Genomic DNA, 72,089 nt, shown 5'->3' on the forward strand with positions numbered 1-72,089 from the left:
ATTTTTAAATTAGTTTTGTTTAATTAGTCCATGGTGTTCTCTTTTCCACTTTATAAAATAAAACTAATATTCCTGAAGGCTCTTTATATTCATGATGGTCTTTTTCTTCTTCATCGTGTTCATTTCTGTGTGTTGGTTTGAGACACTTACATCAGCTTTCCTTATTTTTGTTTAACATTAGACTAAAAAGGAGCACTGTCCCGTGTGTGTGTTTCTTGTGTGTGTATGTGTGTGAAAGTGATGTAAAAAGCTAAGAGATGACCCATCAACCTGGGTAGAAAACTTATCCAGACAGGAGTAAAAGGTGTTCTCCTTCCTTTTTTTTATCCCTCTATCTGTTATTTTCTCACCTGTTTCCTTGCTCTCCTTTCACTTTTTCCCCTCCAATCTCTTTCCCAGTGACACGTCTTTACTACGTATCTTTTCTACTCTTTCGTCCTGGTGCTTCCTCCTCCCTTCTTCCTTTCTTTTCAGCCCCAGGCCACAGATCACTGTCACACACACCCACACACATACATTGACTCAATAATGCAGTAAGGGGAGAAGAGTAGAGATGTGTAACTTAAGGTAAACCACCTCTTGGCCATGTCACATTGTGTGATTGAATGGTGGCGGTGTGGCTTGCTTCTATGGCTGCTCTGCCATTTATTTTTTGGAAAGACACATAATATAGTATACAGTTCATAGCTAACTGGTCAGTCCTAAAACCGGCTGAAGTCCACTCAGACCCAGCATGCTAAAAAAATCAACATGTCTTTTTAGTACAGTGGGCTAGCTAGCAAGCTAACGTGTGCTCCACGCAGAATTTGTGCAAATACATTTCCTACTGAAAGAGGAAGCCTTTGACCCGATGTCATTGCAATGAATTATGGCAAATTAAATTACATGCTGTGCAAACTCTATTATAGATCCATCAGACGATTTATTTCATATCATCTGCGTTGTAATAGGAAATTGAAGGTCGGCCTATGGAGGCCTATAGAAGCCAAGACACATGCCAAGTAAACTGAACTTTCCCGGTTCAATTCCGGTCAGCAACCTTCGTTTCATGTTGTTCAGCTCCCTCTTGCAACAAATTTGGGTCGGTCTGTTGGAGTGAACACCACCAACTATAAAGGCAAAAATGCCACGAAATAATTCTAAAATAGGTATCTTTTTTGGGGTTTTATTTTCAGCAGTAATTGACAAATAAGGTGGTGTGTAAGGCATTTTTCCCTCATCCTGAAAAGGTGAGTTTGTTCTTACAACCACAATTTAGCTTTTCTTCCTCTGTCTGGATGCTAAGCAGCATAAACTTCCTCCATGTCGTCTTCTTCCTGTAGATCTGGTCCACCCACCGCATTCAAATTCCACAACACCCCAACAGATGGGTATCTCCATTGAAAAATGGTCTGTTTTAAGGGCTTTAATTGGCTGCAGATGCTGACTGACACGGAACATCAACCATATCTCCAAAGTGCAAGAGGGAAAACACCTACGCAAATACTAAAAGCAGGTTGGGCAAAGAACAAAAGACTGTCTTCTTGGCTTAAATTACAATTACAAGCACACACACTGAAATCTAGTTGGGTACACCTAACCCAAACATCCATGGCCATTAATAAAATCAGAAGAGATGTTTTTACAAGAGTTAATCTGGAAGAGAGTTCCAACCACTTGATAATTTCATGGCAAGATTTTTGAGTTTATTATCCTGTCACTGACTCCCACAGCTTCTTTGTGATTTTGAGGCTCACCGAAAATTTATTGGAAAAACAAAGCTTCTTGGACGACACTCACAATATATTTCAAGACCTCAAAAGACACAATGCGCCTCAACGGCTGTAAAAAGGCCATGATATCTACTGGAAGTTTGCAAATTGCCAACCAGCCAGCCAGGAATATACAAGCAGTAGCACGTCCAGCCGTTGACAATAAGTTCACATAATTTATTTGTACCATGGGCTCCTGTCTAATAATGTATGAAATGTATTATTGTTATTATATTAAACTAAAACCATTGCTCCTTTGTGTAGAAGTTTGTACCCTGACAGAGAGGGGAGTAAAATAGAAGTGGATAGTGCAACAAAGCTATTAAGTGCAGACACCTTGTTCCGTTTTAGACTGTTTGGCTCTCCATTCCCCTAAAGCTCTGCACTATCCAGACGTGTTTACATCGCCCCTGCTAGAAAATGCTCAGATTTTGGCATTTGAATACATTTTCCATGGAAAATGTTGTTTTAAATGCTGATGTTGACCCCAGATTAAGATCGCAGCTATTTCTCGTTCTCACACTGTGTTGTTGGCCGGCTCATGAGACAGAATTAAAATTAGATTCAAGAATGTCAGAAATTAGTCGCACCAAGAATTATGGGCAGATTGAAGTGGCCTAATTCCTGAGCCAAAATAGATCAGTTACATAAAGATTTACATCCTCTGAGATCCCACCATCGATAGGGTAAACCCTTACTTACCATAGCTGAGACCCAGGGTCATATCCATAAGTCTCAGTTTTAATTAACTGTAAGTAACCGGGTTATTGTCTGCTTTCAGTGGTAACTTGATTTCTTAAAGGTCACCTAAATGAGAAACCTGGTTTCTGTAAGTTGCGTAAGGGATTTTGAAAGACCTGTTTAACAAGCCAGGTTTCTGCTGGGGGAATCCACTTGGAAATGTGTACAACAAACCAAGTTTCTTATTCCTTTTTTTATTATTACCAATTTGTATGAAGAAGACTTCAGATAATGAAGCATAATTGTGAAAACAACTAGCAAGATGAACAGCACTACAAAGTCCCAATAAACTGAAATAAAAGAATAGAAGAAACTTACAAGAATTGAGTAATTGGATTGTCTAATCTTATTGTGGCAATCTCTTAAAACCACTGTGACGGTTGTTTTCAGAAAATTCTCTTAAACTCGATTGGTTCTATTCTATTCTATATCCACATGTAAGGAGCTTTAGATATGACTCAACATTCAAAGAGAAAGGAGGCTCTTGTTAGTTAGAAAAGAGCTGCTCATTGTTACGGAAATCAATAACTGAATAAGAATTACACCTGACAGGTTTTTGGATAAAGCGCGTCGACCAAAGTTTCTGATATGAAAGGAATTCATATTTTTAATGATATTTAAAAAGTTATCTGCTGGTGTATTTTTCTATAATTACTTATTTTTTGTGTGATGTAGGGCCACTGCTTTCTATTCCTGAAGCTTATCAAATATTTTATGACATTTCATAAAAATTTCATAATCATTTCAATTGTTAGGTGAGGCACTGTTTTTTTTTCCCAGCGAGGCAGGTTGCCTCGACAAAAAAAACCCACTTTAGGGAATTTGCAATGCGATAGCCATTCTGCAAAAATGCTGATATGTTGGAAACAAAAAGCAATGTATTCACATTAACACAAATTTACACACCTTCAGCTCTCACACATATATTGCTAAATAACAAAGCCTGTGGAGTCTCTAAAAAAGGTTTTAATTCTCTGCAGGCAGCTGCTAGTAGAATTAAACCAACTTCTGGGACTTGACAAAAGGGGATGCGGAGCAGGAAGAAAGCTTTTTTGAACTTTCAGCTCATCTTTTGTCGCCTCTGACATGCAGAGCTACAGATGTTTTAGCTTCCCAGTCAAATAAACAAAAACCTTAACTGATGGTCTTGATGCAGATTATTTGTTGTCAGTGCACTTCATTACAACCATGGCCTTAAACTGAGTAGCTGAGCAGTTAACAAGACAATAAATAACAACTCTGTTGGATAGTAATTATATTACAGTAATTGGTTGATAGCAACAGGAAGTCTGCTAAATTAATACATAAAAATAAACCCCAAACTGTTCAGCCTAATTTATTGTCCATCCATGAGAGCACCATGTGTCACCAAATTGTGTTTTGTTTTATACCGTTTCCCTTTTATCATCAAGTTCAGTTTCATTTCATTTTATTTATTTAATACGTCTAAGCGCCCATCAAAATTAAGGACACTTTATCACACTTAATTGTACATCAGATCCCACAACTTTATCTGATTTGTGTTGGGATTTGTTGTACTGTGTGCACTTTTGGACTTTGAAAGATTTAATGACCTAAACATGAACTCATTAAAATATATTTCTCATTCATTAGATTCCTGAGTATTCCTGCTGGAGCCTCTCCCAGTGTGACTGGGTGAAAGGGAAAGACCTTTGACATGACATCATTGTGCAGAGTACAGTTCAATATATATTCAAATATCCAATGCATGTGTTTAATTTGAACAAATAAACCCTGAGTCAAACTAAATGTGCACCATCTGTTCACTACAAAATGTACACGCACAGTCGTAAATATTGATGATGATTTTCAGGGAGAAAATTAGTGTCACGTTATTACAGGCAACATCTTTCGTCTGATCTCTGGTTCACCCTTTGTGAGCATAATGTGTGTTTGCATGTCTTATTAAATTAAATTAACCTCTATTTACACAGGGAAGGTTTGCTTAGCACCTATGCTCCTTTAGCAACGCCCTATTTCAAACGCAGACATACTGGCTGCAGCCCAGTATGCCCACGCTCTGATGTAGCTGAAGCTGCCTACTTGAAACAGTTGGTGGTTTAGTGCCTTGTTCATGGGAACCCCAACCCTGGCTATTTTTAAGGGGAAATTATTAGTTATCCATATTTGGCCAGGAAGGTTTTTTGCATGTCAACATGCATTTAATTGTATTATTTCCAATGTGTCACGCAGTCGCACTATATGTGCATGAACTGTTGAACAAATATCTGTTCACAATAAATGAAACCATGATGACAAAAGCCTGGTCATACCAGAAAGTGGCTAGGCAAAATTAATCCAAGCATCTTCTTCAAATATATGGTTTTACACAAAACTTTCTCAGTCGGAATTCATCAAATACCGATGCTTTCTCAGTGGCTGTGACGCTCTAGGTACCCCTCTAAAGTTGGCTTTGGACTGCATAGCCTGTCAAGTTTCTGCTCGTTACATGCATAGTGGATTTTCAGAATAAGAAAAGTACCTGGTTAGGTTTAGTAAAATATCATGTTTTGGGTTAAGGTAAGCATATTTGTTACGTTAAATATCTCTGGGTTGTTGCATAAATGCTGTTCGTTAAGAAAAACTAAGGTAAATTTAAAATACGTCACGGCTTGACTTGGTATCACGGGACAAAAACAGTAGTCTCCTGAGGTTAAGTCCTGTGTCTGATTGACTAAACCACCCAACACAGGCTTTCTTTCTCTTTATACCATGTCAGCTGCTCAGACCTTCTAATACTGACACTATAAAAGTGTATGGTGAAACAGCAAATAAGCAACAAGCCAAGTCAAGACAAGTTAATTTAATTTACATTTCCCTAGAAAGCCCTTACACAATCAGTTGCCAGGTGAACCTAGCTTAAAAAATATACCACAGCCCTGCATTGAATCCACTGATGCCATTAACGTTAAGCTAAAGAATTCTGACTGGTTATCAGAAGCAAACATGAGCAATGGTATTGATGCCACATTACAACCAAGGGTTGTTTTCCCTGTGAGCTTACCGACTGAAGGCTTTTTTACACTGATGTGACTTCATTAGTTTCTACATCAGAATGTACAAAAATGGAGGCGTAAAACCGTATTTTGAAGATTTAAAGAATATATGTCAATATCGTAACCCATGGACGCAATGGACCTAATGTGGACGTTTGTGTGCAGCTGAAAACTTGTGTCCCCATGGACTGTAGGTACGGTATGATCCGCCGGATTTCATTCCATCCATATGAGCAACATGCGTTGCAAAACCTTGCGACACAATCAGGCCAGTGATGTAAAGTGGGCGGGACCAATGGCCCCTTCATCACGTCCTACCCCATACTTCCAGTGCCCTTGCTTAGACCACACCCTTCTTCAATCTCAGCTTTTCATTTTAATCTCAAATGTAAAGTTGCGTGAGGCCAAATCGGGCCAGCAAGTTCAGTAATTTCTGAACTTATTTGTTTGGTTTTCTTTGTATGTATGGATTACTTGGGTTGTTACCGACATCTGGTGAAACTTTCATGTCAATAGCACCTTTAGAAATATATTTACTGAGAAAAATGGTGACGTGTTCAATACGTATTTTACCCGCTGTATACATTAATACCTGGCAAGTATTCAAAACCACCTCTGTGGAGAGAGAAGAGATTCACGGGAGACGTCTCCAGGATGTCTCCAAAAACAGTAACCTTCAATCAACATTGCTTTTTCCTATTTATCATGAGACAACTGTCATACCTCCAATCCACCCTTCAATTATTCCTGTACCAGCTTGTACTGCACAAAAGTTAAGGCCCAGACCTTTTCTAATCACTTCCAAAGAACCTCCCTGAAGACTTTGATGCTATTGAGAAAAAAAAGGCGACTTGTTCAGCTCATTTGGATTTAAATTTAACATATCATTATCACATGGCCAGCATGATTCTCCAAATCTCCAATTTGAATACCTGTTCAGCCATTACGAGTTTAAAAAAATCTAACTAGTCGTTGATAATGGTTAGATCGACATTGAGTTTTATCGAGAACTTCTGTTTGTCCTTTCTCCTGTCCTTTATAATCTCCCCTCATGTCACTCTTGTTCTTCTTCCACTTCTTATTCCTCCTCCTCCCTTGCTCTCTTTCGCTCCTCTTCGTGCATTTCGCTCATTCCTCTTATTTTTCTCTCACCTACTTTTCTACCTTCTCTCACTCCATCTCTCCTCCTGCTCCCGTCTCTCCCCTCAGAGAGCAGGATGAATAATGCAGTGTTCTGCTCTGATAACCATCATCATCATCACAGGTCTTTCCTCTGATATCTATTTTTTTTTCTTTCTTAGTTTGTAAAACATTTTTCTTTGTTCTTTCTTTCTTTCTCTCTTTGTGCTCTGCTTGTCAGCAAAAAAATACTTACATCAGAGCAATCATTAAATATTGTCACAAACATGTTTGATTTTGGAGCTTATTTTTGTATGTCCTAGATGTGTAGACTGTAAAGCCCTTGGAGACAATCTTGTGATTTTTGGCATTACAGATAAATGTGACACTATTTCAGGGGGTGAGTTGCCAAAAAAAAAAACTGTCTCGATGATGTCAAGGTGAAGGCACCTGCTGATGAGTGGGGATTATTCATTCTATGTTTAGATATTGTGTTTTATGTGCATGTGGTCAGACCGTGGTGCGTAATGTGTGTCTGGTTTTTTTTGTCTCTTTGTACTTCTGGTAAGACACATGGCCGTGACTTTTCCAAAATCATCTTTCTTTTTTGGCCACCACAAACTAAACTCCAGTTCCCACCACTGGTAATGGGGTGGAGGTTGAAATCTCAAAGACAGATATTTCAAAATAAAGCTCAAACTATATGACTGTATAGAAAGCAGTAGAGGCATGGCTGCAGCCAGGGTTTAGATATAAAAATGTTCTTTTCAAGGAAATTATTTAAGGCAATTCTGGACAATAATTAAAAAGTATAGTAATAATTATGAATCATATGAAATAGTGTGTGTTGGTATTCATTTTGGGATCTGATTAAGAGATTAAGATTTAGTTTGTCTTTTGACGAAAAATTTGTTTTGGTCAAATTCCAATTTTTCCTTCACTTATTTTTGTTCAATCATTATAGTCTATTATTCATCAGGTGAAATTTGGTCCCAGTTGTTAGGGCAGCAGCTGTCCCTGTCTTTGTTGTGCACAGTTATGGTAACTGGTGTCGCTCTTGTCTATCGCGAGTTAGTGGTAATATACTGGTTTTATAATATTCAGTATATAAGGAATCATATACCCAATATATGAGCATTTGTGTTGTAGGGAATTATAGCATATATGACATTGAAAATTGCGGTATTTGTTATATTTTTAAATATGTATTGTATAACCTGTATATTGGTGACAGCCACACACATTGACATATATACTATATCTGTAATTGATATGTCAGTTTCAGGAATAGCACACACTGTAAACACATATGTCGTACAAAATGTAATTAATATGTTTTTTTATACTTATTAGGATGCTTCAGAAATGCAAAAAAACTCGGACCCCTAAAACCTGAGCGCACAAACCAGCACACACACACACACACACACACACACACACACACACACACACACACACACACACACACACACACACACACACACACACACACACACACACACACACACACACACACACACACACACACACACACACACACACACACACACACACACACACACACTCTGACAAAACACACGCACACATTCTAACAAGAAAACGAAAAGATTGTTACTCAGACATGTGCTCACATGTACACACATACTGTTTTTACTGTCACACAGTAAACTCAGTCCCTCGGGACCAGCAGTCTATAATCAGCGCCGACGTTGCGCCTGTGTCAACACAAATACACTCTCTCCCTGTGAGGTCTGTGTGTGTGTGTTCACTGAGGTGTTTCACCAGCATGTAGGGAGGCTTCCACTCCGTCAGAGCTACAGGTGATCAATAAGCACACACACACACACACACACACACACACACACACACACACACACACACACACACACACACACACACACACACACACACACACACACACACACACACACACACACACACACACACACACACACACACACACACACACACACACACACACACACACACACACACACACACACACACACACACACACACACACACACCCTGTGCGTGTAACTTGTAGCCTTCACTCTCTTCTTCCTCTGTTTATTTGTCTAAATGTCTGGGAGGTATTAGAGCAGAGTGGCGACCTGCTTTCCATCATGTCTTCCATCTCCTCCCCCACACCTTTATTTTCAGCTCCTGTTAAACCTTCCTTCCTCTCACCTCCTCATCCTCACTCATTCATTTCCCTCTCAGGTGTTTGTTTGGTGTTCCAGCACACATCTGTCCTTATCAATTGTGTGTTTGCATTAGTCTTAGCATTGGAGTTTGAATGAGCATGCGTGTGCTGCATTCATCTCCTTTTAATATGTGCGTGTCCGTAAGCGCAGCTGTTTAATTTTCCACAGGACAGAGAGAGTAGCATGATACGCAAAAGCTTTGAAAAACGTCCCATCAGTTACTCCGTGTTGATATTTGCAACAGGAACGGTGTTTGCTGTCGCTGATGCCTATCACAGTGAAAACAAAGAAACAAGCGCGTGGGTGCTTTTGAACAGGCATGCTTGGATCCCAGCATAAATCACATGGAATTTACTGTGCAAACAAGTCTAATCCGGTTCATGTAATTGAGGATGTTGCTTGTGATCTCGTCGGGATTTCGTCTGTCGGAAAAGACTCAAGCCTCCCCGTTTGAGGTCATGTTGGTTTTTCCAACACGGCGTCATGTTTCAAGCACTGTGGACCCAATTCAGTTGGGTTATTACAAGTCATGTACACACACTTTATTTATGAGGAGGTTTGAACAAACATGGGGACAGACGGAACAAAAGCAGAGAGTGCAGGAAGGGCCGAGTAGGGGCGTAATTCCCATGGGAAGCTAGTTGGTCCCCTTAAAGCTGGGGTACACAGTTTAATTGTGGTGCCATTGGGCGTAAATTCTGTGATAACCTTTCAGCATAATGTAATTAAAGCGGGAATCTAGGGTGAACAGTTTTCTGGAAAAGACCAGCCAGAATTTAAAACTGCAGAACCCACCGTTCCCTCTCTGTCCTAAGCCCCTCCCATCAGAAGAGTATCAATGAGCATTTGCACGCGCTTCATTCAGTAACCTGTACAATAGTTGTGCATGAATTACAGTTAATATTATGGGGTAATAAAAATAAATATTCTGATAAATAGAGTGCTGTAGGGATGATGTATTTTCACACTGGTTCCCTCGACAAAAAAACAATGGGATTTTTCCATTGCATTTTGGATTATAGCAAAATATAAGTACTTACCGTATTTTCCGCACTATAGGGCACTGGATTATAAGGCGCACTGTCAATGAATGGTCTATTTTCGATCTTTTTTCATATATAAGGCGCACCGGACTATAAGGCGCATTAAAGCGAAACAAAACAGTCAGTCAGTCAAACTTCCTCCACTTCCGTACCATTGATTCATTAATGTTGAATTCTCTCGCAGCTGCTCTATTCCCATGTTCTACTGCGTGACTGACAGCCTTGAGTTTGAAGTCCGCGTCGTAAGCGTGTCTCTTGACCGGTGCCATGTTGGGTCCTTATACACACACACTGTAATATGATGGTGAAGCACAGTATGTATTACTCCGCGACGCTCCTGACTACGGTGGCCGTAATGCTGCTGCGGTGCGGCTTTGTAGTTTACCAAAGTCGTACTAAAACATGTTGACAGAGCGCCGTGTACCACACAAAATCGCTTCGAGGTCAGTAAGCACAACCAGAATTAATCCATATATAAGGCGCTCCGGATTATAAGGCGCATTGTCGTTTTTTGAGAAAATTAAAGGCTTTTAAGTGCGCCTTATAGTGCGGAAAATACGGTACATGTTTTGTCCACTTCTATTCACCACAGCAACAATGGGACCTATATTACACTTAGAATATTTAACTTCTCCGAAGAGACCAAAAGGTGACTTTTTACAAACTTTTTACATCTTAACCAATGTGACGCCAGAGTTTGAAAGTACTCAGGGCTGGTGGATCAGTACTGCACAGAAGAATAATGAATACAGCTCAGTCGCGAGCGGCTCATCTAAAGATTCGGCATGTGTTGTCAATTATTTTCTCTGATAGAAGAAATACCCACACACTTAGATCTATGCAGAGTGCACTTTATTTGTGTAGGTCTTAAGGACCTTCATCAGAGCATACAGGATTCAACTGGAACGGCAGGTGAGGAAACAAACAAATCACATTCCAATCACTGTACATCTGTACACTGTACATACCCAAGACAACAGACCTGCTCATCCACTGTCATTGCTTGTGTGTATTTATTTGTTGAAGTGACAGGACGGACAGTTGAGTCCATGCATAGGTAACTAGCCCCCAAACCCACCCTTGTAGGCTGAGTTTTCCTAAAACACTGCGTACGCCACTACTCGTCATGATTGTGATCCTGTTGCTGCTAAATAGCTCAATGAAACAGGCTTTCACCATCTGAACGGACCTACATGTGCATCTGCAGTTTTGTAGAACAGCCAACGGTCTCCTGTCACAGGCTTGATTTTCTAAAGCCTAAAACAGAGCCAAGAGCAGGTGCAGAACTTTAGTTTTCTCTCAGACCATTTGAATATTAATATGCTGAAAGATTATCAGGGAATATTTGGACAAAATGTATACTGGCTAACCCAGCATTAAGTCATTTCAGTGTTGACCTAAAACTGCACCAGCACTTCAATCACAGTTGTTTGAATTTTCATAAAACACATGAAAATTCAAACAACTGAGTTACAAAGTGTTTTATGAAAATTCAAACAACTGGATTGAAGTGCTGGTGCAGTTTTAGGTTAACACTGAAATCACTTAATGCTGGGTTAGCCAGTAAACATCTGATGTGGATACCAGAGGCTTCTTCTTCCATTACTGGAAAAAATATATTTTTTAAAGTTTTACTTTTGCCATTTTAGCAAAATGTTTCTTTGGCTGGTTTTATCTGCATCTGCATTCTTGTCCTGTGAAAGGGTTCATGTATATTTCTTTTTTCCTTCACTGACACTCTCCTTTAAATCCTTGCATGCATTTTTTTGTTTGTGTGAGTATTATTTGTGCAAATCAAGCAACCCCCCCTCTGGATATAGCAGGCATGCCAGAGAAAGAGTAAGCGGTACACTGCCATAATGAGAAGGGTTCACTGTCAGGTGAGAGCCGCGGTGAACTTGAGTTATCTGCCTGAACTAGCTCGCAAGCTTTGCTTCAACTGATTTATTGGAGGAGGTATTGTTCATCTTGGTTTAGAGGATTATGAGTCACTATCAACATTTATACTTTAGTCTCATGACAAAAGAGAGATAACAATATTTCAATGGTGACAGTCCTATGTCTCCGTTACCTGCTCCACTGGTTCTGGGTCTATAAAGCAGCAGGTAGCTGGAGACGGCGTTCATTAATGTAGAGCAGTATGAATAACAGCTGATCCTAACAGGCATGTATTATCTCTTTTTTCGAAGGAGAAGAGGCTATAATTGGGCTCACCATCAGTAGACAAAAAAGCTGACTTCATTGGAAAATCCACAAAGACAACCTACACATGAGGCCCAGGGCCATTGATGCAGGGTCCATCAGAGTCAAGCAGACTGGAAGATGATGAGACACCTGAGGCTGAAAAACGTCTGTTAATCCAGTCAATAGCAAAAGGTTGGACAATTCAGCAACACTTCACTGTTGATCATTTATTATAGGTCTAAAGATTTAAAAGATTCAAACAACTTATTGTCGTAATGCATAAGCCCCGCTTCTGACAGGAAGAGGAGAACTTGAATCTTGATGCCAAACAGACACTCATCTTTCTGAATGTCTGCAGGTCCTTATTTGTTAACAAAGAACCTGGACCACTATGTAATGTCCCTTCTTCTGGCTGTGAAGTCTGACTTATCTATGGAGCCATCTTAGAAGACATTTACTGAGTTGAACCTTGGCCATACCAATAAATATTGAAGCCTCACATGCCAACACTGTACAATGCCCTGGGAAAACATACAACTCTCCAAAACAAAACGTAAAAAGAAGTCTACCACCCCTCTGAACATACTGATGCTTTGTATCACATAAGAGATTCTCTCACATCCCAGTCGTTATTTAACTCGCTACTTCTGGCAGTACACATGTTTTTCGTAAAAATCTTGCTATTGATATCGGTAAACTGACATGGCTGCATAGCTAGCACGTCTTTTGTCAAATATGTACTCAACAGTATGCAATGTTATTGACTTTGAATCTTATTAGCATAATGTTAGCACTCTGGCTTGCAGCTTAGCCAATGAGCTCATGAGCTGAGCTGAATAGAAAGTATAGATATATCTATTATAAATAGGACAAACTTTCGTAACTTTAATTCATCCTATTTATGGTAAATGTACACCCATTCATTCACTGATGGCAGGAGCTACCATGCAAGGTGCCTATTGCCTATCAGAACTATCTAACCATTCATACCCATTCATAAGCATAGCTATGGGAACGATTATGTGTAAAGTGTTGTGCCCAAGGACACATAGACATGGACTAGGGGAGCCGGGGATAGACCGGCTCTATGAGTGAACTGTCAGTGTTTTAGGAGGTTCGACTTGTATGAGGCTAAAAGTAATTTAAAATAATGAGATGCCAAGACAAAATGTTTACTCACCATGTCATGGTTTTCAATTTTGAAAGTAAAAATTTTGATTAGTCATCTCGTCATTTTAATATTAGCTTCTTTTGAGTTGATCTAAATTAACATTCATATTTTGGGGGGGAAATGTTTTGTTTTTTCTGGAACCAAAGAAGAAGAAAACAAAAAAATATATATAATACAATTTATAATGATGTAGGCAAAATCTTTTAATAATAAATATATATTTAACAACAAAAATAGTATTTTGTTGTTTTGGTGAAGGATGTTGAGCAATATGTGAAACATATTTCTACTCCGACTAACAAAAAGGGAATCAAGACACTTAATATCTGGATGTTTTATAATATTTTTGTATAGTGTGATATACCCCTGTCTCTTTTATTATCGTTCTATTTTTATAATATCCTTTAAACTGAATATGTGTTTGTTTAATAAATAAAAAGAAAGTAGAGATAACCAACTACTGTAAAATATCTTATTTTTATTGCAACTTAAATGATTTGCCTTTGATATTATTCAGACTTTTTAGGGGGATTAATTGTAAACCTCTCTTCTCATTCGTTTTCTCTTAAATCTCTCCTTCCGTCACTTTCTTCCTTTTTCATAATTGTCTTCATCTCCTCCTCGCCATGTTTCCCTGCTTCTCCTCTTCTTCTACTTCGTCATCCTCCCCTCTCTCAGCTGACTCCTTTCCTTTTTTCTCATCCTCGTCCTAGGCATCCCCACTTTCTCCTCTAAAACCTCCTCCCGCTCCTTTCATATTTGATGATTTCACCGCGGTCCATGATAATTATTACACAGTATTCACATCACGTGGGGAGCCCGAGGGGCCCGCTGGAGATGTGCGTTGCCATTGTGCTCGTTAAAAATTAAAAACTAAAAACATCCTTTACAGTGATGAAGCTGAACCAAAGCCTGGCGATAAGGGACGTCCTATGATGTATGACTAATGCTTAGTCATGGAGGGGGTGGGGGGGTTCCTCAGTGTGTTCCTCAGTATGTAACGTACAGAGATAAGTAAAAACATGCAGTGAGCTCAGACGGGATCTGTTGGGAAAATTTGCACTTTGCTTCCTGTTCTGGAGATATGGAGAAATATTTTAAAGGTTACAGTTTGAAATGTTTGTATTGTTTAAGTGAATGCCAAGTTCAAGTTCAAGTGTGAATTGCACAATGTAAGAATGTAAAGTAGAATTTAAAAAAAGCATACATTTCCCAATGAGGTTTTTACTGGCCGTGGTTTGTTTTTTAAAAATGAAGCCGTCTGTGTTGGTACCACTAAAATGCTCGGCGCGGGGCAGATAACAGGAATGTAAACGAGGTCATCGTTAAAGTTATGGGTCACCTTAAGCCACAGATGCACTAGACGTATTTTGTTTCAAACGTGCCACCTGTTTCGGCGTTTCAACTTTCCTCGCACAGTCATGCACATCACTCTGAACATGGTTTCTTTTTTATGTCAACAATCAGTAGCTGTGCTTTGGTTTTTATTTGCCAACTACAGGGTTTTTCTTTCTTTTAAACTAAAACCAATATGAAATGTCAAATGCAAAACTTGAGTGCAAATAGTGCTACCAGACACGGAGAGAGGATACCTACTGTCTACATACCTAGACAATCATATGCCCTTTTTAAACACACTCTCCCTTATCTAATCCTTCGTCTAACTTGCACTGCTTTTTGTTGTGCAATTTTAGGTCCTTGGGACATGAATGATTGGACCCATACGGTTGTTTAAGTGTGGGACATGAGCACTTGGGCTCACTTCCACAGCTTTGTTTTTTAGATTTCATCATTGTTAATGATTTACTTCTGTTTTAATAAATTGCAGAAAAAAAGGTTCTAGAGCCAACATCCAGATACTGCAATAAACCTACTCTTGTAGACTCTTTGTTTTTGAAAGAAAATAAAACTTGGGAGCTCTAGAGTTTCAAAAAACATGGGCGACCACAGACTTAAAATTTAGATTTAACCCTTTTTTTTTATTTTAATCGTAAGAATGCAGGGAGTAAATATGATGTGTGTTTAGAATTACATATTTTAAAGATTTTAATGAACTGGGTATTTGTTGGACAACTGTTGTGATTTATCAGACATAAAATATCCTACCTTAAACTTAAATCATCTCTAAAGATGTTAACACCTAAACCGGCTTTATTGGTTCTCTTGGCTCTGTAAGAATCTGCCTTTATGGTTGTGGTTTGGCAGGCTCCTATCCCATAATAGTACAAACCTTAATCTCCATCAACATAATCCAACTCCAACCATAGCTATTTGATTAGTACACAGCCTGAGGGTGTGCTTTACCTTTTACTTTTGTTAGAGTTTAATAGTCCATACACCACCCACCTGTTCAATTATCAGACGGGTCAGATCTTGTCTGTGTTCGTTAGCCAATAAAAAAAAAGCACTCATAGTTTTACCAGATGTGCGGTTGAGGAGGAGTGATGGAGGAGGAAGACCAGATGTGCCGCCAGCAGAAACATGGCTAAGTCTAGTTTTGATGTCTCAGGGTTGTGAAATCAGCTCAGACACAGAAGAGTTTTTCCGAAAAGGATACATGAACTGAATGCACAAAACATCCAGGACATGAAACCGTGTTTGTCTACTGGAGAATCAGCTGTTTTCACAACAATAACAGCGAGCGATCGGTCTGTTGACAGCGACTCTTTTGCTCTCCATACCAATGTTTTACCTGGATTGTCCCGTTGCCATATTAATGCAGAATCTGTTTTAAGAGATAAGGGATAAAATAAAAATAAATTCCCAGTCAGAAACATTGGACTGTTTGGTTTTTTAAAGATTATTTTTAGGGTATTTTTGTCAGTAATTTCACCTTTTAAGAGACAAAGGCTGGGGATGAATAGTCAAAATAAAGATTTTTTTTTCCTAACTGCACTTACATTTTTCTATCAAGAATGATGAGTACAGTGACAAAATCGATGCTGTACAATTCCAGTAAGAATTCCTGTTCAAAACAGAATCACAACTCCAAAGAAGGGTGTTAATCCATCTATCTATTATGTTCAGTAAAACAGCGACCGTGGATGTTCTTGGCCAATAAAGGAAATAAGAAAGGAAGGATTGAATTATCTTTCATTAGCACAAAGAGGATCCGACCAGCTCTTATCATGTTCTTTAGATACGTCTGACTCATTTCACTCAGTCAGGAACCATCCAAAGTAAATAAAACAATTTAAGCGCAGCCACAGACTGGAAAGGTGGGGGGGGAACCGAGAGAGGTATGACATGTAAAAAACAACCATAAGCCAGAATCGAATCCCGGATGTGGTATCCACTTTTTTCCCAAAAAAAATTGTTTGTCTAGAAATCTCCTAATGAGAACTCGCTACCTCCGATATGGCTGCTGGAGGACGTGTTGCACCCCCTGAACAAGGACAAGTGTAAATAGAATGGCGGCTGTGGCGTAGTGGAGAGCAAGGTAGTTCTCCAATCAGAGGGTCGGTGGTTCGATACCCGGCTTCGGCAGTCGATGTGTCCTTGGGCAAGACACTTAACCCCAAGTTGCTCCTGAAGGCTTGCCATCGGTGTGGACTGGATGTTGCATGAATGTTAGTTAGAGTCTGATGGTGGCACCTTGCATGGTAGCCTGTCATCAGTGTGTGAATGGGTGAATGATATGTAATATACTACTGACTGTAAGTCGCTTTGGATAAAAGCGTCTGCTAAATGACTGTAATGTAATGTAATGTAGAATAATAGGTCCTTAATACAAAGTGCCTTTGAGCAAGGCATTGAGCTTCCAGCTGTATAATAGAACTATAAGAAGCTTTATGGATTACTTTTCTGCACATGTTTAGTTTTTTTTTTAAGTCCATTAAGGTTCTTTATTAAGGACTACAACCCTGTTTGAAACTTTTGAGTCTTGGGGTAACCTGCAAAATGTCAGCAAGCACTACATCAAGACATAGGTTGCTTTGGTCACACACACACACACACACACACACACACACACACACACACACACACACACACACACACACACACACACACACACACACACACACACACACACACACACACACACACACACACACACACACACACGCTCCTAATTCGGTGTCCTAATTCATGTCAGCAGGCTCGCACCGACAGACAGTGGCAGCATGCATGCAGGTCTTTGCAGCAGCGTGCACCAAGAGCCATCTGTCCTGTAACAGAAAGAGCGGCGTAGATTATGTTGTCCAGAGAGAGAGAGAGGGGGGAGGGAGAGAGAGAGAGAGAGAGAGAGAGAGAGAGAGAGAGAGAGAGAGAGAGAGAGAGAGAGAGAGAGAGAGAGAGAGAGAGAGAGAGAGAGAGAGAGAGAGAGAGCATTACGCACACCCTGATCCTCTCCACAGAACCAGTGTGTCGCGCAGACAGAAGGCAGCCCTGAGAACGTGGGAAGTTTTGGCCAAAGGATTCAGTCTACAGATTAATCACCTTCATGTCGACTGTGTTGGATACTAACCCGCCGATGCTATGGTTACCTTTATTACGGTAAGAACTGCTTCACTCATTCTTCTTTTTGTTTTGTTTCTGACCCACAGAGCTCAATGTGTGCAACTTTTAAAGTGCACCAAACCGGCCGATGGAGAGCTGCTGGAGTAGCTTTCAGAAGTTTTTGGGGAAATTGCAGGATGTGGCACTGCTGCTCCTTCTAGATGGGCTGTGAAGTGCTCCAGATTAAATATTTACATTTTGTACAGCAGATGTGACGCGTTCTGGGACTTATGTCTTCCTCTGAACTTGAGCTTTGACAGGTTAAAAAAAATAAGAAAAAGTAGAATTTGAAACGTAAAGAGCTATTCACTAAGAACAAACTCACCTCTTCTACCAGTCTCTCTCTCTCTCTCTCTCTCTCTTCTTAGTCAAAAATGTATTTTTGACTAAGAAGACTTAAATGGCCAATATCTGCAAAAGATATCCAGTATAGCTATAACATTTTAAAACAGACACTTAAAAGGATTTGAAGATTTCTTTCAAAACTCAGTTTTGACAATTACAATCTCTCTCTCTCTCTCTCTCCCTCTCTCTCTCTCTCTCTCTCTCTCTCTCTCTCTCTCTCTCTCTCTCTCTCTCTCTCTCTCTCTCTCTCTGTGCACAGGTAGACAGAAGGGTTGGGTCTGGCTCTCTTACGCACACAAACATTGGAGACTCTCTCCTGCTGTTTGTTTTTGTTCACATGCACTCGGAAGTCTTGCTCTCTCTTTTCACAGCCGGTGTGTGTGCACGGGTCTGTCCCGGTGTGCACGGGTCTGTCCCGGTGTGCACGGGTCTGCTCAGGTCTGGCTCAGGTGTGGTTCATCTTGTGTCTCGTGGATTACCGACGCGCTAATTGTGCCTCGTTGTTCTCGCTGTTAGTGGGAGTGAAAGCTGAGCTGTCACAGTTTGAGCACAAAAGCACTCTTTAACTCCCTGCGCGCTCCCGTTTGTGTATACATGTGAACGACAGCCTGTGCGCGCACACGAGGAGGGGAGAGTGAGCGCGCACAGCTCCTCTTGGACGTCTTCTGAGGTCCTAAACTTTGTGTTTTTGGACAAATGCAACATTTATTATTATTATTATTATTATTATTATTATTATTATTTATTATTATTTATTATTATTATTATTATTATTTATTATTTATTTATTATTATTATTATTACTATTATTATTATTATTACTATTATTATTATTATTACTATTATTATTATTATTATTATTATTTTACAAGTTAGTGTCAAGATGTAAATGTAAAAAGTGTTCCACTTGTTTAAGGGGAAAACGTTTTAAGTTTGTCCAAATGAGATGTGATCATGTGCATGTAGCACTTACTATATTCGGATTAGTCTGTTGCAATTATTGTTTTCGTAGTAACTTGCCTCTGCACTATACTTTTGCTCTGGTTTATGCTTTAAGATGCTTGTTTAAGAAAGGAGATGCACTTATGACTTCTGGTGACTAGTAGTTCTCTTGAATACCTATGTTGAATACACTTCCTGTAAGTCGCTTTGGATAAAAGCGTCTGCTAAATGACTGTAATGTAATGTAATGTAATGATATCTATTTTGTGGAGCAAGTTTTGGTTATATGTATTTGCATGGATGTGTGTGCGTGTGTGCATCCATTGGTTTAGTTTTGCCCTCATACACCAGAATTTGAATCTTGTTGGGAGCTGTTGATGGGATTAGAGCCAAATAGCCCAGTAACCCAAAAATACTGCTTCTTCTTGCGTGCCCGCGCACGTGTCGACTCTGACAACATTACATGGACACAGATAACAGTGCTGTTATTAACAAGCGGGTTCAACATATGTGCTGCATATATCCGTCATTTCCATTCCTCCTTGTCAAAATTAACATTTCAGATGTCCAAAAAGTAATTATTTTTCAAAAAATAAATATGAATATGTAACTTTTGCCAGACATTCAAAATAACTTTTTGAATACTTGCAAGGAAAAACTTCCATTTCAGATAACTACAATCCAGTTGTTACCATAGTCATCATTTTAACCCCAAAAGAAAATATTACAGATAACCATTATAGCATTTTGAATATATCCAAAATACATTTTACAGTTACAATAAAAATGCAATGTCATCTACAATCAAGAGTATGACTAGAGACAATGCAAATGCAATCCGTTCTGGATATCCCAAAAGAAAGAAATGTGCCAAAATTGGACCCCTTCAGTTATGACTTGTATCAATTGGATTGTAGATATCTGAAATAGGATTTTTTTATTTTGTAAGAATTCTACTGCAGACGTCAAAAATGCAACTGTGTTTATCTGAAGTTGGCAGCCAAGTACACATCAATGGCAAAAGTGAGAGAGTTCTTCCTATAGGGGAGAATGACGTTGAATATATCTGAGAATTTATATAAGAAGACTTAAATGGCCAATATCTGCAAAAGATATCCAGTATAGCTATAACATTTTAAAACAGACACTTAAAAGGATTTGAAGATTTCTTTCAAAACTCAGTTTTGACAATTACAATCAAAGTTGTAGATATCCTGAAAATAATGTTTTTGTGGATATCTGACTAGTGGGAATAAAGAATAAGCTATTATGTGAATATCTAAAATGCAATTACAGATAGGAGTGTAGTTACATGGAAAACAAGCTGCCATGGCTGTGGTGCAGTTGTCTGACATGACATGTGGTCTGGGCAGCTTTGCGTAATGGCGCGAATCAGTGGAAGTCTTGAGCCTTTGGTGGACGCTTTCCTGCTGCTGTGGGAGTCCTCGTGTGTGTGTGTGTGTGTGTGTGTGTGTGTGTGTGTGTGTGTGTGTGTGTGTGTGTGTGTGTGTGTGTGTGTTGGAGTGTGCACGCGCTGGAGCAGCCGGAGCAGCTGTTGCAGTGGCGGATTTGACGCAGAGCCCCTCCTGACATGCCGGCACACAGCAGGACGAGGAGATTAGGTAGCAGGGAAGGCGGCGAAAGAGGGGCCGGTTCCATTATAGTGACTCCCTTTACGGGCACTTGAGTAAAAAATGGCCTCCCAGGGAAGCCTGAGAAAAGCTTTCTACTACTTCTGTGGGCTGTTGCGTGCACAACTTACATTTTGTGTTTTACTACAGGGGAAAAGAGATAAATCGCGAGCGGTGTGAACATATTAGGGGCTGGGCTCAGGGGACGAACATAAAGGAGATGAGGGTAGAAAGGGGCCAAAAGGTGGTTTAATACACTGAGAATGTTACTTTGGAGAGTTCCTCTTCTCCCTTTTTGGCTTAGCATTCCAGCCTTTCTGAGTGAATGTAACTCCCCGCCTCTCTCTACTTAACTCTCTCTTCCGGTACCTGTTTCATTAGTTGCACAAATTTATTTTATAAATGTTGCAGGACTTGTCTGGAAAAAAAACAGATGACATGAATAAACAAGGTGAATCTTAGCCTGAAGGTTTACGAAGCACGTTGCTGGTTTCAATTCACAGACAAACAGAAATAATGTGTGAGGAGAAGGCGAATGAGTAACTATAGGTGCCTGTGACAAAGGTCAAAAGTCAGATTAAGACTGAAATGTGCATTATAGGAAACACACTGCACATTGGAGGACATCTCATAAGGCTGCTACAGTGCTGAATATGACCCTGGTTGTGTGCATGAAAGCTTGCGCGTGTGAAAAACCTGTCAAGTGGGGATTGTGGGAAAATGTGCTTCCTCATGCTAATTAGAGGTTTGAATATAAAAATCACGCGATAGATGTGAGGTAACTTTCCGTTGTTCCATTTAACCCGCAACGTGGTCAATGATGATTTTTCATCAGCCAGACACGTAAAGAGGACATAGCGGTCTTTTCAGACTCACCAGACTGTTTTCAGACTGTCCCTGAACCTTCCTTTGTAAGAAATCTGTTCAGTCAGCATGTGATTTTTCAAATTTCTTCACCTCTCCTCATGATTTGTCTTTTTTTTTTTTTTACATAACTCTTCCAAAACAGCAAATGTCAGGAAAAGACTACCCATGTTGAATGATTTCTTCATCCCAAAAAAATTCTCCAATGATTATTAAACTTGTACTGACATGACAATAGGTATGTCTACTAACGTTTTAGTAGTCGATTCAAATACCAGGGAACTTCCACAATACTTTATAGCCAATTCGATACCATTTCGGTAAAAAAATAGAAACAAAATAATAAAGACTGATAGGTACTTTTAGTAGGTTATACAGGCCATTATTCCCTTTATAATATCTATTTTATATTGATGCGAAAATATCTCTTTCAAATATGTTTTTGTTAACCGTGTTTTATTTGGTGTTTATTTAAGCTGCTATGTTTATCAGGACCTCACTGTAAAATAGATTCAAAAGGTTAAATTAAAAAAAGAAGAAGAAACAACTGATTTTATCAGGTTTCTGATAATCTCTTTATCTTACATTTGAAGACATTATGATAATGCTATAAATTACTGTTACCTAATTTTCCCGGAATAGAGCTTGAACGCATCATAATGAGACTCAATGCAATCTCCATTAAGTTAGTAGTTAGCTCCGCAGGACTGTGCTACACACAGGGTGCTAACATTAACTAGCTAGATTTCAACACTTATTGTTCACAATGTAGCATAAGGTCAAAAACTACGATAAAGTACACGCTTTACTGTAGAAAAACAAGTACCGTCATGTTTGACAGGATTTTGGCAACAATTTAGTACCAAAATATCTGTTCTTGTGACATCCATACAAAACATTAACATTGGAAGATAATCATCATCTGATTTGTTTTATACAGATAAAACTTTGCAACGCACTGAACGACATCTCCTACATTGGAGGTTAAAATTACAAAGAGACCTGTTAATGGCCAGTATGAACAGGAGCAATGATTACACTGTGCCAGTGTTAACAATGGGCACTTGACTATTCTTTTCAGAGAGACTTTAAAAATTGTAAACTTGTCCTTTAACTCAGAGTTAATAATCAGAAACCCGTGACCCAAGGATCATTTGATTTGGCTCCAGATCCAAACTCAAATGAGACACTTTAATAATCTAGCCTCATTTGTGGTGCATTTGTCAAAATCTAGTTTGACAAGCCCAAATTATCCGGTCACAAGCTTTGATTAGATGTTCCAAGTATTCATTTTAATTGGAAATACGGAAAGAGGAAAAAGTTGATTCGGGACAGTGAATATAACACTGGAATTATCCAATTGCCATATCCTACCACTGGTGTTTTGTACAATTAGCACCTTCAAAAGCACCAACAGTGACTGAGGTCCACTCATCACTCTGCAACTCTCAAAGCACTTGAAAAAAGAAACGTTTCTCTCAGGTTGTTTCTGCTTTCTAAGACATTGAAGGGCTTCGTGATGAAAGTCAAGTGGAGTTTAAGTACTTTTCTAATAGATTTGCGTCAAATGTGGTGTTTGCAAGACATGGGGTCAAGCACCTTAAGGATTTGTCGGGCCTTTTCTAGCAGGTTAGTGAACATGAGTGACGTCTGCATGGATTCTGGGTACTAAAGTCCATTTAATCAACTACGAGGATGTTCCCCTGAAGTGATGCGAGTAAATGTGACACTTCATTCCAAAGGGATGAGAGAGACAAGAGATGTTCAGCTTGTGTTTAGGAACAATTTTGGATTTTTTTTCCTACACTTTCAATTCTATATGTTTCGCAGTTTCACCGCTCCGAGATGGTTTACACATTTAGCCAAGTGTTTATACGCTGCACATTCTTACGGCTAGTTAGAGCAACACACGCTGTGAGGGTTTGGATTGGACGGCGTTCCTGTGCTCAGTGGAAACAGAGCAGTGCGGAGGAGCAGAAACACACACACACACACACACACACACACACACACACACACACACACACACACACACACACACACACACACACACACACACACACACACACACACACACACACACACACACACACACACACACACACACACACACACACACACACACACACACACACTAGGACATTCATTCAGGGGAATTCATCCCTTTAACCTGTCACCTACCGTGATGTAAACAAGTTTAAATCTTAACTGAAATCCTAGCGCAGAAACAAAAGTTCCTCTCCTTGTCTTTCCCACAATTCCCCGAGACAGAGCAGATAGAGATCATATGATCCCAAGGTGAGGCTTCCCAGCAGTTCAGTCATATGACAGTTCAGCCCTCCTCTCTCTGTCCGTTTCGACCCGGTAATCTGCCTCTCTGTCTCAACAATTTTCTTTATCTCCCTCACATTCAGCGTCTGGATCTTTATGTCCCTCTTTTTGTTTCCCCTCACTCTTTACACCCCCCTTTCCAACTCTGTCTCCCCCTCCTATTTATTTCCACTCTCGCCGTCTCCATATTAAAAGGCAGACTCAGTGACCTCCTGATAACATCCCGATGCTGATACAGCTGATGACTGATAGACTGGTCGACTGGGATGAATTCCCGTACGGGACCCTCTTTCACTTACTTATCGGCCTTTGCTGATTGGTAATGTTTCTCTGTAGATTATATCCATGGATGTTGGCGTCTTTTATACCCACGTTGACCTACACCTCAGGCCTAGATCCAGCCTAGATTTTCACTGTATTGTAGAAGCTTCGTCTCTGTCCACCAGTATTTCAATAATACATTTATGGGAATCAGGTGATCAAATCGACACGCGCTCCTGTTTTCATTTTCAGCATTGGGGCTCATTTTAATCTGTTATAAATATAAAACATGAATGAATGAATGTGTTCATGGCTTTGATGTTGCAGCTGGTAAATGCAGAGCAACTTTCTAATTACTCTAAATACTGCTTACAAGACTTAATAATGCAACAATATCATAATTTATCTCTGGATTACATTTTATAGTGGAGTAAAAAGTACAATATTTGCATCTGAGATGTAGAGGAGAACAATTGGAAAGTAGCAGAAAATAGAAATACTCAAGTTAAGTACAAAGAACCTCAAAAGTACTTAAACATAGTACTTGAGTAAATGTACTTAGTTACTTTCCACCCATGCTGATGCAGCAGTTTGTAAGTAGCATTAGGCTGTTATAGCTGTAGGTTGAGCTAGTTTGAAATACTTATTAAAGTATTTTAATTGTTACCATCCAGGGGTTAGACCCCTCCAAAGGGTCACAAGTAGAATCTGAGGGGTCAGGATATCATTAATACTGTATAAATCTCTCTGTTAATTAATACGGTATAAATACTGTATGTCTTTTCTTTTTTTTTACTTTTCTCTAATCTCTGCTCTTTTTTGTGAAGTATTTTATTATTTGACAGATTTAAGGCCTGAACAGTATTAAAATCTTAAATCTGAAAACTCAAGCTGTCGGATAAATTTAATGCAATTAAAAGTACTGAATTCCCTCTGAAATGTAGTGGAGTAGCATAATACTGCACGAATACAGTACAGAGTAAATGGGCCAAAGAAGAGCCAGATGGGCTTCTTTAAAGGTTATGCACATATTTTCCATCATATTTGGTAGTCATCCTCATCCAATGTGCTTTTGGATTATATTTAGTGATTATATCAGATTAAGATCTGGGGTCTTTTGCCAGTAAGGCGATTACGGTTTCCTAATTAGAGCTATGAAACTACAACCAGAGTCAAGTCAAATTTGCTTAAGATTAGTCAGTTTCAGCAGAGATTTACACCATCTGTGTGATTTCTTGTTAATCCGCAAAACAAAAGCCCATTGTATAATTTGCTGAGACATGGAGATGTTGTTTTGACCACATGTTTTTACCATATTTCACTGCTTTTACGTCACCCACCATGAAAAAGCTGGAAAAATCCTTGTTTCATTAAGGATTCCTCCACAGTGATAGATTCCCTTTTTAACTATTTTAATGGTCTCCAGAAATCAAATTTAAAGCTCCATCTAGTCTGATGGTTCGTCTTAAACTACCTGTTGTATAATCACAGCTCAAATACTTGGGGATTGGCCATCTTTGTTTTCTCCCTATAGAATGTTATGCCTATAGGTGACATCTGTTTGGACTGATGGTTCAGGTTGGTGTCCACCTTTGATATTCGAGCTGACAGATGTTCAGACAACCTGAGGGTGAAACCACCCACTCACACACACACACAAACCCAATTCCCTACTTCTCTTCTCGTTTGGTTAAACTTTATCCCTAACATGAGACTAATCCTGACTTTAATCCTCGCCCCGAAGACACAGCCCTAACCCTCAACGTGGCCCTTGAGGAAGTGAGGATTGTAGTTGAAAAATATCCGCAGGGGTTTAACATCATATATTGCTGCCATCCCATAAGAACCATGCATATCCAAAATATCAATGATGATCGTATTTCAGATAATCGAAAAGGGTTTTTAAATGGCTACCTTTGTTCGAGTATGATGATTTTTCTTAAACAAAAAAGGAACGTTTATTCACCAAAATTGGAGATACATTACATGGTTTTCACTTGCAGTTAATCTTCACGGCAGCTATGTTTACACACAATGTGAAAGTCAAGTTGTAGAGCTTCAGATAGGTAATCAAATTGAAATGGCTTTATTGGCGTGATCATAATCAGATACAGTAGGGCCAAAGCCTTGTATGATAAGTGACATTAGTAATGTGTAATCTGTCATTGTTGCCTTTAGACTTTATGTAACTTTGACAAATGTTGGGTGATAATTGAACTTGAAAGCCTGGACTGATGCAAAAAGTGTGCGTGCGGTGTGGCAGAGCCGTGGGTGAAGGTGTGGGGATGGTAGATGGGTAGCAAAGGTATTTATGTTGAAAACCGAAAAAACAAATCTCATTGCTCTTTATTGTTATGGCAATATGGCTTCCTGTTTTCTGGAGAATGGATTTCATTATCTTCGCTCCCATTACAGTTGTGTCTGGTGTTGCTGCTGGGTAATTATTTTTCAAGTTAGCTTTTTATAAGTGCTATAGAAACCTGGGCGTACCCGGCTTGGTCAGTTCCCCTCTGCGTCTGTAGGCCTATGAGACACACAATACTTTTTAACTAACTCCACTGTAAACCCATTCAGGTCATTATTAGAGGGTCAGAGCATCTGACGTATAAAATGCAGGGCTGTTCTCGACCCAAAAAAATCTTTAGTCGACTAACACTCATAGGATTTGGTCAACTAATTAATCAGTTGGTTTAACCAACAAATCTGTAAAATGTAGTTTCTTCACAAAGAATCACATGAAAAATGAAAAGTTTCTTGGAGAGAAGTCACTCAGCACGAAAAAGCATAGAAAAATAACTAGTCGTCTCAAGGAGTCTCAGACCAAAAGAACAGAATAGTTGACTAATATATTGGGGGGGTTTGAGACGATGGGTGGGTGACACAAACCCAAGACTTTCACCCAGTTAACCCCTGGTCATTTCCAATGTGAAACATCAATGTTTTGTTACATAACTACCAAACATTACTAACGACAGTAACTTAACACAAGCGTAGTTATTCTACAAAACAAACATACTCATTTGAACTAAACCAAGATTGTTTCCTAAGCCTAACAAAGTGTCTTTGTTGCGTAAGTAAACCTAAAAACGGTTGGTACAAGTGTTGGTATTTGACAAGTGCAGAATTTCAGTGTCAGTGTTCTTGTAAGGCAATGTTCTCTAATGTTGCTTTCTAGAACTGATCTGAACTGAACTAAATCTTTATACGAGCTTTTCAAAGCCTTATATCAAACAAATCATACAAAAAATCAAATTTCCTTAAATCAATAACAATTGTTCTGAATTTTTACGACTTCCAACATGTTGCAGCTGTTTTGTGACATTATTCTTACATATCATGGTGTTTTTATAATAATATGCCCATTTGTGGGTTTGCATGCTCTTTTATTTAATCACAAAATATATTGATCTGAAGCACAATACAAACCAGATTTCACCATATTGTTTTGCTTTATATGGTTTTCAAAGCATGAATAGCCTTAGGCATGAGCACAGGATTGGTGGAAGATGAAAGTAAAAATAAAGATTAATTTTGGAATTCATTGTCACATATTTCATCTCAGCACTAAACCTCATTATATCGCTTTAATACTGATCAGCACAACATTTTTACCGCAGTGCGTGTGGAGGGTCAGTGGTGGTTAGTTTGTTTGCATCTAAACACAAAATAAATATGGAATGGTTGTGGGAAAAGCATGACCGCCTTTGTACTAGAAGTTCATAGCATGAGAGACAAAGAGCTGAACAGTCATCATAGCTGTTACAGTAACATGCCAAAGCAAATGAAGTCCAATAGCTTCATTCTTTCAAATTTACAAATACTGTAAACAACAGTGTCATGAGCAGTGAGTTAATAACGTGACAGCCTTACAAGAACAGTACATCTCTTTCCAATGTGTGTTATTGCTTTTCTATGCCTGATCCTAAAGATATTAGTTCATAGCATTGGACTAATATCCACAATCAAACAACTTCGATTAAAGAGAAAGCTTTTATTTTGGAAAGACTTTCGATATCCAGAAAGCTTTCAACAGGAAAATAATTGGAGTGAATTAGAACCAATTAGACTAGAGAACCACACTAGCTGGAAGCTGCTTTTTTCACCAATATTCCACTTCTACATTATTACCGATGTACTTGTGCTGACATGGAGCACATTTTAGATGTGGCCCTAGGCCTACGTGCACACCTACTCATCTCTATGTTATTTGCATGAAATGTGTCAAACTTGATAGCAATGCAACAATGCAACATTTTCGCATAAACTTCTATACAATCAGACTTCTTTTTCAACCAGAGGAGTCCCCCCTGCTGAAAGAATGCGTTTAAGGCACTTCAGCGTTGGCTGCACTTCTCAGAACCGAACATTACAGCATGTTCTTTATTTACAATTACTTATAAATACTGCCATTATTCATGCTCGTGTCACTGGAAGCATGATTTGTCCTGGCAAGACCAGATGATCAGCCCATGTGTTTGTTTTACTGTGAGAACGTCTGCAGTGTCTCTGTGTCAGTGTGAGAAAAAATGTGTGTGTTGAAATAAGTGCATCCCCTCTTATAAAATAATCACTGACTGTAAAGTTGGAGAAAGTAGGTGCCTATTTATCGAGCTGGAGCATATGCTAATTTGACATTGTGGGCTTGACCGGAGTTTAGCTGCAATGCCAAACATATTTTTAAAAACTGCACCTTCAGCATTTTGAAAGGGAAGACAACATTTCATTTTGGCTAATGAAAACCGCTGCTTTGACATACCGAGAACAGTGTCAGGTAGTGTGTTTACGGTCCTTTACAGGCAAACCCCTCATATCTTTAAACAACGCCTTGTCAACACAATTTTCCGGTACAATAAAATACTTTACTGTTTGCAGATGCTGCTAAGAGTGGCTGAGGATCAGAACAAACATGTTTTATGAAGCCTTCCATTTGCCAAATGGGACAAAATCTGCAGCCAAAGAGTTGGCAGGTTGTTCGTCTTTCAGCTTTAATGCTCTCTGCTGTCAGAGATCAAAAAGCAAGACAATGATGGATGGCACAAAATTGAAACATATTGTCTTTGTAGAGGTGTACTGTATTCTCAGTATTGACTGATAAAATGATACGGTTGGGGTCAGGATTTGTCTCCTGGATTGAGAGATGAGACGTGGGATTGCCAGTTATTTAAGCACAAACAGCTCACCTGCCGCTGCTTGAACACTTTGTATCTCGCTGTGTGGGGAAGACTTTTTTCAGGCTGGAGCCAAAAATATCAACGTCTTATTTGAACAGACTGGAATGACACATGGACAGGAGGCCCAACATGTGAGCACATACTTTGTTCTTTACTGGCGAGAATGTAAAGGTGCTCAATTAAAATTTTGACTTATCGTAAGACTGTTGACCCCAAAATGCTTGTTTATGGGGTCACAAAGCATCTTGAAATATTGAGGACCTAACTAACCACCAGATTTTGTAAAACAAATTGCAAACAAATATGATTGTTTGAGTGACTTATGATGACCTCAGCTAAACCAGGTTTGTAACAAGCTCTCGGGCCGACAGGACAAAAAAGTAACAAGTGTTAAACATCCGTCCAGTCAACGATGTGAATAACGCTGTCCTTCCTTTAACCATGGGATACACAGGCAGTGAAAGAAATTTCAGTCATTTTCGATCGTTCAGAAATCCATCGTGACTTTTTTTCCCAGCAGCCCGGCAAGTCTGCTGCTGTTGTTGTTGACGCTTGTCGAAATTTAGTGCAGTTCATTCTTTTATCACTCAGTGGAAGGCCGATCATGTGCGTCGCATGCGGCACATTGCGTTAATGAATCATTCGATCATTCGAGACCTTATCTAATTTACCATGGTTTTAGAGCTAATTAATGCTAATTATTCGAAGGAGATGCGCAGATTTCTCTCCCCCACTGGGCATCAGGGCCTGAATGTACCGTGGAAGAAAACAAACACTGATGTCAAAAGATTAAAAGGAGGGAGAAAAAAACAATTTCAGAAACTTGGAGGTTTCATAAAAGGTCATACCTGGTGAGTTATCGTGTCAGTGTAATAAGAAATACTGGGGATCTCCAGGGGTGTCTTTTATGTATTTAAGGCGTACTTAAGGGGTTCTCTGTTACTCTGTGGTTCCTAAGGCCAGATCTTCATAGGGGGCCTCAGGGAAAAACAGCTTGCTGGTTTCCCCACTACCCCTCCATTCCTCTAACTCTCTGTGCAATATGTACAGGTATTTATCTCCACCCGGAGAATGTTCCAATCTCTAGCATATGTCAGTGAGTGAATGAGTGTTCATCCCTGTCTCTGTCCACTGCAGAGCAGAGATGGCAGCTGCACAGAGCTGATGCAGACATCTGCACACAATAAAACATCATACAGTGTATCTATTGTGTGAGATGTGTGAGTGAAGAACAAGTTTTAATCACTTGTGGTCTAGAAGGGGGGTTAGCTGATCGGGTTTGTATTCATTCAATCAAACATTACATCAGTGCTCCTTGCAATAAAGGTCTTAAAAGATGATTATGACTCAGACCTTCTTTAAGATCACGTAATAGGCCAAGCCCAAATTAAAATTAGCATCGGAACAACAACGATGCATCGACCAGGCTAAATGACCGGTCCATCCTTTAGTACGGCTTTAAGCAGTGGTTAAAACAAGTTTGGATGCTTGGGCAGGCCAATGTCTAGATCTGCTCCAGCCTTAGACCACAAGGATCCATGGACTCTGTGTCAAAACTGTTGAAACTGTTAAAGTGTCCTCTAGTTGAGGTATTTTACTGTTCCCCGCAATATGCAAAAATACAGTCAGCCTTTTTGGAGCGTTCTGGGTCTCCCGGCCTATTGCCCACTTTGCCCTGTTGATAATCCAGCCATGGCCCCCTGGACTATTAATCCAGGAAATACTAGCATCATATTAACACACACACACACACAGATACTGAAGCAGGGTCAAAGCCACTGTTGAGCCGTCTACAGTCTATTCCTGTATCTGTGATTCTATTAGGCTTGGCACCGGATTAGCTCTGATCTCTGCAGCTGATTTGGGTTGGTTATTACGACCCATTACTGCTCTGTCCCTCACTCTCGCACATGGACCACGTAAGGGAACATTCAGATCTAACACATCGCCCTCATCAACCTGCTCCCGTGTTGCGCCGTCGATCGCACTCTGTGGGGACGTTGTGGATTGAAGGGTGATATGAGGTGAGGTTCATCGTAAATGCTACTCAGACGGGCTTTCAACAGAGAAATGTTGGAACAAAAGTGCAAGAAAAGACGCAGGGCATGGGAGAAAGAGCAAAAACATCTGCCCGGTGCACGTTTGTGTGTGTAACCCCAGTCAGAGCGGGTCTCGTCAGATGATGGAAATCCAATACTGAGGTCAGTCCTGCTGTGTCTGTCTGACTTGTTGTGTAAGAAGGAGACTGACAGGGCCTCCCCTCCCTTTCACACCAGGACTAATCAGGCGTGTCAACTCCGCTGCACTCGTTTATACAATAGATAGAGCAGGAACAGACATGTGCCACTGAGGGTCAGGAGTCTTCCAGTTTGCTTTGCCACCCAAACACTTGAGTAGCTGGTTTCGTTCATTAGATTGTGTCTTCGGCTGTGAAGCGTGAAGGCTCAAATAAAAAGACATAGTGCTCGTTATGATGTTCCCTGCATACTGCGGGGTCTCAATGGTACATGGGAACCTACTTCTGTAGCAGTGCTGCACTTTCTCTAATTTAATATTATTGAGTATGCTTTCTTTAGTGTATAATCTAGATCACATTTGTGGCCGACAAACCAAACACTGGCTCTGGATAGTTCTCCAACACGCTTGTGAGAAGTTTCAGATAGTTGCATCCTGCAACCTCACTGCTAGAAGCTGCCAATTCCTACACACCGGCCCTTTAAGGCTTCACTTGGCAAGACCTTCAAGGGAAACTCCACTAATTGTACATGTCAAACTCAATGTACTAGTCACGCAGAGAACTACTACATATATATATAGACCATGAAACTGTTGTATAATGTAGAGGAGCCTTGGCAAGTGACATCACTTGAACTTGATGACACAAAAAGCTTGAGTAACAAACTGGGCATGTAGATTTTTAAAGAAATGTGTCTATACTTGCTTCTGTTTAGACCATTATCTTCTTAAATTGGTCCCTGACAAGTCCCTTAACTTTATGGAAGTCCAATACCAAATCGCTGAAGTAAATTTTAACTTCAGCGATTTAATTTTTATTTTACCTAAAACACAAATTAGGGTTACAACAAAGTACACTTCACCTTTATTATTACACCCAGTGTCACTCACTAAAACACATTGTGTGCATCTTTGAGGCACTATGCACATGTTGAATCCATTTCCCTTTGCAAAGCCAACTTTCTATTATATATAAATGTTGGGCTGACATTTTTATAGCTTTATTAGGGATGACAGGAAACAAGGGAAAAGAGACAGGGAAGGACATGACTCGGACCGGAGACATAGTGCTTTATGGATGGTGTCTTTAATCCCTGAGCCAAGGGCTCTCTCCCGAACTTGGTTTAAAGGGGAAGGTATCTGTGCACTTTCCCTAAAAACGTATCCTGGGCAAGCCACATTTGGTACATCACAAATATGTGAGCCAATCCACTGTCTAATATCTCCAGTGCAAAGTGTAATTATCAGTATAGAATGCAAAAGTTTGCATTAGCAAAGTGAGTAAATGTTGATAGCAACTGTGTGCAGTTTTACTTTTTGTACTGTTTGTTAAGTGAGTAAGTTAACTGGAAGTTACTAACATTTTTTCCTGCCTTTGCTAGTGCATCGCTGCATGTCTTTCCATGTTGTAGATCAGCGGAATAACGTAAATGTATTGGAAGTAATGTGTATTGCATTGTGCATGCGCATCCTTGTGGCCTGCACAAGAAAAAACAAAAAGGAGGCCCGCTGATTTTTTTCTGTGGCAGTATACTAGAGGTCAAAAACTCCCCAGTGAGCCTTTTAAGTTACCTTCTCTGCTGGACTTTTCCCTACCTTCACTGAGCAGCGGGGTTTGTGTGCAGTTGACTGATGTTAAAGTTCAAGTGTTAAAGTTCAAAACTCTCAGTTACAAATCAATGCCATTCAAAGTTTATTTTCTCTGAGCTGTCGGGGGAAATCATACAAACAAATTTGACAAGTAATTCTGAAATGTTCGCTTTGTATTGCTGTTTTACATGGGTTCGCGTAAGACCACTCATGGGTGTAAATTATCATTTGTAAGGGGGTCAGTCCTGCAGGAAGAATGGAGCTGGTTCAATTCTTGTTATTGTGGGTTTTAGCTGATGGATGGACTTGCTGACAGAAAGGTAACAGCTATAAAAGTCCAATGTCTTGCCAAGACAATACAAACTGGAATTTCACTATAACACCATCTAAAGCTTAGGAATAACAGAAAGTCATTCCAATGAATGATTGCGGTTGTCCTTTGTTCCACTTCATACTATTACCAGTACATACAGCCGTTACTGTATTAAGTTACAATGGATGTTAAAGGATCAAATGGGGGTCATGTTTGCAAACACTGTCGACTTTTAAACATTTATTCCAGTCACAAGTACCGGTCCCCGTCGGGAAAAACCCTCTCTGGCTGGTGGCCTATAGAGTTGACATGATTTACATTTTTCGTAATAAAATTCATGACTTGGGAATTATGACAATGTATTTTAGAGAAACAAGAGGGATATTCTATCTTTCTTCTTTCCATGAGTCTGTACCTGTAGGTTTGTACGTACGTATGCACATATACTTTTCAAATTACACTTGTACTGCGTGCTCGCACACACACAACAATTTGACCTTAACACGCTCACTAATCTTCCATGCAAGCTTTTAGTGCCCGGCTCACACACACACTTTGACACCACTGTCATTCTCTGAAACGCACACGCGAACGCACACCAAAAACTCTTTGCAACCGCACATGTACACAAACTAGATTGCTCAAGGGACAATGCGGATGACTCACCTGGCTGGTGGCAGCCAAACATTCAGAGGGTAATTCACTGTTATGATTGGAATTCTGCCCTTCCCTTCTGTTACCTAAATACCCTGGGGTTGAAAAGAGAGCAAGGTGGGAGACGAGAGGGAGGATAAGCCGCCTGACTTAACAGCCTAAATCACAGAGTGGGGCTTCAAATTTACACTATTTGCTCAATTAAAATGTGGTGTTAATCATGGTCACTTCACTTCCAAACTATACAACTATAAAATGTCTTAGAGTTATAATTTTGCCATTAAAGATTTGATTATCACTTGTCTGTACGCTGGATTCGAAGCTACATCCAGCAGCCGGTTAGCTTAGCCTGGCAAACGCTCATAAAAGCAGCATCCCTAAAGCTCACTAATTAACATGTTAAATCTTGTTTGACGCATTTTGTACAAAGATGTAAGAGTAAAATTTATTTTACAAGGGGTTATTAGCTTGACGCAGGAACTAGCTGGAGTCTTGTCATGATGGCGAGGTTGCTTGGCAACCAGCAGAATTGACTGCACTTTGCCAAGAAACAGATACCTAACCCACTTTAAAAACCACAACATGTTGCTTTTAGGTTTCGCTTTTTAAACTGATCAAATTATGAAATAGCTTCATGTTAAAGTCTGGGGAAAGTACAATCTAAGATTTGTTTCTTAACACATAGCCATGTTGGAAAAGAATTGCTGAAAACATGAGAAACGACTACCCACTATAAAGTGCTAAATTGTCTTTAACTAGATTGGATTTCACACCAGGTTTCCCACCACGACGTTGCAAAACCTTTCTTTAATCTATACCAAAGCACATCCATGAGTTAAAGCTATATTTGTACCTGCCTTCTGAATATCGTATTCCATTCCGGTTTCCAATGTAACAAAAGTGTGAACCGAGTGGTTAGACACATTATCATTTTTTAGATTCCTTGATAATCTTTTGACTTGCACCACAGGTTTATGGTATCCAGCGCTTAAGAATTCCAGGATGTGTAAAAAACCTGCAAAACTTCTCTGGCTTTTCCTGATTTCCCTTATCCTCATTCCCCCCAAAAAACACATGGTGGGGGTTTGAGATTTTAAAATAATGCAGATAAACCAGTTAATTGCAATCAGTTTCCTATTTGTACCGCTCTGCCTCTCGTGCACATGCTGACCATTGGCAATGTTTTAATCCAACCATCAACTATGTGAGTTTTTGATTTTACATAAACATCAGTTTGGCTCTCTTGAGCTGCTTGAAACCACTTTGGCCATTTCAGGACCACAGAAGCCATTTGTAAATAGTTGTGTAATTGAAAAGGAGCCACTCAGCATAGCATTTGTTTCCAGGTATATCTTAACCTATACAACAGATGTTCCTAGTAGTGTTCATCACATTATCTCTCCTTGTTGTGACACCTCAACAGCTCAGGACGTCCTCTCAAGTGTTGATATGGCAGTTCAGTTTTTCTGTGATGATGAATTATAATTTACAGAACAAGTACTTGGCTGGAAACTTAAGGACGGACTGGATCTCCCACTCTCTCTCTCTCTCTCTCTCTCTCTCAGTCTCTCTCTCTTTGCCATAACATCTGGAGTCAATTGGACAGTATTAGGGCTCAGACATCGCCGGGTGAAAATCCCTCTGGAGGATTTGGCACACTGCTCGCTAAGCTCCATCACTAAGCGCCCTGACTGCATCATCACTGGGGTCTCCACGGTGACTGCAACGCACACCTATCAATCGCCACCGTCTCAATTTGATACGGTTGCGGTTTCCTGAGCCAGCAGGTTTACTGTTTGGAGCCACAAGGTCTCAACAGATGGGTCAGGGGTGTGTTTTTTGGTTTGAGATAATCTAGCGTGATATCGGTTATGAGTGCAACTGGTAAAATTTAATCAGCGGTTTGGCTCATACTACCTGACGAAATACAAATATGAAAGACTTATAGTTCTTTCTATTGCCAAATAGTTTAGAGTGATTTAAGGAAACATTATTGGTGGTCCACGCTGGACAACAGTTGTGTCTTTAAGCCCAGTGCATGTTTATCAAAGTCTGGTTCAGGGACAATGCATGTCAATGGGGTAAGAATTTATATCTAGATTTTTCTAAATATTGGCTTTATTTTGTGATATATCTTTTACAAAAAAGTTTATCTCATTAGTTTTTAGCCTGCATTAAGTGTATTTGTTTCTTATCAGTAAATCACATGATGTTCCTTATATGACATCTATATTCTCCTCTTCTGTCTTGACAAACCCCTGTTTTTTCAGGTGGTTTTTCAAGTGTATTTGTTTTAATCTAGTGACAGTCCTATTTTGGAATTCAGTCATTTGTTTAATTAGAAACATAATACTCCATAACGGTGCACATGACATGAGAAACTTTCTGCTTTTGTTTATTATATGAAGCTTAACTAACCACCATTTTATCAAACTTTTAATCAAATTTGGATAGACTGTTTGCAGTCTCAGTATATCTGCAACAGGAAAGATGGCTGTTAAACCTGCACAAATAAGACAGAATGAAACCCTGTGAGCACAACCAAAGAGTGAAATTCACTCCTAACTGCCAAGTAAAGAGCGTCTCGGTGCTCCTATGCTATTTTCACTAATTTAAATTTGGATAAATTGCTTACATTTGGCACAAAATTGTGTCCTTTCTATGCAGAAACAGTCAAAATGACAAAGATCAACGATAATAGCTACAGGCAGTTACAGTGAAATACTAGTCTTCTGAAAATTGTTGGTTACTGAGGTGCATTAATAAGGGGTTGGGATGCAGTGACATGATGCAAGTTGTGACATGAAACATAAATGAATAAATCTCCCCTACATGTCATTTTTGAAAATCCATGAGAGGAAACTGAGAAAAGAATGAATTAATAATACGGTTATTATATAAAAGAATAAACAAATTGATGGTTTGGATGGTAGTGGCTGTCTGGCCAGCCCCTCCTCACAGCAGACGCATTGGCCCCAACGTTGCCACCTAAATAATTGAAACCAGACCCCCAAAAAAAGGTGCAAATTGCACTAAGCTGCTAAACTTTATGTGGCAATCATATTATTGGGGCAATATCTTTTGTGAATTAGACCGTGAGACAGGGGATGTGAGCTGTTAAAAATGGTGCTATGATCGGCCACAAACCATTCATGTGAAATTGCCCCTGTAAAAAAGCATTTTCCCTCAATTACACTGCTGCTGTTATTAGATTTTTTGGTGAGGCTCTATGTTTTTTTGTGGGTTTTTTTTCCTATTCCAAACAGCCCCTTAAAATAACACTTTTATTTAATTTAGAAAATCCAACATTGTATTTAAATTGCTCATATTTAAAACTATCTGCTGTTTGGTGCTGAGCAGGTAGAGCTGCCTGCTCTACGGCTGAAAATTAGGTTGATGAGATTGGAGTTTTTGTGCTGGAAAACCAAAACGCTGAACTAAAAGATCTTAAAATATAGCTGTAATTTTTTCTTCTCCCCCCCCCCTTTTCTTCTCTCTTATCTTCCTCTTTCCCATCTTGGTCTTATCTCTCCTGGTTGGCTTCCATACTGCTGTCTCGCTGCCAAACACGGACCAGGCTGCCTCCATCATTACTTCATGTTAATCAGACAGATGGGCCGGTGTCTGTCCTGCTCTAACACGCTACTCCTCTTCTGCCGGTAAACACCACTTTTCCTCTTCATGCCCTTTACTTCAAGATGCAGCTGAGGGGCATGTCTTCAATTATTTTGGCCGATTAGGGCATGTTATCACCGCCACACCCCAATGAGGTTACCGTAAATCACATCCTAGCTGTACTCTGTCAGTCAGAATTTCTGCATTTATACTTCATGCATATTCAGAGGAGCGATGGGGTGGATAACAATAATAAATATGATTTTTTTTTCAAGTATTTAGAAAAAAGGAGATGTTTAAAGGCCTCTTTACAGAAAGAACTGGTCCATTTTTTTTTTTTACATATAAGCATGTAAAACTCTAATTAGCTATATTTCTAAATGTTTTAGAATTTCTGATTGCAGAAATATCAAATCTTTGTGCGATGATGATGGTGTTGTGGTTTATTTTCTCTGCCCCTTAGTTCTGTACTATCTGTGTTCATCATGATTCAGTATACACACAAAAAACAAACAACCACAGGCATGAACACACACACACACACACACACACACACACACACACACACACACACACACACACACACACACACACACACACACACACACACACACACACACACACACACACACACACACACACACACACACACACACACACACACACACACACACACACACACACACACACACACACACACACACACACACACACACACACACACACACACACGGAACAGAGGGAAAGAGTTTCTGCACATATTTAGTCAGATAGACACACTGGAGTTTTTGTATGATATCTAATTAAAAGCAATATCTCTTTTTTTTTATTCATCCACAAACACGTATTGATTTACAGCATTTTTAAAATAAACTTCTGACTTCCCAGGAAACAACTTGGATAGGTTTGGGCAACAAAACTACTTGGTTGAATTAAGGAAAGGTCATAGTTTGGGTTAAAATACCTATGGAAGTGGCGTATGGAACTACACAAGTTAGGTGACAAAAAAATAAATAACTCAAATATCTAGGATAAAAAAAACTGCGGAAGCCACATGACAAATAAGTCACTGATGGGGCTTGGTTGATGTTGTAAATTGAAACTGCAACAAAAGTACTTGATAAGGTTTAGTAAAACATAAAGGCTTCAAATAAGTACATTTGTTTTTTGAATTACAGACTTGAATTAAAATAAATCGGTGTTGACTTTTGTTTATACATGGGACATGAACAGCAGTCTCTTGGATTAAAGTCCTATGTTGACTCACTCATTGAGCCTGACTTCCTCCCTAGACTATATATATAATTTGACCTCCACTAACTCTGATTGGAAACAGACTTGTGTTTGGTCAAAAACAAACGTAATCTGGGAGAAAATAAGTTCCCCTCGAAGCGCAATTGACAATGCTGTTTCATACATTTTTAGGTAGACCAGTCTGACACCAGCTGTTCACTCATTCATTAAATGCTCCATGGCAGTGATACTCAACTTACGAAATTTGGGCTCAAGGTAGGATGGCGGTTGGTGAATAAGGTACTAATAAAATAAAACTCATCAATATAAACTAAGACTAAAACTAAAACTAAAACTAAGGTTTTTTTTAAAAAAAGTGCCAGTGGAGGATCCCCGGATAGTTAAATGTTGTTTTAATCACTGGCTCCTGACCTCTTGTCAATTTGGGCAAAGCAAGATGAGTCACCCTGCTGATTATCTAGGCAACAGGATTAATAAACAGTAGTATTGGATTTAGATAATGTGCATGCACTTGCTCATACGAGTTACACACACACGCACACACACACACACACACACACACACACACACACACACACACACACACACACACACTTTTCTCCTCTGTGTATTTGAGGCCCCTCTTTCATGTGGGTTAGATTGGCATTCCTAATGTTGGGCCGAATCTCTCAAAACACGTATGCAAAAAACACAAACTCAACAAAGCCAGACATGATCTGACTTACATTGCCATTGGCTCCACTGACAACAAAACAGAAGCACAAACACACACATAGACACACACTTGCTATCTCTTGATGCATGGAGCGGTCTCTTGGCTTAGAAAGTTTGTTTTTTGACTTTTTCTTGTTTTGTGGTGACATTTTTCATTTACAAAAGGCAAAACTGCTGCACATTCAAAAAGAGAGGTAACACCAAACGCAGCCATATCTTTACTTTTTAATGTCACATTTGGCATCGTTGTTCTTCAGAGAGAAAAAGATTCCTGCAAAACAATTGATGAGATGGAGAGAGAGAGAACAAGGAGAGAGGGAGGCTGGATGGGAGAGAAAGGGCAGCTGATGGAGAAGATTAAAGAACTATGTTGGAAAACAAAAGTACCCTTGAAGACTGGGTACTTTTGTATGGGGCAATATCCAATAGATAATTGAAATATAAGGAATGAGCCCAAAAAGGGCCAAAGTATCTAAATCAAGTCTAAAGGATAAAACACTTTCAAATTATCACATTTCCCACGGTCTTTGAACCCTCCCCGGCAGAATCATGACAAAATCAAAGCTGTAAATAGTGCTATTTCGTCAAAATTACTATAAATCACAATATACCATGTGCCCTTACCAGATAAACAAACGAAAGTGAAATTCTGTGCTCTTAAGTGCAACTCTGTGAAACCTCAACTGAACTGCATGCTGTTTACACAAAGCAAATAGGAGAGGTCAAGAGAGGCATTGTAAAAATGTAAATAGTTCAATATGTATAGCCCTTTATTGTGGGCACTTCTAAAAATGTTGTAAATAGATTACATTTTTTCCATTTCTTTGTAAATAATTTACCAAAGAAATTAAATTTGCGCTTTTTCTTTTTGATGATTCTTTTCCTTTCATTTATGGCATTATAACTGTTAGTCTGCATTAAAGACATTTTTGAGTTCTCTCTACTTCTAGCCATGATTGTGCTGTTTCAATAGAGGTTCATGACTTATATACTGAAGTGAAAAACAAGGCCTCAGTGAGTGATCATGGGACTCATGGGGAACATGGCTTCCTTGCCCGGTGGCATGGATCCCATCCCTGCGGTTGATCTCCACAACAGCACATGATATAATAATGGTGCTTGACCTGCATGGCCCAAATTAAAAACACAACGCCCGTCCAGTCCAGAAACCTGCCTGTCCTCCTGCTAAGACGCTGCCGCGCTGAGGCCGATTATCTGCACCAATCCCTCAGGAGTTAAAAGCTCAGGGGGCGTGAGCTCACACCAGACCGCGTGCAAGAAACATTTTTTTTGTTGCGCAATTGGAACCTAATCATGGTGTCTCGCATTTGTGCCCCGCCTACTGCGCATTTACAATATGTGCGTTTTCCCCCCCGTGCGGCGGCTCTAAGCCTTCAACTCGAGCTTGAATCAGATTAACAGCTTCAGTGAGCGTGGAGAGCGGGCCAGCCAAGGGTGCTGGCAATTTACCCAGCTCTGTTTGCTGGGGGAATGATTAGCGCTGGTATTTTGAACTCGGAGAGGGAAATGTGCAAACACACTGATGGAGGAAGAGCTTAGGAAGTTACAAACATGCACACCGGTACCTTTATAAACACTGTTTGCATTGGATGAACCATTTTGGGAGATTTGGTGAACAATGTTTAAATCGAAAATTGAAATTTATGAAAAGAATATGTTTTTTTATGTAAAAGTTGTAAATAAAATTGGCCAAATCCTTTTGTTTCTGTGCAGAGGGTATTAGAGTTTGTGTGGGCTACTTATGAATTACATAATACGCTTCCTCTTTGTGAATGGGGCTTTAGACACAGGCGGATAGATGAAAGGAGTGAGGTGAGGCTGAATATGAGCATATCAGCATGTGAGATGATGAGTGGATGAAGAGGGGGGAGTAATGTCAGAGGGAGGGGGAGGCGGGCTGGACCACGGACCTCATCGTCCTTGAGCCTCCTTAGATGAAACTATAAATGGAGCAAAGGGAGGGGGGGAGACAAACATTGTTAACTTTGTCTTCGAAAAATTAAATCTAATTTTTTCTCCTTGGACATTTTTAACTGTATTTCATTTGGACACGATGTCCCCACAAATGCCTTCTGCGATCATTTGGGCTCCTGATGTGTTAAATATAGCATGGGTCTTGTGATGGAGGGTCGTTTTTTTTTTTCTTTTTCTTCGTGTGTGTAGCAGGTCATTGAGTTCCTCCCTGGTCAATTTGCTTCAAGTTATTGAATAAGGGCTTCTGTGATTGAAATAAAAATCATGAAGATATAATTTAGGAAATAGTAGAAGAAGAGACACAAGAGAGTGTTTAAAAGAAAGTAGAGGGTAAAAAAAAATTGAGGCAAAACTTAAAAAGTATTTGCACCACCTATGCCATGTTTTACCTCAGTACATCTAGTCCGTGCACCAGCACAGTCTTTTCTTTTGTTTTTACCGACTGCTGATTATTTATTTCAATCTTGTTTGTTGTTTAATAATGTATCAGCTACAGAGCATTGATTTGCAGCATATGAAAAAAACTTATCATTTTAAGTTCACAAGTCATTTGTGATGACTTTTTCACAAAAAATATTAACAATACAAAATAATATAAAAATTTACTTTAAAACATATAACAGACAACTAGATTACACAACACATTTCCACAATGGTACTTGACGATGATTCATTTCCCTCATGATGAAACACCTTTTTATCCTCATTATGGCCTCTTCTCCTGCCTTCATCCTTTTCCTCCACACCCTCTTATGTCCCAACCACCACCCTCTCCTCTTTTCCATCCTTTGCCTTCATCTGAGGTGAAAGCTTATCAAGATGGCACAAGCCCTGACCCCTCCTCAGACGTCTTTCTCTTGTGTGTCATTGAATCAAGGTAGATAAGATTAAACACTTCATCCTTAGTCATTGTGGTGACTGATTAGTTGTCATAGAATCAGCAGCTCTGAGTGTGAGGGCCTTATACGGACCGTTATGTTGAAGACAAAGCTCAGTCTTAAGGCTAATCTTTCAATTTACCTGTCAATTATGTTCTAACCCTCGTCTACGGTCATGAGCTCTGGGTGACTGAGAGGATGAGAAAGCGGATACAAGGGTGGATCAGATCTATCGCTGTGCTTGTGCAAGATTGAAATGTGTTGCAAGTGCCGACATGTGCAGCTTTTTGGGTGCACATGTGATGTAATGACAACCAGTACTGAAAATGATACAATACCATTGGCTAAGGGGATTAATATACACAATACTAGGGATGCTCCAAATTTGCAATTTTTTGGGGTGTTTCTGATTTCTAATTTGTGTTAAAAGTCTATCCTGCTGATTCCGATTCTTGCCGACTCTGATATTCCTTCCAAGAACTATAAATGACAGCAAGGTTTGAGACAAATCTTTATATTGCCGTCTCGGAACCATTCCAAAAAAAAACATTCAATCATCCCAAAGTCAGTGTAAATGGTCAAACAGTCTTTATTTTATCATTTCTACTTTGTTATTCTCATCTATACTGGTTATTTACATATAAAACACAATTAAACAATTTGATTAAAGAAAAATCTTGACATTAGTAGTTTTAATGAGGTATTATAAGCTGCTTAGAGGCTGCTTAGAGGAGCGAATAACATCTCTGGGTTCTGTTATTCGCTCTTCAAGAAGTACTACCCTGAGCCTTCCTTGTAGCACTTATTGCATTCGTATTAGTTTGTTGCACTTATTGTATTCATATCAGTTCGTTGCACTTATTGTATTCGTATTCGTTTATTGCACTTATCCTATTCGTAGTAGTTTGTAGCACTTATTATATTCGTATTAGTCTGTTGCAATTATTGTTTTCGTAGTAATTTGCCTCTGCACTATACTTTTGCTCTGGTTTATGCTTTGAGATGCTTGTTTAAGAAAGGAGATGCACTTATGACTTCTGGTGACTAGTAGTTCTCTTGAATACCTATGTTGAATACACTTCCTGTAAGTCGCTTTGGATAAAAGCGTCTGCTAAATGACTGTAATGTAATGTAATGTAATGTAGTGTTAGGACGTTAACCAGTTCATAATTCCTTGAAAACAACTTGATTTATTGACGATTCTACGCAAAAACTACATGTTACAGGATTAAAATGCACTCCGCCTTCCTCTGACGATTGGGAAGTTGACCTGAGCAATGCAAAATACAAAATTGTCCATACGTATGGTAACACACATGTTGTCAGCAGGACTATGTAGACCTCACTGGAGTGATTAAAATAGAAGCAGATCTGTTCCTGTCAGACGCTTGTGACGGAGCCAGCTGAAAAACAGAAATTCCTCCTGTGTAGCCACGTCATCATAGTCTACAGCTACAATAGCAGCCGGCGTGCCATGGTACCGTGGCTGGAGAGCTGCACCAGAATAGTCAGCCAAGATAAGTAGTCTGGTTCACCGGCACCACCACACAGAAAATGCAAGAAAAACATCGAGCAAACATTCATGTTAAATTAACGGGAGTCACAAGGGGCGTTTGTGGTGGATGCAGTGCGACAAAGCCCCCAAACCCTGCATTCCAGTTCCACACAGTTCTGTGACTATTTTCAGGCCCAAGGAACCATCTGAAAATCACATGAAAAATAGATTTTCCTTGAGCAATTACCCATTTAAGTGTGAAGCAGAACACTCTTGAATCTGCGTGCTGCTGTGGCGAATCCCTTCTTGTTTGAGTTCAGTTTAAGGAAAACTGTGAGGTTACTAAAGAGATGCTGATGGTGACCCCCACCCTAAAATCAACAGGCTGGTAACGAGCACCCATTCATGTTTACTAGAACATCGCAGAAGCTCTGATGACCTGCAGATGAATGTGAGGAATTTTGGTAGTTCCCCCCGAGGCTTCAGATGTTTCTTCTTGCCAGAACCTGCTCCTTTAGTCATTTACAGTACGAACACAGCGCAGGAAACCACCACGGTCTGAATCAGATAAATTGGGTTACGTTACAGCTAAAAGGATTAAATGGCCCTCTGTGGTCTGCGAAAAACGTTCTGACCTTTTTGGCCAAGGGAGCAATTTAAATCCACCAGGAAATCTGGGATTTGCTCGGACCTCAAGCTGGAGGCAACGCTGCTTTTTAATACTTCCAAATGTTGCATTTTGGATGAACAGCCAGGTTGTAACCTCATCTGATATCTGTTTAGACTGACTGCAGAAGCAGTAAAGGTTGGGGTTGGCTTTAAACAAACTGGTTTCTGAGGAGGGTTGTTCAAACATGTTAAGTGTTTATACCTAATACGTCACATTCGAAGGAGGAGGAAAAAGTCTGTCATCATGAGGTGGGGGGTTGAACCATACAAATTAGAACAGCGGACAACAGTAACGTAATGCAGTTTGTTCCATTAGCTACAAACAGCGGGATCAGGCGTCACCATGTTGAGAGCCATCGAGAGGCAACCAATATGTTCGCAATCCATCTATCTAAATAATTTGTACAGATGCTTTACAAAGTATTCAACAAAGTATTATAATCATCAGTTGCATGGTGGTGTAGTGGTTAGCACAGTCGCCTCACAGCAAGAGGGGCCCGGGTTCATTTCACGGACCAGACGGCCTTCTGTGTGGAGTTTGCATGTTCTCCCCGTGTCAGCGTGGGTTCTCTCCGGGTTCTCTGGCTTCCTCCCACAGTCCAAAGACATGCACCTTAGGTTATTCGATAACTCTAAATTGCCCGTAGGTGTGAGCGTGAGTGGTTGTTTGTTATGTACAAATCAAATAAAGTTTAAGAAATTGTCAATTTACACATTTTTAGTGATGGTTATTTTAATGTATTACCGCTTCTCTTTTAGTCAGATCACAAATATGATTGCAATCCATCTTGGTTTTCTCAAACTACATAAGAATCAGTATTGGTACTACTCCACTCCAGTTGTGGATACATGTGGAATATCATGGACAAAATACTGAACATTATGACTTAATCATATGCACTTATTTCAAATTTGATATTGTACATACAAAGCTATACGCAACTCCTCATATAATCCTACCTGTTTTGCACCTTATTGCACCTTATTTTCTACTTTGTAGAAGGGCTGCACAACAGTTTCCCTCAGGATGAAGAGAATCTTATCTTACCTCATCTCAACTTATATGAATCCAGAGGATGCTGGTTATGCACCTGTGGCTGTTTCAGACACAACGAGGACTTCATTTGAAGCATTCTGACTTCTTAACCGTTACAAAAGACACCACAGTATAGTCTTTCCATTTCATTGTTTAACCGTTCAGACACCCCGACCATTCCATAGGACATAACACTTTTCCTAGATGTCTGGATCTACGAGTACTGTCATGTGACTTTATCCAAATGCACAGACTTATTTGATTGGATGTCTATAAGCCAATCACAATGTCCCAAATCATCTAAAGTGGACTGCAGTAGAGCCGCACACCCCGTTTTCCAGAAACCACGGCCAACTGTGAGGCACATTTACATCTATTATTGTTAAAGTTTATAATATGTGTTTGAACTGTGACTAAAGTGCACATGAGACGTTATATTACTTACACAAGTCAAAATATCACATGAAAGATTTATAACTTTTACTCAGGATGAAAGAAAAATGATCTGAATGTCACTAGAAGACAAAAAGGGAAATATTGTTTGATTTGTTCTGACTGTTCCGATTTGATATGTCAATAACCTTATAATGCATCCTGTCGATTATCCTATTTTATTATATTGATATAGTTTGATTATTTTATTTTTTTGCATTGATTACATACTGCCTCCAGATGTGAGTGTCATACAAAAGCAGACTGAAAGACAGGGAAACAAGCAAAAAGAGTTTGTCATTCATTATCAACTCTGTGGTCACACATTATTATTATTAATATGTTATATGAATATAATAAACAGATTGTGTCTGTTATTTCATTCACCTTCATGCCTATGAAACAGGTGGACTCATAATATCCAAACTGTGGCTGCACAGCGATATATTTTATCTTTAGCGGAACATTAACATCTGTCAGCCTTGTTATTCTTCACTGCTTTCTTCTCACACGCACACTTTGACTTCAACAACTACATTTATTCCCTAACGTTAAACCAACACCTAATTATAAAACAAACCCTAAACCCAAGTCCTAAAATATTTTTTTACGGAGGTGAGGATGGGCAAAGTGTCCTCAGTGGGGAGGTGTTTCCTAATTTCACTGTCCTTGTACAGATGCTTATCCTGTACAATAAGCGTGGAAAGGCAGGACATATATACGACAAACACACACACACACACACAGTCTCATCATCAGCCTGCCCACTAAGGGAGTAAACTTTGTACTTTGTTAGCCTGAACAAGTCTGAATGTCAACACCATATACTACAGTCAGGGCTTCTACTTCTTCTTCTACTGTTGCAGAAGAAGGCAAAATGAATTTGTCTCACTGGATGCAGATTTCACAGGCCAGGCGCCTGATTAACAGAGAGATCCTTATTCTTACGTTTGGATTAAAGCACCAAAGCAGAGGCAAAGAAATTGAGCTAAAAACACAAAGTTTGTGTAAGTGGTTAATGTCATATTGTCAAAATAAGGGGTCTAATCAAATCTGCTTCTCTGAAGGACAGAGTGTTCTAGGCTGAGTAGCATTATCGCAAAGCACATTAAGCACCACGAATATGAATAAACCAGATGTAATTTAAAGGGCAGATGCTGCTTTTGATTTAATTAAAGGGGGCATATCATGCTCATTTCAAGGTTCATATTTGTACTTTGGGTTTCCACCAGAACATGTTTACATGCGTTAATGATCAGAAAACACATTCCTTTTCTCATACAGTCCGTCTGAATATACCTGCATTCACCCTCTGTCTGAAATGCGACGTTTTAGCGCCTTTCTCTTTAAGTCCACCTCAAGTCTGCTCTGATTGGCTTAAGAGAAAAATATGGCCCATGCTTGCAAAATGATTTCTCAAGCCGTGGGAAGAGATTCCCAGATGAGGTGGTGGTATATTCTAATGAGCCTGCATATAACTAGGCCTGTCACAATAAATACTATACTGACTTATTGTATCATATATGGACATGACCTCCATCTTCTTCGATTGTTTACATAAGAATGTCACCAACTTTTGAGCGAACATTATGCCAGAATAAACCCCCATTATAAGACTTGGGAATTGCGTAAACTTTGACAGAGCCTGTGATTCCATTTTATTTTTTGTTTGGGTCCATTGGTTTTCATTTATTTATGTTTGATTTTTTCTCTCGCAAAATTAGTTATAGTGACAGACCTTCGGGTGGCATAGGAAGGGGAGCCAAGTCTGAATGGCTTGTTGATTACATCTGATCTAGGCAACCCACAAAAACATTACTGGGATGTCTTATTACACAGTTTATTGGTTGGTAGGTTCTCCGCATACCCAATATGCACACAAAAAAAGTGAAAAAGTGAGTTTTAGCTGCGTGTCTTTGTCTGGGCTGTGAAGTTTTGTGTGCTAGTTAACCATCACCTGTAGATCAATAAATAAATCAATAATACTCAGTAATCAATGCTTCATTTGTTTAGTCCATGAATCTCATGTGACAGCTGAAATATAGCATTTTAAAGAGGAAAATCATTGCGTAACGCTGCTGAATCTCTGAACTGCTGGCTGTCGAGTTTTACAAAAGGAATAAGAACGCATGGAAGTAAAAAAGTGAAAGGATTTATAGATGCTTAACTGCAATGAACATTTAAACAGTGTGTGTGTGTGTGTGTGTGTGTGTGTGTGTGTGTGTGTGTGTGTGTGTGTGTGTGTGTGTGTGTGTGTGTGTGTGTGTGTATTACGTCTAAGTGTTTATATTTTAATGTGTAATGACTCTAAGAAGAAGGGGTTGTTTGAGGGTTAAGACTTATGTGTCAGGGTTAAGTTGTGTCAAGGTATTGAGTCAAAGGTACTAGTTTGTGCAATTACACATGACTGAGCAGAGTTTCCAATATTCAAATTGATACTTCTCTTTGGACAGAAACAGAGAGAAATGAGCTGAGTGTGTTTTTGTCTTTTCTGAGCCATTGATTGTAAGGTGACATTGCTGCTGAACAGATGCCCCTCCCTCCCTCCAACAGCTTTATCATCCAGCCATAACTATGCTGATGGGAACAAATCACCTCTTTTAGTTTGCAGCCATCTGTTTGTCCATTATAAGTTTATTTTGAAAAGAGACTGTATGCATGTGACTAGAGGAAACTGTTCATTTCCTGTGAACACCAATGGTTATTTCGAAAAGACAATATACAACAAAAAAAACCTGAAGCTACACAGGTAACTAGAGCATCATAGTTTGAAGCGCGGTGCCAATGACCAAGCGTCGGTATTTGATGAGTTGGGCGTGAGAACGTGTGTGCGTTGCATTGCAACATTACAATGACTAATGCGAAACATAAAACGCGCATCACCACCTGCTTCTCTGTGGGAATACTATTATTACACCGGGTGACACAGGAGAGAAGTATGCTGATACCCGATTTTGTCTTTTGAAGGGAATACTGGTTTATAAGTCAGGTTGTCATGCAAAGTAAAGCTAGGTTTGACAACCCACAATTAAAGAATATATATATTAAAACAAGCCCATACTGGTTAGCATTTTGTCTTTTAAAGTTGTGTTCAAGCGGAGAAATACTGTACGACTGTGCATACCTCACTTTTCCGGACTACTTCTCTCCATATTCACACAAACACATTCACTGCATGTATAGCTGCGAAGCACAACCAAAGCCATACTGATGCTGTATTAAAAAGTAACTGTCCAATCACTGTGCACACCTTGTTAATGGTTCAGGGTTAGCAGAGCAGATCTTTTGTGATACATTTTGTGACTCGATGACAGCCTCACATGGCCTGTGCTGTTAGAAACAGAGGAGCCTCTGTCCTTCTTGTGATAGTTAAGGGTTTAAAAAAAGTGTATTATTTGAGGCGTTCACAGCTGTTAGAAACCCCCTGCGGTGAACTTTCTAGTGCGTCAAACCAACTAGTCATTTTGGCAATAATAAAACACAAGAGCGACTCGTCTTGGAGGATAGTAGAGCACCTGAAGAGTTAAAAGGGAAGCTGCATGGTTTTAATGGTTTTAACTGAACTTCCGGCTAGAAGTCAGAGAAAGACAATTCTTCTAGTGACAGCTGAGGAGAATTCCAGACATTGGTAGCTGGAGTATCTTTGAAATTAAAGTGCTGAAGAAAGGTGGAGAGTTACTTTGAAACAGGTTACTTGGACAACAGTTAAGAAGGTTACTAAACTTGTTGAATGTACGTTAATTATGGCGGAACGCAGTCTCTCTTGCAACAAACGATAACGTGACAACTTGTATGCCAAAGTCACTAGTAGTGATCAAGTGACAAACCAACCACCTCCGCTACACCCACGATCCACATCTTTGTCTATTTTTGGGGTCGCGAGTTAAGCTGTGTCGTCGCTGTCAATATGGCGACGTTCAGAGCCAACCACTTTGAGCTTCCCAACAGCTATTCAGAAACCTATTGGTGACGTCATGGAGACTATGTCCTTTATACAGTCTATGGTAGTGAAGAACCCACAGGACACCCTGAAAACTTGGTATTTCACCTGGGAAAAGTGCCTTACGTATTGTGAGTGTTTTGCGCATTCACTTTGACTCGCATTGGCTCTTCACTTTTTTCGACAAGCTAACAAAACATACTAAGAAGTTGTTTATTAAACTAATCTTTGCCTTATCTCCAAAATTAACCCTACCTCGGTTTGTTCATCTGTATCGTTTTCATCCGCAGCAAGTAGTGGTTTCCGGTAAACAAGTTCTGATAATCTCACTGTATGCAACCTTCCTAGCACCAAAGTAAGACACATAAAGTTGGCAGCTACTCGGTGAATGAAGTCTAGCAATAGAAGCTAAAGAGCCAGATATTTCCCTCCGGAGTTGGTGGAGACCAAAACAGTAAAAGGGAGAGTAAATATTGGATTTTGTTAGGTGGCCAGAAACATGACCGCTATCTGCTGTATGTGCAAATAAGTAAACTTGCAAAATATGTTGCCATATGAACTCTTAATGTGATTATATGTCGATGCTGTTTGTTTCTGCTGCCCCTAAGTGGCTAGGAAATCCTTGATTGAAGGTTTAAAGTGGGAGAAATCTCCGGACTGATGGTGAAAACTTGGGCAAAGGAAATTAATGAAAAACACTCCCTAGTGTCCCCCCTAGTCAAACTGACCGATGTCCAACAATAGAAGACAGTGGCTGCAGTTTGGCTTTGCTAATAAGTTTAACATTTATTAGGCTAGTCAACTTTAGTAAAATAAATGATATAAACAAGATAGAAACAGCTTTTCTGAGAACTAGGAGAGGTAATATCTTTTCTCTGAGGTTTACACCGCCAGCACATCCTGACCCATGCTGATTAGGAACCAGGCATGTGGTGCTTAAACATCTGCTTTTGTGAGCATGCACAAACACAAACTTGAGAAAAATGCTCTCTGACACCGTGTCATACTATGAACTCCTAATGATCCCCACAGGGTTTTTAAAAAACTCTTCTGGGAGCAATCATCATTAAAAAAAGAGACAAAACAAACTGAAAAAGCTGAAACTCTTTCTGGCTGGATCATATGACTGGGTGTGCCCCAATGAAATGTAAGAAAAAATGAAATGTCCCCATTGAGTGGAACGAGCCAAGAAATGACAGATGATATTGCAGTAAGAGTAGACATTTCAGGTAGGACTCGTCATATTTCTGGCATTTTTGGCTCGGACTGGAGGAAGTAAGAGATGAGCCGGCAGCTATGGTGGTGAGATGCAAGCCCTGACTAACATTTCCAACACTACTCAGGAAGACAGTGTTCGGTGCGTTTTATATTTATACAAAATGAACTTCCTGATTATATCTCGCAGACGAGCTGTTTGTCTTATTGAAATCCTATTAAACAAAAGTAAAACAATTTGACCTAGGCTATCTCACTAATTATCCAACAGTTTTGGGTTACAATGGTTTTTGCTGGCACTGTTCAATATGAAGCAGGGCGGCACCTCCCAGAACCATCCTGCTCCTCCCCGGATTAGAACTGGCAACCTTCCCATCCCAAAACTGCCTCTCCACAAAGTAAACTACAACTGCATGTTAAAAAACAATTACCGTGAGTAAGAGACAGCGACAAGATAACAAAGTGTGTGTCTGTGTGTGTGTCTGTGTGAGCCAGATTTCATTCTTGTGTTGAGCGTTTTAGATGTGCTAATTATGGGTGTTTTATGGCCACATGGTATGCTGTACATGTAGCAGCACGTCAGCTCCCATAGCTGTTTGTTCATACACACACACACTCACACACACAAAGGCTGCTGCTGTTATTTACATTGTGGTAACAGAGTTTAAGGTTCCCACGAAGCCACAAATGTATGCCAAATTAGCTATAAGATATTCCTGTTTTCAATGTCAACGTAGACATGCAGATCACTGAACTAGTTTGATGCAACAGCTGTCTGTGTAAATGAGCTTGCCAAATAAAAATCAATAATGAACTTCCTATTGTTTATAGAAAGGCATCGACCCTTTTTACTTAACAAGGGTAAAAAAGGGGTCGATGCCTTCATCATTTCAAGTGTTGATTGTAGAAAGAAATGTTATGTCTTTGTCCCTCTTCTTATATAACATCACCTGACTTACCTAAATGCAGTCTTGCACTTCCTGGCTCAAGATTACACAGGTTAAATACAAATGAAAGTACTTTTCATTGGTTGAAATACATTCACTGTTTGTATTTTAACCAATGAAAAGTACTTTCATTTGTATTTAACCTGCATCAAACAAACACAGGACTTTCACCCAGGAGACAGCTGTTTGTGTCCCATGTGAAACCAAGTCAACGTTGACTTCTTTAAATAAACTCTGTTACGTGACTTAACATACTTAACTACATCAAGAACATGATGTATGTAACAAACTTATTTTATTTAAGCCGAAACCATTCTTTACCTTAATCTAACCAAGTAGTTTTGTTGCCCAAACAGTGTATGATCGCTTGTGTTGCTGGATATTTGTAGGGGAATGGAATGAATTTTATAAATAACTTTTCATAAAATATCATACTCAACATTGTATGAGGGTACGTTGCCTCATGCAGTATCTTTGCCTAATGACTTCCCCTCTCCCCTCGCTGTAGAGGGACTAATGTGTTAAATGTGAATTAACAAAAAAAACTTTAATTCATTACCGTAATGCAGACAACCAGGAGTATAGCCTATCTCTTAAAAGTCTATCTCTCTCTCTCTCCTTCTGTCTTTGCAGATCTTACAGGTGAATCTAGTGATGTCCATCTTGCTGTATGTGATGGTCCTCGTGTACCTCTATGGTATCCAGGCGACCAACATGGACAGCAGTCGCCAGGGGCAACAGCAGCAGCAGCAGCAAACAAGTCCCGACCCCTTAAACTCCCTTATCATCCAGCTGCTTCAGGCGGACCTGACGAGGGGTAAGACCAGGGGGAACCAGAGCCAACAGGGGAAAAGCAGGGACACCGAGCCCCCGGACATGCTGCCCCCCCACCTCAGCGCAAACCTACCTTTGGAGGAGCAGGGTGATTCGGAGCAGTGGGGGACAGGGGGTCGCAGCGACGGTGCTGCCGACGAGCAGGTGATGCTGTTGAACTCTGACCTTCTCAGGCAGCACAAGCGGTACAACTCGCCTCGGGTGCTGCTGAGCGACCGGCCGCCACTGCAGCCACCGCCATTGTACCTCACGGACGATTATGTGAGTGGAGGATTGGACGGGGCAGCGGGAAACAAGACGCGGAAGAAGCGCTACGCCGAGCACAAGAGCTATCGTGGGGAATATTCTGTGTGCGACAGCGAGAGCACATGGGTGACGAATAAAACCCATGCAGTGGACATCAGCGGTTACCCTGTCACCGTCCTGGCCAAATTTAAAGTCAGTCCTATTCAGGACATCAAACAGTTCTTTTATGAGACACGGTGTCGGACCCCGAGGCCCTTCAAAGGCGGCTGCAGGGGCATCGATGACAAGAACTGGAACTCGCAGTGCAAGACGACGCAGACGTACGTTCGAGCGCTGACGCAGGTCCGCAATACAGTGGGCTGGAGGTGGATACGCATAGACACTTCCTGCGTCTGCGCGTTGTCAAGGAAACGTCGTAGGACGTAAACAAAAAAACGCAAGCCCCGCTGGTGACTACTTATTTGGAGTTCTACTTCCTGTATGGAATTTTACTTCCTGTTCACGGTGCTCCCCACCACAGGACGATGTGTCATGGTGGTGAAGGGCAACACTCTGCTCTAAACTGAAACTTCTACTGAAGAAATCTTGGGTCCGTTTAAATGATATTTCACTTTAATGCGCTGGAAATCCACAAGCCAGGCGCAGTGCCGCTGTTACGGATGAACTCGTTTGAGAAGGGCTGGGTTGGGAGGGAGGGAGTGTGTGAGGGGGAACTGTACATATAAATTATTTAAATTATATGAAATGCATGTAGTTTATACATGTTTATCTATCTATATATGACGTATGAATATATTTGTGTTATTTATTGAAGGAGGTCTTCGTAAAAGGAAGAAAATGTCTACAAAAAAAGGAATGAAACAAGCTATGAACTCACTTTGAGACTTTAATACGGAGCTGGGCTGCAAAGGTGCTTCACGGTAAGATTTTACATGTGCCTTGACCAGTGTGGCTGCAAAGCAGAGATAGGACATGGTAATTCAAAGACAGCAGTTACCGCACATTTTTTGGAGGGATGTACCTAAAAAGACATCCTATGACGAAAAACACAGATTTGAGATTTATGACCAAACATACATTCACACCGCGTCCACCACCAATTGTCCTTTCAGTCTTCTGGGAGACAGTTTTGACGAAATAAAAAAGAGGAATTCCTCTTGTGGAACCTGCTGGCAGTGACTGACGGAGATTCAAGAAGATCAAGCTGTTTGGTTTTCATCAGACCACCTTGACTCTGTTCACCACGTTTTACTCTCAACTGTTATCATGAGATGTTTTTGTTTCTTCCTTTTAATAAAAAAAACTATATTTCTTAAAGTTGGAAACATTTTATTGACAAATACCAATTTAAAAAAAAAAAAAAAAAATATGGTGACAAAGCTTGCATTGTGTAGGTTATACAATATGGTATTGCTTATACAAATAATATTATTTTCAGATGGGCTTGGGGAAAAATAATTTAAACCCTAAAACATGCGTACTACCAAACTATGAATGTTGGGATTTTAATTGATAAGGGACACCACTGTAAAGCTTTTGACATGATTTTAAGGAAGTCGGAATTTACTAAAATGGAATAATGCATTTTTAGTTTTGCTTTCTTTCTGGGATTTGTTGATAATACCAATCATATAGATTAACACCAGTCTCATCCTTTAAATGTTTGATTGAGGCACAATGAGAAAATTCTGCAATTCCCAAGAAAATGGTCTAGTGGTGTCTCCCAGTTGTGTGTTCAGGGACTTCAAGGGAGTTGAGCCATTGAGGGAAACAGTGATGGATGACAGAGGTCTGATCAATAGTCATTTATATCTGATCAGATGTTTTACACTTCAGTTATCTCGCCAGTTACAGCACAGAGAGAGAACAGAGATATCAGTACGGGGCTTTACCAGATGGGCAAAAGACGTGGAGGCGACGATGTAAAAGAAGTGACGAAGTAGTGCATGTGTAACACTGATGTTTTAGAGGCAGAAAGTCCTGGAGATGCCTCACATCAAATCACTCAGGAAGTATTGTTTCTAGAGGGACTCGAATCAAAGTCGAACTTCAACGATGGTTATCCCAGTGGCATTTTTTATGATCTATGATATTAGTCACAGTATTTAGAGTTTGGAAAAGCCAGAGGCCTTTCCGAGGTTCAAAGCTTGGACTTCATGGTCAAATTGAAGAGCAAACCAGCCTGGGTCATAATGTTCCTTATTGTTTTTCTGCTAGTGCATAAAAAAGGTCCCAATCAAGACTGAAAAAAGAAAACATCCCGCCTCAGAGAATGAGGTTTCCGAACAGTAAAACCAGGTCAATTAAGTTGACATTTCTCAAAGCTCAGGCACAAATGTGATTTTATCTCAACAACCTGCTGTCTTCAACAAAAATATCCTCATATCTGAAGTGAAATGGTACAAGCGTCTAAGAGCAAAGCCCCGACATGAATGTAAAGAGACACATCAGATGGAACGGTGGAGAAAAAAGCAGAGAAACTGAAAGATCTGGTTAAGCAAATCTCCAAGTGTGCAGCAAGACGAAAGCAGAACACAGGCAATGTGATTGACGAAGGATATGAATTGTAGTCATTATCAGATTCCTCAGAGGTCACTGGCCGTGTGTGTTAACAGTGAAGGAATGCTGGGTATTAGACGGTATGTGAGGAGACAAGAGGCCAAACAGAACATAAAAAGAGGGAGCTTCCAGGTAAAGAGTGGTAAATAACAGACAATTGCTGGCGTGACAGCGACACATGTCCTGGTTCACCATGAGGTATGAGTCATCAGGTAACACTTAGATTCCAATGAGTTGATGATTTCAGGAAGTTTTTCAAAACTAAATGTTTGGTGTTTGTAAAATCAACAATCCTTCAAAGAGCCAGGTGACTGCCGCTGGATTGAAGAGCGCATACCTCATACATGTCTGTATTCAAACCATTATCCTGGGAGGATTGGCTTGGCATGCATTTGATCTTTGTCAAATAATCTTTGGCCTTCAAAGGAAACATCCACCTTCAAACACATTAAAGCAATGTAAAAGAGAACTGGTGATTGTTATTTTGACTGCAAGTTTGCTGTAGTTTGGTAGTAGAAAATATTACAGTTGCCTAAAACAGTCAGGTTTTTTTGTCAAACAAACAGAATCAAAAAGTAAGGGCTTCTTGCTAAAGCTGCCAACGTGCATCAATGATTATCAGTTACATTGGAAGAAGGTCCATAGTACTGAATCAGATAATTAACATTTGGATACTCACAGAAGAAACAATGCAGCTACGTGGCTTGGCGAGTAATACACAAGGCGCTGTATACACAAGACTTACTTTTCCATGCACTGCCCACAGTGGATTAGCAATTTGAGTTGAGTGAGGACATGTACGACCGCAGTGTCTCACAAGCCGCCAATTAACAAGCCAATTTTAAACCAATAAGAAGCTAAAAATCTTCCAAAGAATGGCACGGATGGATGGATGGGTCACCCACAAGAATTTGATCCCAGGAGACCAGGGATTTTGATTCCTGTGAAACCAAAAGTAGAGTACTTGTTTAAACTCAAACCATGATCTTTTATATTGATGATGAATTGAATATTGATGTATTATTAATGTTCCTTTTTTTTAATTATCACTATTAATTCCACCATCTTTAATGCTACAATCCTTAAAGAAAATGAACATACAAAGCTGTCACGTGTCTTTCACTTAGAGTGATTGGATGAAGCACTTCGTTGTTACATTTGACTAATTTACCCTGTCTCGGTGTGCTTTGTAACATTATTACTCCACTGCTTGTTTTTGTTGTTTCCACAAAACCTCACTCCAGTGAGTCCGTGACTTCTCCTGAGTGTTTTCATTTCATATCGACTTAAGCCTGCTACAACGATCCAGATTTCAACGGTGCAACATAAAGATGTCCGTCGCTCTGACTGTGCTGCTACATTTATTTGAATCGGAATGTCCCCTCTACTCCTGTTCTATTGTTATGTATGTACACAACACATTAGAGGCCCACCATGTGCCGTGATCCTGCATTTAACCACAGATCTCTCTGTTAATCTGTGGCTTTGGTTAACGATTTATACTGACGAGACGGTTGTATTCTAACAGATGATTATTCCCTTTTGAAGCTTTAACAACAGATTTTGTCGCCAACAGATTTTGACAGAAATGATGACCAGCACGAAGTTTGTCAGTGGCGTCAGCCTTGTCATGAGATCATCCACTGATCCATTATCTCTGACCAAAGAGCAACACCAATTAGACCTCCTGTGATTATCCCTCAACACTCCCTGCCTCCCTCTAGCCCCACTGTCCTCACGCCAGAGATGGTTTCTCCCCATTGTTCCCCTCCACCTCGACATGCAATCACACATGTACCCCCTCTGGGGCCCATTCACACTGAACCAAAAGAGGTGTTTGATTTGTTGTTCATTTGAGGCAGGTGAGGGAAGCTGGAGGAGGAAGCAGCAGAATGTGCCGTCTCTAATGACCCAGGGGTTTTACAGAAGGGTAAAGCTGACTTAAGGAGATTCACATACATGCAGAGCTGGGATTTGAGGCGGTAATCTCCTATTCGAAAAGGAGCATAACACTTGTCAGGCTGCAGAGGGGAGCAGATCAGCAACGCCTTCAATGTGCTGACTGAATGTGTGTGCTCTTATTTAAAGTGATTTAAGTGTAAAGGGCAAACTTTGGTGGATGAAAGATACCGAACCCTCGGGCAGACTCAAACATCTGTGTAATTAAGATGTTATTAAGAAGAAGAAATTTAAACTTTCCACCTGGTCTAATGCTAACTGCACAAGGGTGGTGTAGCTGCCCAAAGAGTTTAATCCACCAAACGTTAGTGTTTAGGTGTGCTAAATTGACACATTACATTTCATTTGTTCCTGCATCATTGTCCCCTCCTGTCACCCATTGGCTCTTTCATTCTGTCTCTGACAGCCAAAAGTGCAGACACGACCAACTTGTCTATTCTGTGATGTCACACCAACGTACAGCTCCGGACAGCATTAGTAGGGGAATATGGCAAAGGTGACTGTAAGAGCAGCCAGAACAATAACATGGTTGCAAAAAGAGGCCTTGCCCAAGGAATATCAGTTGTAACCAGAGAACCACCAACCACCAAAACCTTCCTATTATATGTTTTGTTTGACTGCATTTAAAAAAAAAAAAGAGCATTGTTTGAGAGAAATCCAATAAACATCTTTTTTACCCCTAAGAATATATATTCAACATGATTTCTTGCAATTAGTTGCATCCTTCCAAACCCTGCTAGCTGCTTGTTACCAGACCTCAAAAGGAAAATATCTATTTCAAGTAAATTCCGTGCCTTTGTATGCATTTTCCCCCACCTATTACAAATATGCCTAGAGATAGAATCAGCCTGGGTGCTTATATCCCTGTTGCATGCTTGACCAGGCGGATTATAATCAGGGAAATAGGATTCTTTCAGCATTGGACAAAACCTAATCGACAGACGAATGCGTGAAGAGGGCTTGCTGATCTTCACAAGGTTTAACCTCCCAATCTTGTGTTGATACCTGTTGGGGGGGGGATTTGCAGACAGAGCCCTAGAGCCTACTGACAGCCTAAGGGTCACAGGTCACAGGTTGTTACAGATGGCAGGATCACAAAAGGATAAGAGGTGTCCTCAAGACTTGGAACTGTCAGTCTTGCTCATCGTTGTTGCTGTATTTCTAATGGAGCCCATTAGGTCGACATAATATTAAACTAAGGCAACAAACTTCAAGTTTTGTAGACCAATTCCAGCAAAGTTAAAAAAAGGTTTTGTTTCCACCAATAGTCAACTGTTTGTTTCGAAATATCTCAAAAATGTCTGAAGTGATTTAGCTGGAATTTGGTGCAACAGGTGATAAGATGATTGCGTTGAATGCCGCAATAAAATACATTTTCCTTTTTTGGCTGTCAGTATCAAGCTGTGTTGTTGCAAGCCGAGTGTGGGTCTTGGGTTATTTTATCGGGATATCAACCCATTAAACAACAAACGTGAACCATTATGGAGACCTAGGGCATCTGAGAACTTTTCAGCAATGCGTTCTGATAAGTGTGATTGGGTTAAGAAAAGTAGCAGGCTCATATTTCAAAAGCCATGAACTCAACGGGAATAAATAAATGACAGATCATGAGATCATGAGAAAGGCAAGTGATTCATAAATAAAATCAATACAAGAAGAGTCATCTAGGGAGTGAGGCATTCTCATCAAGTCAATAAATCAGGACCGACATATAAACTGACTGCGTTGACAGTCAAATGTGTGACTCAAATCTACATGTGTCGGGGTGAATTAACAAACAGGTGAAGCGGGCAACTGCCCTAGGGCCTCAAATTCTTGGCAGCTACATATTCATCATGTTTTCAGTTGGTTTGTGATTAATTAAACATTGCCTAAATGTCTGATGGTTATCACTCTCAAAACTTGCCCAACATTTCTTCAATATTTCTCTCTATTTATGACAAATATTCAAGCTTGTCTTTATCTATTATTAAAACCCGTTTCTGGCACTGTAACGGTTGCTTCCAGAGATGTTTGCTACCCCTATGAGCCTTACTATTACCATCCAAACAACAATACAGCTACACCAAATGTAATTTCCAACTCGGTGCGAATCGAGCTGCACATTAGAATTATTCTGTATTATTTCCTGAGAATTAAAAGTAAAATTAAGAGTATTTAAGATTTATAAAAAATATTTTTCAGTGTGCTTATATTTTCTACTATTTTGCAAATTAAATTCTTTAAAAGTCATCAGAATGCAGAAAATAACGTCCTCCCTATCTTTGAGATATAAAGGATGGCAAGTATGACCACACCACAAAGCTATGATTAATCATTACCTTCTTGCATTAGCCTACTGCATGAACTTTTCCTCTGAATTAAACACATTCATGTCTCCCCATCTGTCCCTCTGAATGAATCCTGCTGTTTTTGGGGATCGCCTTACTTTTTCATTCAGTGACACAATAAGGTTGACATTTGTTTTCTTTATCAGATGGTTTGCTGTGATATTTGGCACAGACATTTTTGGTCCCCTGAGGAAGAATTGTAAAAACTACTACCGCCTACTTTTCATCTAGCGCCAGTTGTTGTTTGTAGAGAACCGAATACCTGACCTTCCCAACAGCCTCAGCTGTACTTTGTGGTTGGTGCTGAGCAAATGTTAGCATGATAACACGCTCAACAACTATGGTAAACATTATACCTGCTGAACATCAAAATTCCAGCTTTGTCATTGTGACCATGTTAGCTTGCTGATGTGAGCATCTCTACATACAGCAGCGCAGCGCCTCACTGAGCTGCTAGCATATTGTCTGTCTTGTAGACAAGCTCTTTGTCAAAACTTGCATGGTATATATTCCCATTGCAGGTTAATCTGGCCATGGTTAAAGGGAACATATCATGAAAAACACTTCTTCAGTGCTTGTGCACATACATTTGAGTATCTAGAGTGCCATCCAACTCAACCCATTTTCTGTTTTAGTACTAAAAAAAGACAACCCTGTCAGTTTATAAGGGCTGCCTAGATTATTAAACATGTGATTCAACAAGTCACTCAGATTTGACCATATTTTCTCACAAGCCAATCAGAGCAGAGTACGCTTTTTCTGGAGGTGGGCTTAAAGAGACAGGCGCTAAATCGGAGCGTTTCAGACAGAGAGTGAATACAGGTATATTCATACAGACCGTATCAGAAAAAGAACGTGTTTTTTTAACATTAAATCATGTAAACATGTTTTAGTAGAAACCTAATTTAAACCCTGAAAATGAGCGTGATATGTCCCCTTTAAGGCATGACAGTTCAAGCAATCAATTAATTTGGCTCTTGAGATAATAAAAAAAGGCCATCCATAATTGTTCCTAAACTTGCAAACATTCAAGGGTATGAGTTGTGTGTGGGAGCCAAGCTCTCATGCCAAAAGCTCTGGGGCCAGGTCGTACCCAGAACAAGTGCTTCGTACAGCGTTAAACATTCCACTAAACGGCTTTGATGGATCCACTAATACCATGTCTTTTAACTCCCAGTAAGCTATTTCAAGACACAAGTCCTAATATGGACTCAGGGGGGCCAACTCACAGTATTGCCAAACATAGGTATGTTCTGCAATACATTTTAAACCTATGCATGCTGAGCCTTTTTTCAAACTCTTTTTAACGGTGAATTAAGTCACCCATTATGCTGCAAAGATTATTAAATTTGGTTTAAGGTCATCGCAAGGCTGCAGACATAAGAAGATATTGAGCAGGAGATATGAAGCAATTTGCAAATTGAGTTTACAAAGCTGTACAGCAACAGATTTAAAGTGACATTTCCTGCCACTGATTTATTTTCTCTCAGGACTTGAAACAGAAAATCGAAACAAAACTTGAACCATGTTTCTGAAGCACAAGTGTACATAATACTTATCCTGTAATGTTCTTCCCTCTCCATCAGCATGTCACATGGTATTAGTGCTGGCAGAGGTTCCTGACATTGTAAGGCAAAAGAAAAACAGAGGCGTTGCCAAATGCTTGATCAAAAAGGAAAATAAAAATCCTTAAAGTCTTAAGGGAACTACAGTGCATTTGGAATTGACACTGGCAGCGGAGGGAGAGAGTCTGTCCCACATGGAGACATTTAATTGGGTGACAATGGGAGGCCTGTGTACACGGTAGAGGCAGAGCCCATATTGGTGAGCATACACACACACACACACCCACACACACACATACATAAACACACACATCAGGGGATAAGTAGAGGAAATGAGAAGGTGTGTTTCACCGAAATGATTGACAGGATTAATGTGTTGAGATGTGAGGCCATCTCTGAGTGGGGAACATCTGGATTTAAATGCAGCATTGACCACCCACTGGGTCTAAGAGTGTATGTATAAGTGGGTTTGTGTATGTGTGTGTGTGTGTGTGTGTGTGTTTGTATGAGAAAGAGCGAGCCAGATATCACAGGGGTGAAAAGTATTGTTTTGTATAGCAATGGTTCAGGCCTTTCTGAGCACACAGAGTCCATAAGGAGTGTGGTTTCCTCTACAATGGTTTGGAGGAAAGGCACACACACACACACACACACACACACACACACACACACACACACACACACACACACACACACACACACACACACACACACACACACACACACACACACACACACACACACACACACACACACACACACACACACACACACACACACACACACACACACACACACACACACACACACACACACACACACACACACACAGTCTCTGTGGTCTCCTTCACAATATCCGCCTATATGTTTTTATTTTAACCAGTCAAGTCTTTAAATGGTAAGATCAGCAATCAACATCTTAACAGAACAATGGAACAATTTTGACAGGGTTATTGCACAAAATATCTGAGAGCAGAGGAGGAATCTGAAGACGAGGACTTGTGAGTGAAAAGGACTGAAGCTGGAGCGCAGGAAATCAGTGCAAGCAGCAATATATCGGAGTGCAAGCATACAATTAAAGCAGAAGAAGAAGAGCCAATCCAAGTGCAAGCAGTGGCCGTTTAAGCTTGAGGACAGGGTTTCGAGGGAGAGCATTCAAAAATCTGATGGTGAAGTCTATGAGTCATGCTCTCAAATTGTAAGACCACGTTGTCGAATAAAATAAGAAAAAAGCTTCACTGTAGCAAAGCTGCGTTTGTGTGGAACTGAAACGGCTCGATTGAATTCTCGCCTTCACTTCTGTAACTTTATGAGGTCATAATGTTACGGAAGTCACGTAAAACTCCTTCTGGCTAATTTGGCCCACCCTCAAACAACAAAAGAGAAAGACAGACCTGAAGCTCCGGAAGAAGAGTTTTTTGAAATGTGAAATGTTGACCAATCAGAACAGAGCAGGCTAGCTGACCAATCAGAGCAGACTTTGCTTTCTGGAGGGAGGAGCTACAATGGAGCATTTCAGAGAGAGGGTTAGAAGAGGTGCTGCAGGACAGCCAGGATGAGAAAAACAAGGCGGATTATTAGCATTAACGCATGTTAACATGTTGTAACTGTAACTTTAGATAAAAATATGCACCCCGGAGCATAATAGGGCCTGTTTAAGGATTATTGTGTGTTGATGAACTTCTGCGGTCAAACTACAAACATTTCTGAAAAGCTACAATATATGGACAACAAAATGTACGGCATTCACAAAATGTTCTACCACATGTGAGAGAGGTCAGATATGGAAGGATATGGAAGAGGAGGGAGGAAAGAGAGATAAACATCTCTGTAAGAGTTTGGTTTGGAAGTTAGTACAGTCATAACATAATTTTAGGGAATCAGTCCATTGGACTTCAATCAACCATCCAGTTTACAGTCAAACAAAAAGAGGACTCGGGCACCAAGGTCATCACATAACATTGTGTGTTTACTTGTTTTCCATCTTTAAATTCTAATGGACATGTCATTACGCCCCGCAGCCCAACAGTTGCCCCGAACCCATTGGCGCCTAAAAAACGGTGATCAGTCACGCCATCAGATCTGAGTCCACTGCAATGAATGGATGTCTACTGCTTCATCCAACCAAACGGGTCTCCAAGACAGTCAGAAACAGAGGAATGTGCCAAAGTTAAAAAACATAATGAAAAGAGTCTTTGTTCATTCCCTCTTCGCCCTCTCTAAGCTCCCCTGAGCCATTTCGAATTTCCAGAGAAGGAAATTAATGTGACAGTTTTCTATTTTAGTAAAGGGTGTTTGTTGTTCAGTAAAGTTGACACTAGTTCATTTGAGTAGTCTGCTGATTCGCACCTATCCAAATCCTTGCATGTGTTGAATGTCCAGGGTCATGTTATGGTCTGCACACTATTGAAATTATGAGATTAAATCATGAGTTTACTTTCCCGACATGAGGCGAGTTTCCCTTTTTATTGGAGAAAAATAGCCATTTCAGATATTGTCATAATCGGAGTTGATAAAGGTATACTTCGTAGCATTTTCAGATGCTGTTCTAAATCTAACAGCATTCAAAGTTGCCCCTCTCTCCCCGGCTCAAAAAGCCAGAGAGGGATGATTTTTGTATCGTTATTCTTGTAAACATTGTTTTTTGGGGGGAAATGCTTCATATTTTACCTTTTAAGTTAATTTTGGCGAAGGGGAAACCTAATAGCATTCCACGCAGAGCAAATTAAAATGCACAATAAAAACAACCCAGACCACACATGATAGACATCCAATAGTGGCTCCATGATATCACACCATGGATCCTGAGGAAAACAGCGTAGCAACAGACAACCACAACATTGTGCTGCACCAACCTGCAGTGCTTACACAAGTACAGTGATTATCAAATACACCACAAAAAATAACGTCATGGTTCTTAGACTAAATCCTTATGAAAACTCAAAAACATTTTGGATGGATTGACATGAAAATTTGACATTTATGACCCCTAAACAACTTTTTACCCAGCGCCATCATCAGGTCAACATTGTTAATTAGTGCAAATGTAAAATGCCAAAGAAAAAGAATGACATTCACATTACCATATTACCATGCTAATGCATTGAATAAAAAAAAAACTGTATGTCTTGGAAACTTGTGGAAGTGAGGTGGATTAGGCTGTTGGCAAGGTGCATGCAGGCAAATATGATATTTGAGCAATGCTGGGAAGTTTTCTGACCACAGGAAAGTTTAAAAGGTCATTTTTAATGAGAAATCGGCAAAAAGCCTGTGTGCAACACTAAAGAGAGGACAGACTGTCTGACAGCACTAATGCAGGATAAACGCTAAAACATCAAGGTGGACTTCCGTAATAGCTGCTACTTTATGGTGCATAGGGAATTCAATGGCTAACACTCTTGTTTTCATAATATGTGTGAAAGCCAAAGTGCTGATTCCTCCAACGTCTCAGATTGCCTTGAAAAATTACATTAGATACCTAAATTGTTTTTACAAGGATCTTTGCTCCATTTTTTTTTTACTTAATGATCTATTTTACCCCCAATAGAATCAGTCCTTTTGCATGCTTGTTATTTTAAAATCTTTACAGTTTGGGATCAGGATTTGACTAATAAAAACCTTGAGGTGTTTTTTCAGTGTGGCATGTCCTATATGACTGGTCTGTTTCCCATGTCGAAGAGAGGACAAGGGTGTAAGACGGAAATGTGAGCGCTCAGCTTCAGAGAATCTCTCCACAGCACCCCGGTTCCCATAACTCTCTGACATGATGTTATTTTAGTCCTTGTTGAAGTGGAGTCATAACCTGGTCACTCTAAATAATACCTCGTCTGTTTCTCTCACAGCTTGAGTACCCCAGATTTGGTCATAAAACCTCATGTTTATCTTCGTAAATCACAAAAAAGCGGCAACTCCGGTCTCTAAGCAGATTGATCACCACAAGAAATAACATTAATTTTACTGCGGTTCACAGAGGAATGGTATCATTAATCACTGAGTCTGGCTACAAGACAAACTTAAATGTATACTCTTCCTCTTATATAAAAGTGGAAGATTGATATTTTGGTCAAACAATTTTCTGGAAAGCATAAATACACTAACTCGATGGTTGTGTTACATCTCATCAACAAAATGTTTTCACAGAGTTATTTTTATTGGGGACCATAACTTTAGTAGAAAGTAATTCCAATTTAAACTGTTTCTAGCAAAGTCTGCATACTCAGATAACCGGGTTATCATTAGAAAGACATGTGACTGCTGTATTTGTACCGATGCCAGTGGCAATGCTCTAGGAATGTCAATATCAACTATCAAAAGGATTGGCATAAAATTTGGTAATCACATTCATGGTCCCCAGACGCTGAATCCGAATAACTTTGGTGGTCCCCTGACTTTTCCTTTAGTGCCAACCTGAGGTTGACATTTTTGGTGTTGAGGGAAATATACTACTATTGGATTCCCATAAAATGTGGTACAGATATCCATGTTGCACAGAGGATGAACCCTACTGACTGTGGAGATCTCCTGCCTTTTTATGTAGTGATACCAGCAGATTCATTCATTTTATTTTTTTTATTCTTTTTTCTCAAATTGTTATATTTTAGTTTTTGCAGTCAGAAAGGTCTCATGAGGCCCAAATAATATTCTCTGGATGTAATAAAACGTTTGAACAAAAAAACAAACACTTTACACGCATGTTGGTGCAAACCCAGTTTTTGTGCTGGCTTGTACAGCCTTGTGCATCCACCATACTTACAACCACATCCAAAATACACACTCTTGCCCTAAGAAAGATTAAGGTCAGGGGACTGTCCAAACAGTGTCACTGCCAACAACAGTCACAGCACTACTCTTCCTCGTATAACATAACAGGATATGCTCCCACAAACACACGTGTACACACACATTCAAGCACCCGTCTTAGAGAGACAAAGAAGGAGGTTTCAGATCCCCCTGGTCCCCATATGTAGGTTCACACACCCAAACACATACGAACACCTGCACTTCAACGTGAATTCCCGCTGTTGGAGCTGAGTCCCCTGGAGCCGGGAACCGTACTGGACAACGGGCAGGGAGGAGGAGTTAAGCCTCTTACGGCACACAACTTAGAGGCTGAGGGATCAGGCATTAAGACACGAGGCATGTTGGGGATTCCTCATGACGAGAGCTTTTCACAGAGTCATTCCAGGTCATTACACAGCAGTGTGCTCACATCTGATTTTAGGCGACGAATCTGATCTTTGGGATGATAAAGGATATGATGTCACGCAGCTGGGATGCACTTTGCTTTTACGTCACTTCAGGCGACCTCTGGATTGAGTGAGGTTTTGCGGCACTCTTCGTGCAATCTATAACACAGCTGTCAAAGTTTGTGTGCAGCTGTGCGAGGCCACCGCGGATAGAAGTTTAACTTTAAGGTTTGGGATCTGGGTTAAATGTGACCACATTTGTGCTGAATGAATTGATTCGATCGGCTTATTACAGTCCTGCAACAGCTACAAAACCAGATTTTTATGTTCCCTTTTTTTGTTCAGGCATTTATTTTTGTATGTAAAGTATGTAAAGAGAAGTTCAACAAATATAAAAAAAATAATCTTGACTGAGGTTACCAACCCTTGCTCTGACTTGCTACCACTGAAAGAACTAGAACTCGAGCCCAGTTAGACTTTTGAGGTTCTGGCTTGAGTCATTTTCCGTTCAAAATACACAAGCAATCCTATGACCATAAAGGCACTGAAATTACTTTTCACACTGTGGCACTCAATTGTGTATCAATTGACACATCCATTCTGTTGCAAGAACTTAAAGTTCATAGATGCAACAAAAGTTTAAAGAGGAAGCCAAAACAGAAAAATCACTGTTCTCCGCATTGTGTCCCACATGAAGTGTCGGTGACAAGATGCGTCCAGAAATCAACCTCCAGAAATCAACCTCCAGAAATCAACCTCCAGAAATCAACCTCCAGAAATCAACCTCCAGAAATCAACCTCCAGTGAGCCCCTCGGATTTAAAAAACAACACGTATAAAATCAATGTCTATGGTTTGCTAAAGGCCTAGTTCAAATGTTTAAAAGACCAGCTCTGTTTCCTGTTATATGCAGGCTGATGAGTGATGTCAGGGCGTCGATGATGTTCAGGGACCAGAGGTCAAAGGTTGCTGCTCCCTCTGAGGATTCTGAATGTTCGGAGGTTGTCTGAAGCGATGAAGGATAGTAGGCTGTGTGTCCCGTCTGTGTTTTTGAAAGCATGTTGACGCCATAAGTGCCGTTTGCGGTTTGAGACTTCAAGTCTGACTACATTCTAAGATGTAGTGTAACAATTAGGATTTTCTTGCTTATTGCATGCTGTGATCAAACTTCATGCAGTAAGGATGTTTAGGGAGCTGTAGACTTTTTGACTGCCACAGTGTGGTTTTGATTTCGGCATCTGTACAAACACACACACACTTACACTAGAGAACATTATCCATATGTATTCCAGGCTTGCCAGGCGTCTGGGTTTTCTCATTATGAGTTTGTCGAACAACCTATAAAAAGGCTATTTATGGCTACAGTGATTTTACCGTATATGATTCTATATATATATGAAAAAGTATATGGAAAAAGTTGCCCCTCGTATAGGAACAAACACTGGACATAATACACCCTCACAGTCATACTTGACTGCGTTTTCTCATTCACACTCTGCACTCACTTCCCCCAACAACAACCCCTGCTGTTAACCTCGCCGCTGCCTCTGGTCTGGAGCTGATGCCCCTTGAACATACTCATGAGCTAACTCCTCTCATATTTGTCTCAGCAGGTTTCATGACATAGCATCTACAGGCCAGTATTTTCATTTTTTCCCACTGTGCTACAAAGTGAGAATGAATAATAATAATTGTAATTTAAAAATGTAATTTTATAATTTATTAAGAAATGTGCAACTGAGAGAATAATGCAGCTCTGTGGTAATTTTGTTGTGAATGATTTACAATATAATAAATTATAAATGATGTCCTGAAATAAAATCATTTTTGAATTCTTTCATAGGAGATTTTTTCAGATTTTTATCCATTCATTTTGGCATGTTAATTTAAGACAATATACTGCATATAACTGAGGGTGTACCAAAACTATTTATGGATATATAATAATCCAGTTTCATGACTAATTTAATGCACAGTGCCTTATTAAGGCTATGGTTCATGCTGTTGTTTTACATGTTGGATTTGTGTAATATTGCTTTGTCAAATGAAATCAGTGTATCATCTACAGTATAGAGTATAGTTCCTCAAGTATTGGAGGATATATTGTTTTATGACAGAATCCAGTCAAATCAATTACATCTGCTTGTCATCGTGACTGTGCTGTGATACTTAAGAGAATCTGACAGAGAGTAACCGTAAACACTCTGACTCCTCCTGGTCAGACCTGGTGAACTTATCTGATCCAGCAGCACTGTAACAGCTCCCAGACATGTTTTTCATGAATGTGTCAACGCTGTGATGGAGTGAGTTCACTGGAAACACTCTGAACATTTAGGCCTCTGTATATAATGAGGCTGCCAGGCTCCTTATTAGCAGCTTGCTGAAAGTGCTATTAATTAGAATAAGAGGACATGATGAACTATATTGATCCAAAGGAGAAATAGAGCGGCAGAAAATAAAACTAAAGCTGCATTTTCTGCAATGCTGTAACAAGGGATTGTTGCTACTCTACACAGGAAGTGTTTTTAATACTATGTAGGCTATACTGTATTAAACCCTGAGAGATACCCCTATCATGTCTTTATGCTAAATGTGAAGCTACAACCACTCTATCTTAGATTAGCATACATCCTGATTTCACGGGGAACAGCTAGCCAACTCCTACAAAGCTAAGTTATACTTTGTTTGTTTAATTCACGCAAAAACTAGGATTTTTTTTGGTCATATTGTCATAGGCACAAACCCGTCTTTAAACCACAACATGTAGTTTTCTACACTTGCGTTTTTAACTTATTAAACAAACTAGAAATAGTGGTTTAATTAGCAAGCTTTGTAGGCTAAGCTAAGCTAAGTGGTTTTTAGTTTCATATTTAGCATAAAGACATGTGTGGTATCAATCTTCTCACCTAACTCTCGGGAAGACAACTAATAAGCTTATTTTCCAAAATGAAAAAAGTATGGAGTTAAAGTATTTAAATGTTCACAGATGTTTTGTTCTTTGGATGGATGGAAAAACCCTTCAAGAATATAACATTACACTATAATACTAAAGGCCCTCTGGTATTGGTAAGGGTTGAGAAACATTGACCTGAAGCCTCATACTGATCTCATAAAGAAAAAGTTTCCAAACTATCCATTATGATCTGCTGGCTTCTTGACACTCTCTATTAGTGCGACAGTGGCACTTCTGTCACTTCACTGTGGAAATAACTAGCATGTAGGTTGCACGCCGTCACTGTATAAGAACCTTTATAAGATCTGATCTGAAACTTTCTGTTGGGACTTTAAACTGATGAAGGACGCAGGAAGGGTCTGTTCAGCAACGAGTATTGATCACCCCAGTGGACACTGGTTTGACAGTGTTAACCTACAGGTGAGTAATTGATCGACTATTAATCATAAATCTGACTTTATTAGCTCGTATTGCCCCCTAAACCCAAATAAATAATTGTGATTTTGTTTTTAATTAAGTAACCGTAACATAGCTAATGTAAATTTCTCACTGAGATATTTATGGAACTTCTCATGTAAAAGCCTCAAAGTCAGTGAGACTTCATAACTCAAACTGGACATCTCTGTGCGTCATGAGCAGCAGACCTGTCCTGGATCAAGATGACTCACATGAAAAAGTTTCAAGGCATTCCCATGTCAAAGGTACGTAATGAACAACTGGAACCAACTTCACTGTAAAGGCAATACAAGGGGATTGGCTTGCGGTCAAATAAAACCCCTCATGCATACAGTGACAGTGGTTTAGCAAGTTTCTTAATGTGTTCAAGTCCTTATTAAGCTGGTGAAGGATTCTTCCACGAATATCTTTCAGCGGAACCAAAGCGTTTTTCCGAGGACACGATGAAAACACAGCATTTAACATCAAGTAAACAGCTCCCATTTCCACAGAGGTTTTGTTCCAAATCTGTATTTTGTGATTTGGGTCGGGATCTGGTGACTGTGAGGGCATATGATTTGCATAATTTTCAAACTAATGCGATTGGGGTCATCGTAACACAGACTATCAAGTTTTCCTTCGTTCATAACTCAAGGATGTAATCCATCCATTTGAAAGCTGATTCATATGCAGGCCTCCTTTTCATGTGCATTACAAAGCCTGTAAAAGAGTTTACCCCGCTTGGACTTCTCCATATTTTTTAATCTGTACAAAGTGATCTAAATGACTTAAAATTGTAATTTTGTCCCTGTCTATTTTGCTCAAGTTCTGTCAGGTTGTAGTGTAACTTTATGCTCGTGCATATTGTCACCTTCACCCTTATAAGCCTTATTGTCCTGCCGCAGAGAAGCATCCTCAAGTATGATTCTGTTTCCACCTTGCTTTACGCTGAGAATGCTCCAGTTTATAAGGGATGTTTAGTAATATCACATGTTGCTTAAAGTGTTCCTTTATCTTCATGGTGGAGATATCATGATTGGCTGCGAGCAATGATCATATCTGTGCACAAAAAGGATCAATTGCAGGCATTGTTTGGAGAAGTATTCGATACTACTTAGGGTTACTTCGCCCAAGTGTCTTGCATTCTTGTCCTTCTTCAAACTTGCATTTATGCAGGGCCGACTCATGTGGTTGCATAAAGAAGTCTGATTGAATGAGCAGAGAAAATGAGTCTACTTAAACATTGTAATCATGAGTTTATGGTCTCAATTGCTACTTCAGGTCTTTTTCAATACAGCATGATGTTCATTCTGTAAATTCTGGTCCCATATAGAGTAAAATATACAGGAAGTAACGGTATACATTAGGGTGGGGCTACCTTGGGATTGACAGGCCACTACTGCTACCAGAGCCGTCTCTACGTCACTCCTCCACAGTCAAAATATAATAACTTTTGTTCACTGGTTGCAAAAAACCAAGATGGCGACGGCAAAAGTCCAAGATGCCGATGTCCAAAATGCTGAACTTGATGCTTCCAAACCATAGTCCACGAACAAATGGGTGACGTCACAACAACTTAGTCCTATACAGTCTATGGCAACACTCAAGGCATTTTGAATCTAGACAGAAGATGTTTACGTTAAGTATATCATTCAATGAATGGCTGTTCTTCTGGTTCTAGTCAATGAGAGGTTTGTGTAAAGAGGAGGACTTTGCGTTTCTGGGAATGTCAGAAAAGACATCAGAAGGAACAACTGAAGGAT

At 39.9% G+C, this 72,089-nt stretch overlaps 1 protein-coding gene across 2 annotated transcripts; it reads left to right on the top strand.

The window, feature by feature from the left end:
• Window positions 1-17,609: 17,609 nt before the first annotated feature.
• Window positions 17,610-54,622, top strand: ntf3 (neurotrophin 3). Of its 2 annotated transcripts, XM_054624677.1 has the most exons (3): window positions 17,696-17,730; window positions 37,648-37,729; window positions 52,894-54,622. In XM_054624677.1, the coding sequence occupies exon 3, from the start codon at window positions 52,915-52,917 to the stop codon at window positions 53,764-53,766; it is 852 nt and encodes a 283-aa protein (XP_054480652.1). In that variant the 5' UTR covers window positions 17,696-17,730; window positions 37,648-37,729; window positions 52,894-52,914; the 3' UTR covers window positions 53,767-54,622. The 2 variants fall into 2 exon arrangements, with proteins under 2 accessions (XP_054480651.1, XP_054480652.1); XM_054624676.1 differs by lacking the exon at window positions 37,648-37,729 and having other exon boundaries at window positions 17,610-17,730.
• The last annotated feature ends 17,467 nt before the right edge of the window (window positions 54,623-72,089 follow it).

Source organism: Anoplopoma fimbria, chromosome 23, assembly GCF_027596085.1.
Source record: "Anoplopoma fimbria isolate UVic2021 breed Golden Eagle Sablefish chromosome 23, Afim_UVic_2022, whole genome shotgun sequence".
Taxonomy (NCBI): domain Eukaryota; kingdom Metazoa; phylum Chordata; class Actinopteri; order Perciformes; family Anoplopomatidae; genus Anoplopoma; species Anoplopoma fimbria.